Raw genomic sequence first — 72,089 nt, forward strand, 5'->3', positions numbered from 1 at the left:
AAGAGAGAGAGAGAAATACCCTTTTCAGAGTCAGTCCCCAGACCCCCCGTTTCACCACTCAAGAGCCAGAAGAGTTGGTATCAATCTCAGTGTGCCCGTGTACTTGGGGTACAGCCCTTTTTCAGGAGTCTGAGCTCAGCCAACTCCAAATGCCTTTGTTTCTATTTATTTATCCATTTTTCCATCAGCCCCACCTACTATCTGCAGACAGAGAGACTTCAGGGTTTCTTTCCTGCTTGTTCTGGGTTTATCTCTTATAGCTTCTCTTCAGTTGTCCAAATTTGTTAATTAAAACAATGATTGTAGCTTGGTTGAGCTATTTTCCCTTGCTCCTAGTAGATACTGCCTCTTTTTCCCACAGGGAATTCTTCCAACTCAGCCTGCTGGGCCAGTGGTGTAGGGGTGCCAACCTCTGCCATTTTGGGGGCTTTACTTACAGTTCTACACTGTGGTCTTGGCCTTTTCACCCATTCCAGATTGATGTACCGTATGTTTCCAGTCATGGATATCACCCAAATCATTGTTCCAGACTATGTACTAGTTGTTCCTGGATGTTTATTAGCTGCTCTAGAGAAGTAACTATGTTCCACACCTCCCTATGCTGCCATCTTGCCCTGTCTCCATGTTCTTTCGATTACTGTCACTTTGTAATACATTTTATGATTGAGAAGTATTAGTCCTACAACTTCATTCTTCTTCTGAAAGATGGCCTTGGCTATATGATGATTGTTTTTTCCATTTTTGCAAAGAAGGTTGCTGGATTTTGACTGGGAATGTAACAAATCTATAGATAACTTTGCTTAGAATTGACATCTTAATATTTTGTCCTCAAATCCATGGAAAGAATGTCCTTCTGTTTATTTAGGTGTTCTCTCATTTCTTTTAGCAATGTTTGGAGTTTTCTGTGCACAGATCCTTTCCATATTCAGTGAGGTTTATTCCTAGGTAGTTGATTCTTTTAGTTGTTATTATAAATGGTATTTTTGTCTTAATTTTTTCTATTGATTGATCATAGCTAGTTTATAGAAGCACTACTGATTTCAGAGTGTTGAAATTGTACCCAGCCACTTTACTGAATTCATGTATTAGATCTTGGAGCTTTTTGTAGATTTTTTCAGAATTTTTTGTGTATAGGTTGATGTCATCCACAAATATGGAGAGTTTTACTTCTTTTCCAACTTGGCCACCTTTCATTTCTTTTACACCCAATTGCTCTAGAGAGAACTTCTAGTACAATATTGAAAAATGGTGTTGTGCCCCTTTTGTCTTTAAGTTTTCCTAGAGAATTCATGAAAAAGGGACAAGCCTTTTGGTTCTTTCGGTCGTAATCTCCTACTATAATACAGGAGTCCTATTCATGTGGTGGTAAGGGGTGGGGGTGAAGGGAAGAGTTCTAGAATCCTATGGTTTGATTGCATGCTTTTAGTTGGCAATAATATTTACAAATTGATTCTCAGCTACCCCCCCCCATATGTTAGGACATCTAGAGGTAGCTGGAATTGGGTATTTTCCTTACCCCAATTCAAAATGTAGAGGGGCTGCAGGTGAGTATTTCTATTCCTCCCCATTAGTTAGATTCTAGTAAAATGGACTGTTTTGAGGGAAGTTCTTTGCTAAGGAGAACACAGCCCTGCCTACATACCAGGCATATTTCTAAATGATTACTGTACCCTACCAATGCCGGAAGCATGAGGAGAATTTTCTCCATTCTTTATACTGAGATCCTGGTGGGGCTCTTGGAGGTAAAAATCCAGGAATTAATGTGACCTCCCCTTGAACTGAGCCTCTGGAGCCTTTAACTCTCAGTTTAGTCCAAATAGTGCCTCCTGCAGATCATCAATTACACTCAAGCTTTCCTACTAGTACTGACTGCAGCTTTGTTCTTGGCCTTCACCAGAAAAGCTATGATTTTCTTCATCCATCTGTCTAATATTTGGAGGACATTGGTTTGAGCTGTGTCCTCAGTTCTCTGATGGATCTAGGAAGAGTTGCTCTTTTACAGTTTGTTCAGCATTTTCCTGGATCTCAGGATGGGAGTGATGGCTTCCAAACTTCTCACATGCAGATTGGGTATCAGAAACTGCACACTGAACATTAAAGGACCCTTTTAAACAGGCAAACTATTTCAGATAAGCTCCTAAGCAGTTCCATTCTAGCTTGGCTGTGGGTGTCCACATGCACCCAGTGCAATTTGCCCAGTAGAGGGAGGACAAGCATGAGTGCCTTTTAAGCAGGACAAAACATGGCTCTCACCCACACTAAGCAGGCTCCTGCATGGTGTGTTCTTGCCACTCTGGAGTCTAGATATGACTCAGAAAACCTGGGTTTAAAGAGAGGAGCCAGGGTGGCCACACTGCAGCAAGGGCAACAACTGTGATCACCACCCCTAGTGACTGTGGTGATTGCAAGCAACACTCCCTGGCTCTCTGGTCCAGAGCCCAGGCCACCTCAGCAGCATGCAAAGTGGCTGCAGGAGTTGAAGTACATCATCCAAAAGGGTGCAGGTGAAGTTCTTGGAGGGGTGCAGAGGACTATAGGGCAGGAAGGGTGTGTGAGCCCTCAGGGTCAGCCACGTTGGCCCCTGGGCTACACTGCTGGAGGGGTTGGAGATACTGCTCCTCCTCTCTCCCTCCCCAGGCTCCTTCTCCAGCTCTTTCAGCTGCCTGGGGGAGAAGAAGTTGTAGCTCCCAGCACCCCCCACCCCAACTTCATGACCCCACAACAGGAGCCCATACTTAGGTAGCAAGTCTGGGTCTCCCCATGAGCTGGTGATATGCACATGTCACTAGCTGAGGTCCTGAAGGTTCAGGTGGACCTTTACAGGAGGAAGAAATATGGGCTGTATGAAAACAAAGTGCCAAGAGTCTCCAAGAATTATTCAGAAAAGAAAGAAAAGTTCTTTATGATTGAAGCAGGGCAGTGGATATGAAGAGCAGCAGAGAATGGAATTAGTGATCAGAAAAATGTTTTTCGTAAGTTCCTACAGCTCATGGGTATGTGAAATTATGTCATCCTGAAACAAAGTCAGTCCCTATTTGGTAAACTGTACCTTTCCCTTCTCTGGAAAATGAAAATAATGTTTATTTAATAATTAATCTTAATGCCTTTACATCGAATTCTGAAAAAATAAAATAGGTGTCAGTCACTCTTGATATTAATTGCTCTTTCAAACTTTATATAATTTCCAGGCCTTTGAAGTCACTGAGATTATTCTTTAAATTTTGTATTCTTTTTTCCTTCTGCTTTGTGCAGATAACAGAGGAGGAAAAACAAGATCCCTTTTAACTTGCAACTTTGTATTTTGAAAAAAAAAAACACTTCTTTGTAAAGGGTTTTTATCATAAAACTTATTTTTATTACAAATTGCCTCAGTTATTGTTTATTTAGTTTCACAAAATCTATTGTGGTAGCTGTGTGATCTACAGAGGCTGTCCTGAAGATAATTAGCAATAGAAATGCCAGTGCTATAAGAGGCTTAACACTTGGTTCCAAGGTCACTTACACATAAAAAGGTTAACAATAAGATCAAGTTTATGCAAAAAGGTAGCAATAAAGTCAAGTTTTTAAATAGAATTAACAGTCCATGATAAACATTTTTACAATGCTTGAATAGGATGGTCAAACAAAATAGGATAGGAGCATTTAAAAAAGAAGCCATCTTCAATCACACTTTTCTTTAAGAAGTCTGCCACCAAGGAGAATTTAAGCTTACTTATAATTATGCCTGAGTCATCCCCAGAGAACTTCTTTTGTTGCTCAGATGTGACCTCTCTTTCTCAGCCAACTCTGCAAATAAACTCACTACCCTTGCCCCTATGTGGGTCATGACTCTCAGGGATGAGCCTGGCCCTGACATCATGGGATTGAGAATAACTTCTTGACAAAAGGGGGGAAAGAAATAACACCAAATAAAGTTTCAGTGGCTAAGAGATTTAAAATAAAGTTGAGAGGTATTCTGGAGAGTATTCTTATGCATTATATAGGTATTCTTTTTCAGTTTCTAGTGTATTAGAATAGCTGAAAGGGAATACCTGAATCCATTGCACTGTAATCCAATAGGCTTTGTTCTTGATAATGGTTGTATAACTATATAACTTTTATCATGTCACAGTGTGACTGTGAAAACCTTGTGACTGGTGCTCCCTTTATCCAGTGTATATGCAGATGAATAATAAAATATAGATAAAATATATGAATAATAGAAGAGTTTAAGGGGTATAGGATATTTGGGTTGTTCTTTTTTTCATTTTGGAGTAGTGAAAATGTTCTAAAATTGACTGGTGATGAATGCACAACTATATGATGATACTGTGAGCCATTGATTGTATACTTTAGATTGATTATATGGTTTGTGAATATACTCAATAAAATTGCATTTAAAAAAGTATGCAACCTAAAATGTAAATAATTATAAATATATAGACTATTTTGGCTCTCAAAACTTGGCTCCTCCTTAGGGAAATAAAAGTTGGTATTAATCCCTGAAAAAAAGAAGCCTTAGCTATGTGATGTAACCCCAGGAAGATAAAGACACCCCTGGGAGTCCAGCTCCATGCCCAACACTTAGATGGTGTCAGCACTTGGCTGTGACCCACAATCAGGCAGAATACCACCATTTCCTTGTGTTCTATCCCCTGAGATGCTCCAGGTTTATCTTGCATTTTCCCTGCCCCAACCCTGGAACAAACCATTCTTCAAGGAACAGTGGTCCCTTTAATTGGAGATTTTTTTCCACAAACCTAGATCCTAGTGCAGGATTGTCCATTGATACTGGGATGTCCCTGGTCTATGCATATTTACAAATCCAAGCATAAAACATTTCTATATAGTTACTGCTGTATCTATCAATGCATAGATATATTATTTTTAAAATGTGTCCATATTGATAGCTCCAATGCCAATTCAACACCACAGGGCTTCTTCTGTCCCAACAGATCCATTTGTAATTTCTTTTTCCAACATATTTATGAGGTTTTGATTGCCTGCAATATATTTACAATTTGTCCAACCTTCATAAAAAAAAGAGCTGCTTAATTGCTACCATGTACCCCAGTGGGCAGCAAATTTACCAACCTGAGTACTGTTTTTGTTAGCAGTTCTTTCTGTTGTTAGCCTTAGAAATCCCAGTCATAGCACTGCTTTCCCAAGTCACATAGGTCACCTCCTTCCTTCCCATCATCTTCTGAGTGGCCATGTGATTTATTAATAATGAGTTACATTCATATGTTGTATTCAGCACTCCATTTCCACAGCCCTGATAATCACTGTCAAATATTTGTGAAAAGGCATAGAGTCCCTATATCACCTGAAATAGCCACAGAGATGTGAACTCACAGTTAGGCAGCCGTGGGCCTGAGGGAGCTTTTAGCACAGAACCTATGTGTCCTGATCAGGCAGAACCTGAGAAGGTAACCAGGCCTCAGGTTCAGATCTAATCACTGAGTCAGCACTAATGACATTCTGGTCAGCTGTGGGTGGTTCTTGACTGGAACAAGGCTGCTGCTTTAGGGGACCAATGTCCAGACACTGGCTGTCCTAAAACATCATCAATTACAGGTGGTTCCCTGGCCTGACTGGCTGATCAGACCCTGAGAATTCATGCACTGAGTCAATGAACCAACTGGTGAACTGGTCCCCACTTTCCCCAGGGAAGACACAGCCCTCATGCTCATATTGAGGTACATGTGGGGCAACTCTCATCAGCTTATCATCTGGTTTTACCAGGGTGCAGCTTCAGGGAGGGATTGAGGGCCACCTGTCACTACCTCTTGCTTGGACTCCCTCAGCATCTGCTTCTGTAACTGCCTTCTTCACACAGCAAGTCCAAGCTTCATTGAATCAAGGCAACACAGTACCTATAATTGCTTAGTGAATTCCAGGAAATCACAGCCCGTGGCCAAATCTGGTCTCTGCCTGTTTTTGTAGGAATTACAAGCTAACAAAAGTTTACAGTTTCAAATGGTCAAAAAATCAAAGAATGATATTTCAGATTATGTGAAAATTATATGTAATTCACATTTCCATGTCCATTAATAAATTGTTATTGGAGTCTAGCTTGCTCATTCCTTTTTCTGTTGTCTTCTGCTGCTTCATCACTGCCACATCAGTGTTGAGTAGCCCAAACAGAAACCACATGACCCATATAATAAAAAAATTACCATACTCTGTGCCCTACCCCTCTGCCCAAAGTAGATGCTGAGCACAACATAGGAAAGGACCCCATGATTCCTTTTCTGCCTGTCCTCCAGGAAGATGGAGAGTCACATTTGCAGAGTCTATAATCATATGAGACCCTCTCAAGCTTCCCCATCTCCTCAAAAGTGTTTGTTTCATAGTTGGTGACTTTTCTGGATTCCAGGTCCATTGGTGCAGGAAAGAATGGCTGGTGGGGCTCAAGGTCTTCTCAACCCTGTCCAAACTGCTGACCTTTGCTGGACAACCTCAGCTTCTTAATTTCAGGAGGAGTTGGCCTCTCTCTTGGACTCACAGAGATAGAGTACAAACCCGTCACTTGGGCCATCTCCCTACTCTCAATAGAAACTCTGTAACTCTCATTTTCCCACTTCTGCCCATTTCCATGTTTGCCCTATATGCTCTTAACCTTGATGCATATATTTACTTAGGAGAGTCTTCTTGAGCCAAGTCCCATTTATTCTAGCACAGGACCCATGAATTCATGGCATTCTTTAAAAGATTGTAAATCATAGAGCTGTATCAGGCCCTGTACATCTCTGGGAATCAGGGGTAAGAGAACTGCACCTTCCTGATTCACTGACACAGCACAGTTCCTGGCTGGTATGGGAGGGTGGAAACCCAGTTCCCTTGTCTCAAGTTAGACAAACAGTGGTGTCAGACTGAAACTGAGATCACCAGAAATCACACTTTTGCTTGGCTTCTTTCCCGACCCTCCTTGGCTTCCTTGGAGCATCATCATAAAAAGCTACTGACATAGACTTCTTTTCTCAAGTTCTACTTCTAAGAAAACCCACCTGAAGCAATCTTCCTCCAGTGATGGATGAATGGTAAATGTTCATGCTGACAAACTTCTTATGATCCAGATGAACAAGGACACCAATAAGGAACTCAAGTTTCCCAGAATGGGTGTTTTGGAAGGGAGCCTCCTGGGCCACCTTTCTTCACAGCACTTTCATGTAAATCCTATCTGATCCTCAAAAGTTCACCTCTTACTTCAGGGAAATCAAAGTTTTGTCATGCATCATACAATAGTCTTGAATGTGTGAAGCAGCTGAGATCAGCAAAATCTATAAGTTCTCATGGCCAGGGGCCTGTGTCCCTCCCTGTGAGGCACAATGGATTGCTTTGCAGCTGATTTCCTGGGGGAGGAAGGGTCATTGGTGCTTGGAACCAGGAGGGAGTCTCAACCCAGACCCACTTGCAGAACTGATTATCAGACTCAGACTGCTGAACAAAAATTCCAACCATAGATAAACTGAGACCAGACACTGGAGAGTCTGGGAGTAGTAAGCCTGACAGAGAGGAGATAGGACTAGCAAAAGGAGCAAAAAAACAAAAGTAAAACAAAAATAAAAACAGAGACTTTTGGAGTTGGGGGTGAACATAATATGGAGAAGGGCTCATCTCAAATAGAATCAGGAAAATATGCAACACCGGGGCCTTTCTCTTTAAAGTTGGTTTCTCTGGTTTCTTGTTTGCTCTCCAACTCCTTTTCTTTTTGTATATCAATAGCCAATCAGAATGGCAAGGATGAAATTAAAGCATTTTCTTTAAATAGTCTATAAAAGGTCTTTCTTTTTCTTTTTTCTTTTTCTCTTTTTTTCAAATAACTATTCTAAGTAGCCCATTACAGACAGCCTCAAAAACTTGAAATTTGGGGAGAGGCAAGAGCAGAGCTAAGATAGCTCTGAGACACAAAGCAATAAGTCTCCTGGGGGAGACAGTACACGAAAGGGCATGGCTTCCATAAGAAAAGGGGGGTGTGGTCAGCTCTAGTGGCAGCCTCCTTTGGGGAACTCAGACCATAGCAGCTGCAATTCAGAAGCCAACTTCAGTCAGTCATGCCTCTGACATGATCAGGGGCACCAGGAGAACCAAAGTCTCCATCCTCTTTACACTGATGGGGGAGCCATGGGCTGGCAAGTGCCACCTGTGGGACAGGATAGGAAAATCACAGAATCTAAAGGCCTTACAGGATGGTCTCATTCTCAAGGAAATTCCATACCCTCCTCTGAGACCTGGCCTTTCTGGACCATATCTGAGGAGACTCTCTTACAAAAAGGCTACATAGAGGCAGGGCAAGAAACAAACAAAAAAAAAAGAGGTGAAAACTCCAATCAACTCAATAGAACCTAAGTTAGAGGTCTAGAATAAGCTGAACCAAACACCAAAGATTAGAGAACAAACCCAAGCAACAAGAAAACTCTAGGTAAAAGTGAAAACAAGCTCCAGAATAAACTAATCAAGAAAGCCAGATGACTAGAGAGCTTAAGATAATGAGCCATAATAGGAAACACAAAATATGGCCCAGCTGAAGGAACAAACTAATAGTTCAATCAAGATACAGTAGTTGAGGAAATTAATGCTAAATCAATTCAATGAACTGAAGGAAGAACTAATTAAATATGTTCAAGCAAATTTCCTAAATCAATGCAAAAATCAAGTCAATGAACTGAGGGAAAATATAGCAAAAGAGATGAAGGATAAAAGGAAGACACTGGATGACCATAAAGAAGAATTCATAAACTTGAAAAACCAAATGGCAGAACTGATGGGAATGAAGGGTATAATGGAGGAGATGAAAAAGATAAGGGAGCAATAAAACAGTAGATTTGAACAGCTAGAAGAAAGAATCAGTGAATAGGAAGACAAGACATTTGAATTCATACACAAAAAAGAACAGATGGTGAAAAGAATGGAAAAATATGAGCAGGGTCATAGGGAGTTGAGTGACAATATGTAGAACATGAAAATACATGTTATAGGTGTCCCAGAGGGAGAAGAGAGGAGAAAAGGGGCAGAAAGACTAATAGAAGTAATAGTCACTGAAAATTTCTCAACTCATATGAAAGACAGAAAATTACAGATTCAAGAAGTGCAGCATACCCCAAAGAGAATAGATCCCAATATACCTACTCCAAGACACTTATTGATCAGATTGTCCAACATCAAAGACAGAGAGAATTCTGAGTGCAGCAAGAGAAGGCAATCCATCACATACAAGGGAAGCTCAATAAGACTATGTACAGATTTCTCTGCAGAAACAATAGAGGTGAGAAGACAGTGGTGTGAGATATTTTAGATACTGAAAGAGAACTGCCACACAAGAATTCTATGTCTGGAAAAAACTGTCCTTCAAAAATGAAGGAAAGATTAAAGTATTTTCAGACAGAAGGACACTGAGAAAGATTGTTAATAAGAGGTGAGCGCTACAAGAAATATTAAAGGGAGTGCTACAGGCTGATAAGAAAATACAGGAGAGAAGTTTGGAGAAGAGTGTAGAAATGAAGATTATCAGGAAGGGTAAAAAGAGGGAAAGAGAAAAATAAGACTTGACATATAAAGTCCAAAAGACACAATGGTAGAAGAAAGTACTGCCTTTACAGTAATAACACTAAATGTTAGTGGGTTAAGCTCCTTAGTAAAAAGACACAGATTGGCAGAATGGATTCTTTTTAAAAAGGACCTATCTATACGCTGTCTATGAGAAACTCACTCTAGACAGAAGGACAAAAATGGGGTGAAAGTGAAAGTTTGGAAAAAGATATTTCATGCACATAGCAACCAGAAAAAAAACAGGAATAGCTATATTAATATCAGACAAATGAGACTTCAAAAGTAAAACAACTAAAAGAGATAAAGGACACTACATATCAATAAAAGGGTCAATTCATCAAGACAACATAACTGTCATACATATTTATGCACCAAGCCAGATTACCCAAAAATTCATGAGTCAAACACTGAGAACACTGAAATGAGGAAGCGATAACTCTATGATAATAGTTGGAGACTTCAATAAACTGCTCTCATCAATGGATAGAACATCTAGACAGAGGATCAATAAGGAAATGGAGAAGTTGAATTTTACAATAAATGAACTAGTTTTGACAGCCATTTATAGAACACTACCCCACAACAGCAGGATACACATTTTTCTCAAGTGCTCATGGAACATTCTCTAGGATAGACCACATTTTGTGTCACACAGCAAGTCTCAAAAAATTTAAAAATATTGATATTATTAAAACACTATCTCAGATCATAATGGAATGAAGTAGGAAACAAATTACAGGCAGAAGATTGTAAAACTGAAACATATGGAGGCTAAAAAACAAACTCTTAGAAAACCATTGGGTAAAGGAAGAAATTACAAGAGAAATTAGTAAATACCTCAAGGCAAATGACAATGAAAACAACACATTGAAACCTGTGGGATGCAGCAAAGGCAGTCCTAAGGGGGAAATTTATTGCCTTAAATACCTATATAAAAGAGAAGAGAGGGCAAAAATTGAGGAATTAATGGTTCACCTGGAGGAACTAGAAAAAGAGCAGCAAACTAACCCCAAAGCAAACAGAAGAAAAAAATAAATTTAGAACAGAAATAAATGATACTGAGAACAGGAAAACAATAGTGAGAATCAACAAAACCAGAAGTTGATTCTTTGAGAAAATCAACAAAATTGATGGACCCCTAGCTAGGCTAACAAAAAGAGAGAGAGAAGAGATGCAAAAAAATGCAATCAGAAATAGGAAAGGAAGCATAATAAATGACACTGCAGAAATTAAGGAGATAGAAGATACTATGAGAAAGTGTATGCTAATAAACTAGACAACATAGATGATATGGACAACTTCCTAGAAAAGTGTACAAGCAACAGTAACTTGAGGAGAAATAGATGACCTCAACAATCCAATCACAAGTAAAAAGATTGAGTCAGTCAACAAAAGGCTCCCAAAAAAGGAAAGCCCAGGACCAGATGGCTTCACATGTGAATTCTACCACACATTCAAGAAAAAGTTAGTACAATCCTGCTCAAGCTCTTCCAAAAAATTGAAGAGGAGGGAAAGCTACTCCAGTCCTTCTATGAAGCCAACATTACCCTATTATCAAAATCAGAAAAAGATACTACAAAAAAAGAAAATTATAGACCAATCTCTTTAATGACTATAGATGCAAAAATCCTCAACAAAATACACACAAATTGAATTCAGCATCACAGTAAAATAATTATACACTATGACTAGGTGGGGTTTATTCCAGGTATGCAAGTCTGGTTCAACACAAGAAAATCAACTAATATAATACACCACATCAATAAATCAAAGCAGAAGAACTACATGATCATGTTGATCAAAGCAGAAAAGGCATGTGACATAATTCAACATCCTTTATTGATGAAAACACTTCAATGATAGGAATAGAAAGGAATTTTCTCAATATGATAAAGGCAATATATGAAAAACCCAAAGCTAACCTTGTGCTCAATGGGGAGAGACTGAAAACTTTCCCTCCGAGGTCAGGAAAAAGCCAGGGTTGCCCACTGTCACCATTGATAGTCAACATTGTGCTGGAAGTTCTGCATAGTGCAATTCAGCAAGTAAAAGAAATAAAAGACATCCAAATTGGAGAGGAAGAAGTAAAATTTTCATTCTTTGTACATGTAGAAAATCCAGAAGAATCTATAGCAAAGCTATTAGAACTAACCAATAAATACAGCAAAGTGGCAGGATACAAGATCAACATGCAAAAATATGTAGTGTTCCTAGAAACAAATAATGTTCCACAAGAGGAAGAAATCAGAAAAAATTCCATTTACACTAGCAAAAAAAAAAATCGAGTATTTAGGAATAAACATAATGAAGGTCACGAAAGGCCTATAACAAGGAAACTACAAGAAATGGTTAAAGTAATCAAACAGGACCTAAGAAATGGAAGAACATACTGTGTTCATGGACTGGAAGACTAAATATTATTAAGATGTCAATTCTACCTAAACTGATTTATAGATTCCATGCAAAACCAATTAAAATCCCAACAACTTACTTTGCAGAAAGTGAAAAACCAATAACCAAATTCATTTGGAAGGGCAAGGTGCACCAAATAGCCCAAAATACCTTGAGAAAGAGGAACAAAGTGGGAGGTCTCACACTACCTGACTTTGAAGCATATTACAAAGCTACTGTGCTCAAAACAGCATGGTACTCACATAAGGATAGATACACCAACTAATGGAATTGAATTGAGAATTCAGACATAGACTCTTGCATCTATGGACAATTGATATTTGATAAGGCAGTCAAGCTAAGGCAAATGGGACAGAGCGGCTTCTTCAATAAATACTGTTTGGGGAAATGGATATCCATTTCCAAAAGAATGAAAGAGGACCCCTATCTCATACCTTATACAAAAATTAACTCAAAATGGAATCAAGACCTAAACATTAGTGCTAAGACCATAAGACTCTTAGAAGAAAATGGAAGGCAATTTCTTACGGATATTTTGATAAGAGATGGTTTCCTAGACCTTACACAGAAAGCACAAGAAACCAAAGAACAAATAGACAAATGGGACCTCCTCAAAATTAAACACTTTTGTACATCAAAGGACTTTGTCAGAAAAGTCAAAAGTCAGCCTACACAATGGGAGACAATATTTGGAAGCCACATATCAAATAAGGGATTAATGTCCTGAATATATAAAATGATCCTACAACTCAACAACAGAAAGACAAACAACCCAATTTGAAATGGGCAAAAAACCTGGACAGACACTTTTTTGAGCAGGAAATACAAATAGCACATATGCATATGAAAAAATGCTTAACTTCACTGGCTGTTAGGGAAATGCAAATCAAAACCACAATGAGACATCATCTCACACCTACCAGAATGGCCATTATCCATAAAACAGAAAATTACAAGTGCTGGGGAGTATGTGGAAAAAGAGACACACTTATTCACTGTTGGTCAGAATGTAAAATGGTGCAAGTAATGTGGAAGACAGTGTGGCAGTTCTTCAAGAATCTAAGTATAAATTTGCCATGTAATCCAGTTATTCCATTTCTAGTTATATACTCAGAGGAACTGAAAGTTAAGACATGAATGTACATTTCTAAACTAATATTTATCATGGTATTATTCACAATAGGCAAGAGATAGGAACAGTCCAAATGTCCATCAATGGATTAGTGGAAAAACACTGTGCTATGTACATATGATGGAATATTACACAGCTCTAAGAAGAACAAAGACACAGAATATATAATAAGGTGGATGAACCTTGAGGTCATTATGTTGAGCAAAGTTAGCCAGAAAAAAAAGACAAATACTGTATGGCTTCATTAATATGAACTAACATTAATGAGCAAACTTTGAGAGTTAAAAGCTGATAACACGGACTACCAGGAGATAGAAAGAGGGTAGTCATCAGACATTTGATGCTGACGGACTACAGAATGTTCAGCAGGATTGATTGTACAGAACCAGAAATAGCATAATACTGTGTGATGGTAGCACAGTATTGTAAGAACACCTAACAAAGAAGTCCATGACTAAAGCTGAAAGAGTTGGGCTAGGGGCATGAATGACACCTGATGTAAAGATAGAAGATAAAGATTGAGACTGTTTAACTTAGCAAAAACTGGAGTGGTCAATGGTTGTGACTAAATGTACAAACATAAAACTGCTCTTGCCTGTGGGAGAACAAATGAATGTCAGCCATGCAGAGTGTTAGAAAGGGGATGGTATTGGGGAAAATATAATCAAAGCAAACTGGAGTCTATGATCAACAGTAACATTGTAATATGCTTCCATTAAAATTAACAAAGGCAATATACCAAAGCTAAATTTGTATGAGAGGGGGTTATAAGGGTGGGATATGGGGTTCCTTATAGTGGTGTTGTTGTCTGACCCTACTATTGTATGTTATTTTATTTTTATTTTTTATTATCATTAAAAAACTACTTTTTCCCTAGTAATCAATATGTTCAATTACTGACTATGGTGATAAATACACAACTATATGATGATATCATGAACAACTGATGGTACACTGTGGATAATTATATAGTATGTGAATATAGCTGTATAAAATTATATGGAAAATTATGAACAGAGATAAAAGTGCTAGAGAAAACATGGACAGAGGGATGTACATATTTAATATTGGTTAGGAGGCAGAAAGGTATAGCCTTTCTGGAGGAGAATGGATGGTTCCACATGAAGCTAAGTCTGTGGGTACCATAAAGTCCTTTAACTTCATTATGGGGCATATAATTGGGGGATCTGAGAGCAGGGACATGAAGGGATATTTGCCCACTGGTGTTTATGGAGACAGTATACATGATTTGCAATGGGCGCAGGTATCCTAAGGGTACAGTGATTAAGGAACAGAATGGTGAACTTTGTATCTGTATACAATGGGATATTGAGCAACTGTGAGAAGAAGTGAAGCTGTGAGACACACAATTACATGAATGGATTCTGTAAACAGTATTTTGAGTGAACTATGCCAGAAACAAAGGCAAACAATATAATGCCTCACTAATATGGACTATTGGTGTAAACTCAGAATTGAACCTTAGAGCACAGCTTATCAGGGGAACACTTATTGTAATGGCCCCTAGATTGTAAACTCTTACAGCAGTCACATCTATTCCTGAATTGTAATGGCTATCTCCAGATTCCAAGATGCTGATTCCTTTGTGTATATCCTTATCAATACCTGAAACCTTGGCATCTGTGTGACACCTGAAACTCAGAGCTAGAAATCTGCAAATATGAATGTCAGTATGAGCACATATAGCAACTGTTAAAAAAGCTGAAAAAGAGTCCAGATTTCAACTAAAGATATGAGTGAAGCAGATGTGGTTAGGACTATGGCAAATCTGGCCAAAGGGTAAAGGACAATACTGACTGCATTTTGAAACTTCATATTCCATGTGAGACCATGGGAAGAGATGTTTACTTGGGCAAGATGTATAATTCCTAAACAATTTAACTTGTACAAGTTTGTTCAAATACCATAATTACATAGAACTTGTAATAGGAAGGGAGACTTGGCAGGTTTGCATAGGTTAGTGTGAAAAGCAACACATCCCAAAGTAATTTGGACAGAGAACAAAATATATATGCAGGGCCCCCATGAGGAGCTGAGGAAAAATGCAGAGGTTTTGGGCTTCCTCACTTGGATTGTTGCTTATGTTCTTACAAACATTGAGGACTGGATATTTGATGTGCAGAATAGTCTATCATGGGACTTGCCCTTATGAAGCTTGCTACTGCAAAGGAGAAAATAAACCTGCTTACAATTGTGCCTGAGTCTCCCCCTGAGTGCCTCTTTGTTGCTCAAATGTGGCACTCTCTCTTTAGCTTAGCCAACTCAGAAGGTGGACACACCGCCCTCCCCTCTACATGGGATCTGACTCCTAGGGATGTAAATCTCCCTGGCATTGCAGGATATGACTCCCAGGGATTAATCTGGACCTGACATCATGGGATTGAGAATATCTTCTTGACCAAAATGGGGATGAAAAATGAAACAGTATAAGTTTCAGTGGTGAGAGATTCCAAATGGAGTCAAGAGGTCACTCTGGTGGGCATTCTTATGCACTATATAGGTAACCCTTTTTAGGTTTTCATGTGTTTGAACAGCTTGAAGTAAATACCTGAAACTATCAAACTGCAACTCAGTAGACTTGACTCTTGAAGGTGATTGTATAACAATGTAGCTTACAAGGGGTGACAGTGTGATTGTGAAAGCCATGTGGATCATACTCCATTAATCCAGTGTATGGATGGATGAGTAGAAAAATGGGGACAAAAACTAAATGAAAAATAGGGTGGGATGGGGGATGATTTGGGCATTCTTTTATACTTTTATGTTTTATTCTTATTTTTACTTTTTCTGGTACAAAGAAAATGTTCAAAAAATAGATTGGGGTGATGAATGCACAACAATTGATTAACACTTTAGATGACTGCATGGTATGTGAATATATCTTAATAAAATTCAATTAAAAAAAAAGGTTGCCTCTCCCAGGAATTCCTATTAAATGTATGTGTGTGTTTTTTCACTGCTTCTTTCAGAGAAAGGCCCACGACTATCTTCTCCCTTCCCATGCATCATCTCACCCCTTTTTTGAAAAACATCTTCTTAGGGACATGCCTCCTTCTGAAAATCTCAGTATGGGAACACTTGCTTATACATTTCAGGTTTTTGTCACCTTTTCCACCTGGCTTCTTTGACTTCCTACACATCAGCAAAAGTTGGTTTCTGTGGTCATAAAATGTCCTGTACCTACAAATGAGTGGCCCAATTCTAAGACCCCTATAAAGATCATATTTAAAGTCTATTGTCCAGTATTGAAGTTCTCCTGGGCATGCCATTCATTCCACAAGTGTTTATTAAGCACTTTCTAAGTATCAAACACCCTGCTTTGTGCTTAGCTTGAATTAGCCAGACAAGGTCTTCACACTCTCAGTACTTATGTTCTACTGTAGGGAGGCATTCATTCACTCAACTGGTACATATTAGATGCCTACTGCATGAGAGTTAACATCTTAGATGCTAAGAACACAGCAGTGGACTGAACAGACATACCTACACACCCTCAAGGAGTTTATATTCTAGCAAAATATAAGTGAGTAAATAGTAATCAAGATACTTTCACATAATAATTTATGCCTTAAAGGAAACAAGCTGAAAAATACTGTGTGTCTTATTGGAGGAAAATTATTAGCTAAAAGGGCAAAAATAATTCTCTGATATAGCATTTCATCTGAGAACTGCATTATGTAAGTCTTGAGCTAGGTGAAGTGACAGAGGGCAAGAGCAAGGTCTGACAGACCCATTGACAGATGGAGAGTGGGCATTGGGACTGTGACAGGGATGAGGGAAGAGGGTAGACATGAGATTAGAAGGGGTGGAGTCAGATCACAAGACCTTGCAGACCTTGTAAGGACAGTGATGAGAAAGAACTGCACAGTTTGTATTTTGGATAAAGATCTAGGAAAAGGAGAGAGGACACCAGCAGAAATTGGCTGAACTCCAACCTCCCTCTCAACTCTGTAGGTCATGAATTCCACTTCATTACTCAACAATTTACCATAAAGTAGACCATAAAACCTGTCCTACAAATTTAAAAGTATTCGCAGCATACAAAGTATGTTTTATGTTGATAAAGAGACTAAATTAGAAATCAACAATATAGAGATATTTGAAAAATATCCAAATATTTAGAAATTACACAGCACACTTCTAAATAGCACATGGTTCAAATAAGAAAATAGAAAGGGGAATTAGACAATATTGTGAACTTAATGAAAATGGCAACATATCAGATTTTGTGTGATGCAGCTGAGGCAATACTTAAGGGGAAGTTTATAGCCCTGTATCCTTATACTAGGAAAAAAGTACATGCCAGATGATATGAAATTTCAAACATCACCCATGAGCAATATGAAGCTACTCAAAGTCTATAGGCAGTGGGAGGGCATGTTTCAATTTTGAATTTTAAAAATGTCTTTTTATAAAGCAAATGTTTGTGAGGTTGTGGAGAACCAGAATGCTCATTCATAGATGGTGAGGCTGTGAAAGTGTAACATCATGTTTGAAAAACATTGACAGTTTATTATAAACACAAACGTCCATATTCCCTAAGACTCAGCAATTACACTCCTAGTATTTAACCAAGAAAACAAAAACATGTCTGCAGAAGGACATGTAGGCAAATGTTCATAGCAGCTTTATTCATAATAGGTGAAAGCTGGGAAAAAAGGTCCATCAATAGGTGAATGGATGAATAAAATGTGGTGTATACAATGGAATACTAATCAAAATATGAGGGAAAAAACTAATGGTTTGTGCAGTGAAATGAAGGAGTCTCAAAAAAGTATGCTAAGGGTTAGAAGCATCATGTGTTCTATAATTCCATTTATATAATGTTCTAGAACATCCAAAATTGATCTATCATGGAACAAATCAGAACAGTGATGACTTCAGGAAGGAGTGAGTTTGGGATGGACTGGGAAAGGGTAGGAGGGTACTTTCTGGGATGGGAATTATATTCTATCTTGTTAAGGATTTGGGTTATGCAGCTGTATGCATTGTCAAATCTCAGAAAATGTGCACTCTTGTTTAATAAACTTAACTGAAAATTTTACCACACTGAGAAAAGATACTGTAAACAAAGGTTGCATATTAATGATAATCACAATGAGGTATTTAAGGAGAAGAGTTACTGATGATTGAGACTTGCTTTGAAATTCATAAAACAAGGTGAATTGATGGATGGATTGGAGGATGAGAACTAAAACAAAAGTAGGAACAAGTTAATGGTAGAATTTAGGCCATGGGAACACAAATGTTCACTATAAAATTCTTTCAACTTGCTATATGCTTGAAATCTTTCATTGTAACAGACTGTGAAATCTGCTTTTCTGGATACAGGGCAGAAACCTGATTTGGGAGCTCAAGAAAACAACTAGAAAGACCAGGTAGAAAAGGTTGATGCTATAGCATCTATATTAGAGATGTGAGAAGTGGCAGACATGAGAGGTGCTCAGATTCAATCAATAGAGTTTTTTTTAATTCATTTTTTTGAGATATATTCACATACCATGCAGTCATATAAAATGAAGCATACATTCAATTGTTTGCAGTATGATTATATACTTGTACATTCATCATGAAAATTAATCTTTGACATTTTCACTACCACACACATGAGAACAATAAGAATAAAAATTAAAGCAATAAAGAACACTGGGTGCCCCCTTTTTTCTTCCCCCATTTTTCTACTCATCCTTCCATAAACTAAACAAAGGGGAGTGTGGTCCATATGGCTTCCCCAAGCACATTGCTACCCCTCATAAGCTACATTTTTATATAATCATCTTCAAGATTCATGGGTTCTGGGTTGTAGTTTGATAGTTTCAGATATTTACTTGCTAGCTATTCCAATTCTTTAGACCCCAAAAACGGTTGTCTATATTGTGCATAAAAGTGCCCACCAGAGTGACCTCTCAGCTCCTTTTGGAATTTCTCCACCACTGAGGCTTTATCATTTCCTTTCACATACCCCTTTTGGTCAAGAAGATGTTCTCCATCCCACAATGCCAGGTCTAGATTCCTCCCCAGGAGTCATTTTGCACGTTGTCAGGGAGATTCACTCCCCTGAGTGTCAGATCCCATGTAGGGGAGAAGGCAGTGATTTCACCTGCCAAGTTGACTTAGGTGGAGAGGGAGAGAGACATCTGAGCAACAAAGAGGCATTCAGGAGGAGGCTCTTAGGCACAATTATAGGGAGGCCTAGTCTCTCCTTTGCAGCAACAGTCTTCCCAAGGGCAAGTCCTATGGTGGAGTGATCACCCCATCAAACCACCAGCCTCTGATGTCTGTGAGCACATCAGCAACCATTGAGGTGGGGAAGCCCAACAGCCCTGCATTCTCCACCAGCTCCTCAAGGGGACTCTTCATATTTTTTATTGTTTTATTTTAATTAACTCTTTATTTTCTAAAATCAACTATATAAAAAAGTTAAAAAAAACATACAATTAAAAAAAAAACATTTCAAACAAACCAAAACAAGGGAGTAAGAAAAAGACAACTAACCTAAGATAACTACTTTACTTCCAACATGTTCCTACTCTACCCCAAGGAAATAACTTAATATAGCAACATTCCTGTGAACTTGTTTCTACCATACCCATCAGAAATTAGCAGGCCATGGTCATTCCTGGGCATTCCCAGAATGTTAAATTTCCCCATGATAGCTTATCTTTTCTTTTTGGGTTATTGTTACCCCTTTCTTAATTGCTCTCTATGACTATTTCCCTACATTCTACATTATAAACAATTTGTTTTACAGTTTTCAGTGTTCACATTAGTGGTAGCATATAATATTTCTCTGTTTGTGCCTGGCTTATTTCGCTCAGCATTATGTCTTCAAGGTTCATCCATGTTGTCATATGATTCACATCATTCCTTCTTAGAGCTGCATAGTAGTCCATCGTGTGTATATAGCACATTTTAGTTATTCACTCATATGTTGAGGGATATTTGGGTTGTTTCCATCTCTTGGCAATTGTAAATAGTGCTGCTATGAACGTTGGTGTGCAGATATCTGTTCATGTCACTGCTTTCAGATCTTCTGAGTACATACCGAGAAGTGCAATCTCTGGATCGAAGGGTAACTCTATATCTAGTTTTCTAAGGAACTGCCAGACTGACTTCCAGAGTGGATGAACCATTATACAGTCCCACCAACAATGAATAAAGGTTCCAATTTCTCCACATCCTCCCAGCATTTGTAGTTTCCTGTTTGTTTAATGGCAGCCATTCTAATTGGTGTGATATGGTATCTCATTGTGATCTTAATTTGCATCTCTCTAATAGCTAGTGAAGCTGAATATTTTTTCATGAGTTTCTTGGCCATTTGTATTTCCTCTTCAGAAAACTGTCTTTTCATATCATTTGCCCAGCTTATAATTGGGCTGTCTGTACTATTGTCATTGAGTTGTAGGATTTCTTTATACATGCAAGATATCAGACTTTTGTCAGACACATGGTTTCCAAAAGTTTTTCCCATTGAGTTGGCTGCCTCTTCACCTTTTTGACAAATTCCTTTGAGGTACAGAAACTTCTAAACTTGAGGAGTTCCCATTTATCTATTTTTTCTTTTGTTGCTTGTGCTTTGGGTGTAAAGTCTGTCTAGGAAGTGGCCACCTAATACAAGGTCTGGAAGATGTTTCCCTACACTATCTTTTAGGACTTTTATGGTATTGTCTTTTATATTGAGATCTTTGATCCACTTTGAGTTAATTTTTGCATAGGGTGTGAGGTAGGGGTCCTCCTTCATTCTTTTGCATATGAATATCCAACTCTGGCAGCCCCATTTGTTGAAAAGACAGTTATGTCCCAATTCAGTGGTCTTGGGAGCCTTATCAAAGATCAGTCAGCCATAGATCTGGGGGTCTATCTCCAAATTCTCAATTCGATTCCTTTGATCAATATGTTTATCTTTGTGACAGTGCCATGCTGTTTTGACAGCTGTGGTTTTATAATAAGCTTCAAAGTCAGGAAGTGTAAATCCTCCCACTTCATTTTTCTGTTTTAGAGTGTCTTTAGCAATTCAAGGCATCTTCTCTTTCCAAATAAATTTGATAACTAGCTTTTCCAAGCCTGAAAACTAGGTTGTTGGAATTTTGATTGGGATTGCAATTGAATCTGTAGATGAGTTTGGATAGAATTGACATCTTAATGACATTTAGCCTTCCTATCCATGAACATGGATATTTTTCCATCTTTTAAGGTCCCCTCCTATTTCTTTTAATAGCATTATGTAGTTTTCTTTGTATAGGTCTTTTACATGTTTGGTTAAGTTTATTCCTAGGTACTTGATTTTTTTAGTTTCTGTTGAAAATGGTATCTTTTTCTTGAGTGTCTCTTCAATTTGTTCATTTCTAGCATATAGAAACTTTACTGACTTGTATGCATTAATCTTGTATCCTGCTACTTTGCTAAATTTATTAGCTCTAGTAGCTGTATCATCAATTTCTCAGGGTTTTCCAGATATAAGATCATATCATCTGCAAACAATGACAGTTTTACTTCTTCCTTTTCAATTTGGATACCTTTAATTTCTTTATCTTGCTGGATTGCCCTGCCTAGCACTTCCAGCACAATGTTGATTAACAGTGGTGACAGCGGGCATCCTTGTCTTGTTCCTGATCTTAGAGGGAAGGCTTTCAGTCTCTCATCATTGAGTACTGTGCTGGCTGTGGGTTTATCATATATGCTCTTTATCATATTGAGGAAGTTTCCTTCAATTCCTACCTTTTGAAGTGTTTTTATCAAAAAGGGATGTTGGATTTTGTCAAATGCTTTTTCAGCATCTATTGAGAAGATCACTTAAATTGTTCTCTTCTGATTTATTAATACATTGTAATACATTAATTGATTTTGTTATGTTGAGCCATACTTGCATGCCCGGAATGAACCCCAGTTGGTTATGGTGTATGATTTTTTAATGTGTCTTTGTAATCTATGTGCAAGCATTTTGTTGAGAATTTTTGCATGTATATTCATTAGTGGGATAGGCCTGTAGTTTTCCTTTTTTGTAGTATGTTTGCCTGGTTTTGGTATTAGATTGACGTTAGCTTCATAAAATGAGTTACATAGTGTTCCATTTTCTTTGATATTTTGAAAGATTTTAAGTAAGATTGGTGTCATTTATTTTTGGAAATCTTGGTAGAATTCCCTTGTGAAGCCATCTGGCCCTGGGCATTTATTTTTGAGAAGCTTTTTGATGACTGATCGGATCTCTTTGCTAGTGACTGGTTGGTTGAGGTCTTCTGTTTCTTCTCTGGTCAGTCTATGTTGTTCCTATGATTCCAGGAAATTGTCCATTTCATTTACATTATCAGTTTGTTGGCATATAGTTGTTCATAATATCCTCTTATAATTTTTTAAATTTCTTTGGGATCCACAGTAATGTCACCTTTCTCATTCATTATTTTGTTTATATGGGTCTTTTTTCTTTTTGATTCTGTCAGTCTATCTAGGGGCTTGTCAACCTTTTTGATCTCAAAGAACAAACTTCTGGTGTTATTTATTCGTTCTATTGCTTTTTTGTTCTCTATGTCATTTATTTCTGCTTTAACCCTTCTTATTTCTTTTCTTCTACTTGGTTTAGGATTGGTTTGTTACTCATTTTCTAGCTTCTTCAGTTGATTCATTAGTTCTTTGATTTTAGCTCTTTCTACCATTTTAATGTATGTGTTTAATGCTATAAATTTCCCCCTCAATATCACTTTTGCTGCACTCCATACATTTTGGTGTCTTGTGTTCTAATTATCATTCATGTCTGTATATTTAGCAATTTCTCTTGCTATTTCTTCTTTAACCCATTGATTGTTTAAGAGTGTATTGTTTAACCTCCAGTTATTTGTGAATTTTCTAAGTCTCTGATGGTTATTGATTTCTAATTGTATTCCACTGTGGTCAGAGAATGTGTGTTGAAATAATTTCAAATTTTTTATTTTTATTGAGGCTTGTTTTATGTCCCAGCATATGATCTATTCTGGAGAAAGTTCCATGAGCACTAGAGAAGAATGTGTATCCTGGGGATTTGGGATGAAATGTTTTATATATGTCTGTTAAATCCAATTCATTTATCAGATTGTTTAGGTTTCAATTTCCTTATTGGTCTTCTGTCTGATTGATCTATCCATAGGAGAGAGTGATGTGTTGAAGTCTCCCACAATTATTGTGGAAACATCAGTTGTTTCCCTTAGTTTTTCCAGTGTTTGTCTCATGTATTTTGTGGCACCTTGATTGGGTGCATAAACATTTATGATTGTTATTTCTTCTTGTTGAATTGCCCCTTTTATTAGTATATACTGGCCTTCTTTGTCTCTTATAATATCCTTACATTTAAAGTCTATTTTATCTGAGATTAATATTGCTACTCCTGCTTGCTTTTGACTGTAGCTTGCATGAAATATTATTTCCATCCTTTCACTTTCAATTTCTTTTTGTCCCTGTGCCTAAGATGAGTCTCTTGTATGCAACATATTGATGGTTCATTTTTTTGATCTATTTTGCCAATCTATATCTTTTGTCTGGGGAGTTTAATCCATTTACATTGAACATTATTACATTGAAGTCATTTCTTTTATTTAATTCATTTTATTGAAATATATTCACGTACCATGCAGTCATACAAAACAAATTGTACATTAGATTGTTTGCAGGACCATTACATAGTTGTGCATTCATCACCAAAATCTATCCCTGACACCTTCATTTCCACATACACAAGAACAACAAGAATAATAAAGTGAAAAAGAGCAATTAAAGTAAAAAAGAACACTGGGTGCCTTTGTTTGTTTTTTTCCTCCCCCCATTTTTCTACTCATCCATCCATAAACTAAACAAAAGGGAGTGTGATCCATATGGCTTTCCCAAGCACATTGTCACCCTACATAATCTCCATTTTCATACAATTGTCTTCAAGTTTCATGGGTTCTGGGTTGTAGTTTGATAGTTTTAGGTATTTACTGCTAGCTACACCAATTCACTGGAACCTAAAAATGGTTTTCTATATTGTGCATAAGAGTGCCCACCAGAGTGACCTCTCAGCTCCTTTTGGAATCTCTCTGCCACTGTAGCTTATTTCATTTCCTTTCACATCCCCCTTTTGGCCAAGATGTTCTCCATCCAATGATGCAGGGTCCACATTCCTCCCAGGGTGTTCATATTCAATGTTTCCAGGGAGATTCACTCCCCTGGGTGTCTGATCCCATGTAGGGGGGGGGCAGTGATTTCACCTGCCAAGTTGGCTTAGCTAGAGAGAGAGGGCCACATCTGAACAACAAAGAGGTATTCAGGAGGAGGCTCTTAGGCACAATTGTAGGGAGGCCTAGACTTTCTTTTGCAGCAACATTCTTCCCAAGTGCAAGACCTGTGGTAGAGGGCTCAAACCATCCATCCAACAGTCCTCTATATCCGTGAGAACATTCACAATCATTGAGGTCGGGAAGCCAAATACCTCTGCATTATCCACCATCTCCTCAAGGGGGCTCTGTATAATTTTTTTCATTTTTCTTTAATTAAATCTTTTTTTAAATCAACTATATAAAAAATTAAAAAAATTAAAAAAATTAAGAAATACAATAAAAATCATTTTAAATGTATCATAACAAGGGAGTAAGGAAAAGACAGCTAACCTAAACAACTACTTTACTTCCAACATGTTCCAACTCTATCTCAAGAAAATAACTTAACATAGCAACATTTCTGTGAACTTGTTCCTACTGTATCCTTCAGAAATTAACAGACCATAGTCATTCCTGGGCATTTGCAGAATTTTAAATTTACCCACAATAGCTTCTCTGTTCTTATTGGATTACTGCTCTCCTTCTTTAATTGCTCTCTACTACTAGTTTCCTTACATTCTACATTATAAACCATTTGTTTTACATTTTTCAGTGTTCACATTAGTGGTAGCATATAATATTTATCTTTTTTTGCCTGGCTTATTTTGCTCAGCATTATCTCTTCAAGGTTCATCCATGTTGTCTTATGTTTCATGACATTGTTCCTTCTTAGAGCCACATAGTATTCCATCATGTGTATATACCACATTTTATTTAGCCACTCTTTGGTGAAGGACATTTGGGTTGTGTCCATCTCTTTGAAATTGTGAATAATGCTGCTGTGAACATTGGTGTGCAGATATCTGTTCATGTCACTGCTTTCAGATCTTCCAGTTATACACTGAGAAGTGCAATTGCTGGATCAAAGGGTACCTCTAAATCTAGTTTTCTAAAGGACTGCCAGACTGACTTCCAGAGTGACTGAATCATTATACAGTCCCACAAACAATGAATAAGGGTTCCAATTTCTTCACATCCTCTCCAGCACTTGTAGTTTCCTTTTTGTTTAATGGCAGTAATTCTAATTGGTATGAGATGGTATCTCATTGTGGTCTTTTGTTGCTTGTGCTTTGTGTGTAAAGTCTATCTAGTAAGTGACCACCTAATACAAGGTCTTGAAGATGTTTCCCTACATTATCTTCTATGAGTTTTATGGTACTGTCTTTTATATTGAGATCTTTGATCCACTTTGAGTTAATTTTTATATAGGGTGTGAGGTAGGGGTCCTCTTTCATTCATTTGCATATGGATATCCAACTCTGTCAGCCCCATTTGTTGGAAAGACAGTTATCTCCCATTTCAGTGGCTTTGGGGGCCTTATCAAAGATCAGTCAGCCATAGATGTGGAGTCTATCTCTGAATTTTCATTTTGATTCCATTGATCAGTATGTCTATCTTTTTGCCAGTACCATGCTGTTTTGATAACTGTGGCTTTATAATAAGCTTCAGTGTCAGGGAGTGTAAGTCCTTCCACTTCATTTTTTTTTTTTAGATTATCTTTAGCAATTCAATGGTGACATTTCTTGAATCAGCCATCTTATCCTTTGGTTTATGTTTGTCAGATATATTTTTCCCTCTCTCTCTTATTGTCCTTTAATGTACCCATACTGAATGTCTTTATTACTGAAACTTTCTCCATATTTCTCTCCTTTCCTTGTTTCTCTGTCAGTAGGGCTCTGTTTAGTATCTCAAGTAGGGCAGGTCTCTTGTTCGCAAAATCTCTCAGCATTTTTTTATGAAAAATTTAAGCTCTCCCTCAAATATGAAGGAGAACTTTACTGGATAAAGAATTCTTGGTTGAAAATTTTTCTCTCTCAGAATTTTAAATATGTCATGTCACTGCCTTCTTACCTCCATGGTGGCTGCTGAGTAGTCACTACTTAGTCTTATGCTGTTTCCTTTGTATGTGGTGAATTGCTTTTCTCTTGCAGCTTTCAGAACTTGCTTCTTCTCTTCTGTATTTGACAGTGTGATGAGAATATGTCTTGGAGTGTGTTTATTTGGATTTATTCTGTTTGGAGTTCACTGGGCATTTATGATTTGTGTATTTATGGTGTTTAGAAGATTTGGGAAGTTTTCCCCAACAATGTCTTTGAATAATCTTCCTAGACCTTTACCCTTCTCTTCTCCTTATGGAACACCAAGGAGTCTTCTATTTGTACAGTTTATTTTATCTATCATATCCCTGATGTCCATTTTGATTTTTTATATTTTTTCCCCATTCTTTCTTTTGTTCTTTCATTTTCTGTTCTGTCATCCTCCAGGTCACTGATTCACTGTTCAGCTTCCTCTAGTCTTGCACTATGAGTATCCAGAATCTTTTTAATTTGGTCAATAGTTTCTTTTATTTCCATAAGATCATCTGTTTTTTTAATTTACTCTTGCAATTTCTTCTTTATGTTCTTCTAGGCTCTTCTTCATGTCCTTTATATCCTGTGCCATGCTCTCATTGTTTGTCTTTAGTTCTTTGATTAATTGCTCCAAGTACTGCATGTACTATGATCTTTTCATTTGGGTTTTTGGACTTGGGTTACCCATATCATCTGGGTTTTTCATATGCTTTAAAATTTTCTGTTGTTTTGGCCTCTTGGCTTTTACTTAACTTGATAGTGTTCTTTTAGGATATGTAGACCAATTGAAACCCTTATCTCTAATTTATCAGATCTACAGCTTCATGGAGTACACTTTCTCTAACAAGCATGTGGCAACTGTCACTTATTCCCCTCATGTCAGTTCTCCCTCACTTTGTCTTTGTGGTGAGTGGGGGTGTGAGTATTGTGGGGTCTAATTGGTGTACCAAGCTTGCATGTGTAGTTGATGTTGCCCACCCTGCATATGGGGCATCTGTCTGAGCAGTTAGGGTGGGGGCAGCTTCAATAATCAAATCTCCCAGGTGTTCCTGGAGATTTAAAACTGTTGCAGTAGTGTAATCCTTCAGTTCATTCTTGTCACAGTTTGTCTCTGCACCTGACCCACATATCCTTGGTACTGGTGTATGGTCCCTGGGACTTGCAGTTGGGTCCCTCTTCCAAGCCATTCACTCCTATGTCCTCTGCTGAGGGATGACTATGCTACATCACAGGTGAGCCCCATCCCCCAAGGGAGGTTCTGGCCTGCAGGGCTGTGTAGGGGTGTTCCCAGTCTGCTGAAATGATGGCTGACTGGAGTGCATTAATTTTCCCCTTTTCACACAGCTCTGCCTTCCCCACTATGGGACAATTAGCTGAGGGTGTGGGAAAGGCTATTGTCCATGCCTGACATTGTGGGGTGTGTGTGTATTGTTGGAAACACTTCCCATCACACTGGGTTGTTTGGGGTTGCTGTGGGCTGGTAGATGGCTGTAAGGAGATGAACCCTTTTCTTAGGAAGTTGTGGTGTTTAGCAAATTTTCTCAGCCACTGGACTTATTGCCTTGTGTCTCAGAGCTCTCTCAGCTCTGCTCTTCTCTGGGCCCAAATTGCAAATTTTTTGAGGCTTTCTGGAATGGGCTTTCCAGAGTAATTGTTTTTGAAAAAGAGAAGAAGATAAAAAAAAAAATAAGGGCCCTCCTTGGAGATCTAATGGGCTACTGAAATGCTAAGAGACAAGGAAATTAGGGCCATTAAGGAACGTTCAAGAAAGCAGAGAAACCAGCTCTTCAGACAAGCAAACTCACCTTCTGGATTTGCATTTGAGTCTGACTCCGTTTGAGCCCTGCCATTCTCTGTTCTATGTTCACCAGAACTCCAAAATCCTATGTTTTTATTTTTGGGTTTTTTTGGCTGTTTTTGCTAGCCCTATCTCCTCTCTGCTGAGCTGACTGCTCCCTGATTCTCCAGTGTCTGTTCTCTATCTATGTTTGGAGTTTGGATCAGCAGCCTGAGGTTTCAATAAGAGTGGCAACTGCAAATATCCCTCCTCATTCTCAGCACCTATGACCCCTCATATCATGGGATTGAGCCTGGCAGTGTGTGGCATGGGTACCCTGGCTACAGGAACTTACAGTTTTCACTGACCTCAGCTCTTCCACACATTTGTGAGTGTTGTATGAAGTATGCATAAAGTCAAATTGCTCTCCTGTGTTTGGTCCACACAGTTCCTGGCTTTCTACCTACTGCCCTGGAGGAGTAACTAAAACTTACACCTCACTACTCTGCCATCTTGCCCTGCCCCTCCTCAATCAATAGGTTTTGAGGATGTTTTGGATTCAGAGACTAGGATGAGGATCAATAATTTTTGAGTAATTGTAACAGTTAGAACTAGATGGGGTTGGGGATGATAAAGATTGTGTATTTATACTGTTGAATTAGATGCCCAGAAAACTTCCAGGTGTTATGTTAGCTAGACAGTTTTATCAATAAGCTTGGGATTTGGAGGTGAGGAATGGATTCTATGTATAAATTTGGGTATTGCTGGAAAATAATAATAAATACAGATGTGGACATGAATGCAATTACCAACAGAAGAGAGTTGTAGCAGTGAAGAACAGGACCATTTAGAGGTTAGAAGTAGAGTATAACCCTAATAATGAAAGTGATGTAAAACAGAAGGGGAAGGACCAGTAGGAGGAGGAAGAGGAAGGGGAGAAAAACATTGGGAAGGGACTGAAAACATAAAAGTAATATTGAAAAAGATTTCTTACAAACTGAAAACCAAACCAAATCTTTCTTGTTTAAGCAAAGATTCTTAGTTAAATAATGTGGCTGCCTTTTCATGAAGGGAAAAAAACTAAATTAAAATACACTTCTGTTGTGCAGGTCACTAAAGTGGAAGGCTGGATTACACCACCTGTCATCCTCTTCACAGAGCCCAGGCTGCTGCCCCTTGCAGACATGGTGAGGAGCAGTGCCTCTTGTCTGTTTCACAAACTCATGCCAAGAGGAGTTGGATTGGAGAATCAGGGTCCAGATGAGTTTTTCCAAAGCAGGATACCAAGAAACCCCATGTCAAAATGCAGAAAGCATTGTGCAGAATAAGCCTCAATCCAGAACACCAGAATCCACCCACAATAGAAGTGGCCAGCAGTGCCCCCACATGAAGGCTACAGCCTTGTTCCCTGGTGCTCAAATGTGGGTGAAAGTATTAACAGACCCTGGAGGGAGTGACCCACATGAATATCTTGCTTGGACTTCTGCTATTCCTCCAGGCCACTCTCCCATTGCATTTCTCCCTCACTTTCTGCTCTCTTGAAACCTAGAGAATATCCACAGTTGCTCTTTGAAACATTCAGTTAAAGTCCATATAGAAGTTTGGCCAATTTTCATTGGGGCAAGCACATTGTTTATAAATCCATCACACAAATTGAATTCTCCTCCTTGCCACTTGTACCATATTCTCAGTCATTTTTTGAAACTAACTCCCTAACATAAAGAAAAAAATCATCTTGGCAATCCCTTTCATTTACCAAATGTTGAGAATGCCCTCCTGAGAGCTGCTTTTACATCCTTTCTCCACAGTGTGGGGGCTGACTACACTGCATGGGGCTGACTGCCTTGTACATGATGGCTACCACTTTGCCATTTTTCATGGAGGAGCCAGACCCTGGAGGATGTAGGTGTAGGATGCCAGTGGAGTAGTATATGCAGACCACCAGGAGGTGGGAGGAACAGGTGGAGAAGGCCCAGTGCTTGCCCTCAGTTGAGTGGATGTGCAGGATTCTGGTGACAATGAAGCCATAGGATACCATGGTGAGCAGGAAGTTGACCAGCCCAAAGTAAACATCTGTGAAAACAATCATGTTGTTGCTCAGGCATGTTGGGCCACAGGCAAGCAGCAGCAATGTGGGGACTTCACACAGAAAGTGATGGATTTGTCTGGAGCCACAGAACATTAGCTGTGCCATCAAGCCAGTGGGCACAGAGGTGCTGACCCCACTGACTTCCCAGACACTGCCTGCCAGCAGGACACAGAGGGGCCTGCTCATCAGCATGTGATACTGCAGGGGCTGGCAGATGGCCACATAGCAGTCACAGGCCATGAGTGTGAGCAGCAATAGCTCTGCCCTCAGAAACCATGTCAGGAAGAAGAGCTGGGTCATGCAGTCCTGGTAGAAGATGGTGCTGCCCTTGCCCACCTGGTCCTCCAGCAACTTGGGGAGAATGGTGGACATGCAGACAATATCTAAGATGGGAAGGTTGATGAGAAAGAAATATGTTGCTGTGTGCAGGAATGGATTCAGGCAGATGGCCATGAGGATGAGGCCATTCCCTGTGAGAGCCATCAGGTAAAGGAGGAAGAAGAGAGCAGAGAAGACACCCTGGAGCTGGGGGTATTCTGAGGAGCCCTGCAGGACAAGCTCTGCCAGAGCTGTGTGGGTGTTTGCTGCCATTTGGTGGGTAAGTGTCTCCCAGAGGTGCTGGGAAGCAAAAAGCACCTGGGTGGAGGGAGGCAGAGAACTCAGTGCTTGTCCTCTCCACACACTGATCCTTCTAAGACTCTACAGGAATGATTGTGTTGGTGCTTTGGACCTAGGAAACACATGGCTAAGATGATACTGCAGGTCCTTACAATACAGAAGACAATCAGAGGATTAGGTTTTCCCTCAGGATCCCCAGCCCAGCCCACCCAGCCCCTCCCCATGACAGTGTACCCTTCCTCTTTGTGACTTGGCTGGTATCACTCAATAATTTACACTGAGGAAAGGGCAGCCTGTTTTCCCCTTAATTGTGAACATTTCCTATATTATCCTGACATATGAAAGCTACTGGGAGATGGTGCATGGAGCACAGGGTGACAGGGAAGACACACACACCAGCCAGCAGACCAGTGGGGTCCAGGTCTCAGAACTCCCATAGAGGAAAAACCAGTTCAGCTTGGGATTGGGTGAGGCTTCAGAGATAAAGATTGCCTTAAAGAAAGGATGGAATTTCCTCTCACAGAGGGGGTGAGATAGGCAGAGAGATGGGCTTAGGTTGAGACCAGCAGATCAAGGGGCATCCTGGGAAGGAGTCTGGGCAGAGTGTTCCAAGTCTTGGGGACCAGCCACCAGCTATCAGATGAGACAGGGCAAGGGCCACTGCCAGAGGTCAGCTGTGCATTAACCTGGTAGCAGGCCCTTCAGTCAAAACCACAGCCAACCAGCCCTGCCTCATCCACTCCAGGGAGTACCTCAGAGTGTAGGGGGACAGGACTGTGGGCATCCAGGGCTGCTTCTGAGCAGCTGGATCCTGCCACCAGCAGGATCCCAACCCCAGACTCTCACCCCACTGAGGTTCTCTTGGGCTAAGTGGGAAGCTTTTTCCCTTAGTTAGTGTCAGGCTGTGCCAGGGGCTGGGGATGCAGCAAAGAAATGCACAGACCCAGCTTCAGCCCTGCCCAGGGCCTTCCACCAATGCACCCACCTGGATGCCAGGCCTGTGAGAGCCCCTGATCTCACACACCTGTACAGCAACTCAACCCTGGCCATGGCCCTCTCAAGCAAGACAGGACCCAGCATGGTGGAGAAGACCATCTTCCTTGAGCTCCACAACATGTGCCCAAGGAGCCACAGATCCATTAACCCCAAGCTGAAAATTTTCATCCCCTCCCCTGATTCACTGTACACTCTAGGCCCACTGAGCATTGGGAAAGGTGAGGGTCTGAGAACCTGCCCTGGGAGATTCCCTGTGGGGAAGTACTGCCTGAGAAGAAGGAGCTGTCAACACATGCATGTTGTGCCAGTTTGAATGTATTATGTCCCCCAAATGCCATTATCTTTGATGTAATCTTGTGTGTGCAGATGTTATCCATTTTGATTAGATTTCTTTGAGTGTTTCTTTGGAGATAAGCCCCACCCAACTGTAGGTGTTAACTCTGATGACATAATTTCCATGGAGGTGTGGCCCCACCCATTTAGGGTGGTTCTTGATCAGTGGAGCCATATATATGAGCTAACAGGCAGAGGGAACTCATTGCAGCTGTGAGTGATGTTTTGAAGAGGAGCCACAGCCAAGAGGGACACTTTGAAGAAAGCACAGGAGCTGCAGATGAGAGACAGTTTGAAGACCACCATTGAAAGCAGACTCTTGCTCCAGAGAAGCTAAGAGAGGACAAATACCCCAAGTGCAAGTGAGAGTGACATTTTTGAGGAACTGCAGCCTAGAGAGGAACATCCTGGGAGAAAGCCATTTTGAAACCAGAACTTTGGAGCAGACACCAGCCACATGCCTTCCCAGCTAACAGAGGTTTTCTGGACACCATTGGCCATTCTCCAGTGAAGGTACCTGATTGTTGATGACTTACCTTGGACACTTTATGGTCTTAAGACTGTAACTGTCTAACCAAATAAACCCCCTTTATAAAAGCCAATCCATGTCTGGTGTTCTGCACTCTGGCAGCATTAGCAAACTAGAACACACGTTCTAACCTCTCCAGTGTCTCATGAACAGAGATGCTGCAAACTTGCAGAAACTTACACCTGGCCATGAATGCCTAGAGAGCAGAGCTCAGGAACAGGTGTGCTCAGAGTTCTGTGACAATGCCAACTGTTATCTGCTCTTTTTTTTCCTCCCTTTGCTCCCCACACTTGCAAGGGCCCTGAAGCCCCCCCTTTTTTTTTTGCTGAAGGGAGCAAAAGCTGTGGTAGGTGCTAACAGTGCAGCAGGACAGAGAGAGTGTCATCACCCCTGGGGGTCTCCCATCCAAGGGTCATCACTGGGACCATGCAGTGACTACCTCACAAATACTTCTTTGCAAAGCATAGGACCATCTCCATGCAGGCACAGATGGCCAAGTCCTCCTCTGGCCCTTGCAAGCCACATCCACTGCTAACATCTAGGGTACACTCTCTGTGCATCTGCATGTTCACCATGGCACCTCCTGCCCCTGAAGCATAGGGAGCTGAGTCAGCCACCTTCAGTCCCTGCAGCCAGAGCAGCTTAATTTAAAGACCTTGGTCTATTCTAGAGTCAAATCCACAAGCACCATCATGTCCACTTACTGATCAGATGCACAGATAGGGCCAGGGACAGCAAAGCTGAGGAGCTCAGAGAGTCTCAGAGCACTTCAGCATCTGAAACTGAAATAGTGAAAACCATGAGCAAGTGATTGTAGGGGCATTTATTCCACAATAAAATAGGACAGGACTAAACCAGATCTGTCTTTTCCAGCAACAATTAAAGAAAAATTAGGAAAGAGTTCAAAAGTCAAGGTGTTGACAGTTTTTCATGATTAATATATTCCCTGATAGGGGATGTGCTCCAAATGTTTCCTATCTAAATATAAGATTAACATTTTCATGTAAAGTTAGACAGTATCCTTACTGTGATTAAAGGGGAGATAGAATCATGGGGTTAAAAGCCCCAAGTCCTCCTGTCTGTTTCTCCCTTGTTTGCTGCTGACATTTATGTGGAAAACATCAATTCAGGATAGACATCAAGGTCACTAGGGTGCAAGGAGGAGTAGGAGCATTCCTTGGTTTGGAATTACCACCAGCTGTAGGTAAATAGGGGCTCTGGGGTGTGGTACTGTGGTGGGGGCTGGATCCAGGCCTGAGAAAGGGACAGGGCAGCCCAGGGCCCTGAGGCCATGGGTAGGGGCCCAGGACTGTCTCCTGGGAAAATCCCCTTGCCTTTTTGGCCTGAGCCTGGCCTGGGAGCTGCTGGGACTTCTCAGTCCATATCTCCTTGATCAGAAGTTCATGCTCTGCTGACCCAGAAAAGGGCCTGTGCACAGCTGATCCTGAAGGAAACTGGGGGAGGGTGAGGGTATTTCCTAAATTAAATTCATTCTTTACATGTTTTAGATTTACAGAAATAGGGAAGGTAGTAGACAGCACTTTCAGGCACCCCCCAAACCAGACCCCTGTAGGCAGCATGCTGCATCTATGTGGAACATTTGTCATAAGTAAAGAACCAATATTGATGCATTATTGTTAACTAAAGTCCTCAGTTTATTAGATTTCCTTGGTTTTCCTGAATGTCACATTTCTGTCTCAGCACCCATCTATGACACATGACATTTAGTCATCCCATCTCCTAGGGCTCCTCTTGATGCTGACAGTTTCTCTCAGACTGTCTTCACTTGATGACCTTGACCATTTGAGGATGACTGCTCAGGGACCCCATAGAAAGTCCCATTATGGGGATTTGTCTGACATTCTCCTTGTGAGCAGACTGGTTCATGGGCTTGTGTGGAAGACCACAGAAGGAAAGTGCCCATCCCATCACATCCCATCAAGGGGGCATGCTGTCAACAGAACTCAACATTGAAGATATTGACTTTAATATGATGGGACTCTTCACTCAGAAATGCCAAGTGTCCATACACTAGGGAGACACACTGACCTGCCCTTGAGGGCCAAGTCTGAAGCAGCATCAGAAATCTGAGGGCAAGTGAGCATCAATGTCTGCAAACCCAGCCCCAGCCCATGGCACCTCAGCAGGGTAGGTCCCAGCTCTTGGCCAGGCAGCCATCAGCTCCTCAGGAAGTTCACAGAGAAACACAGACCCAGGCCTGAGTGATGGTGCAGTGAGCTCACCACAGCCTCCTGTCTCCCCTGGGTGACCAAAATGTTTATAACTGACCAGTGAGGTATCTTGTTTTGGTCTCTTTACAACATGCCCAAGTCAGGAACTAAGAATATAATATAGACAAGAAAAGCCCATCAATTTACCTTAGACAGACACCAACTTCATAAAGTGTGACATGCAAACACTTGTCATTACCAAACAGCCAATAGAATGCCATTGTTAGTTTATAGGGGTTTTTAATTTTTGCAAAGAAATAACCACTGAGTCCCTATGATTTTCAAGACATCATAATGTCCTTCAACTCAATCAATCAATGCATATTTTTAATCTCTGACCAATGACTAAATATTTCACATGATAGTTAATGCAATGGAATTCCAACAAGTCAAGAATTTGAAAAATTATTTTAACTTATTTGAGAGCTATAATCTTCAGCTACATCTGCTTTTACTAATTGAAATGACTACTTTTCTAAAGGATCATGTTGATTTATGAAAATAATCTGTGGTGAAGACCCTTGCCAGAACTGATTCCAAGTTTATCTCATGACCCCCAATGTGTAACCAAAATTCATACCATCTAAGTCTCATTATCAGAAGAATTGTTTAATAATATTTTTCTGAGCACCTAGTACATACATCAATTTGTCCTATGGGAGGGAGGACCCTCAAGACAGTGCAACGGTCTTTCCCTCAGAGAGTTCCACATTTGCAAGGAGCAAGCCACTGTGAGTCTCCCTTGCCCAAGTACAATCTGCATAGAGCACAGACTGTGGGGACCCTGGGCTCAACCTTCTGAGAGGAGACCATCCAAGTGGACCTCCATCCACAGGGAAATGAGCTGCACAATGACAGGAACAGGATGGAAATTTCCCTGGGGAAGGACCATTTGCAAGAAGGAAGTGGGTGTGAGAACACAGGGGGTTCTGCCTATGTCACCCCAGCTCTCCCATGAAGAAAGCACCCTGGTGTGGGACAGATTCATGCATGTGTTTGCCTTTGAGTAATGGGCTGGCATTCAGTGGAGGCTGAGTTGAATGGAAAGTGCAACACATATCAGGAAGGGGGAAGTGAGGAAACCTGGCAAAGTCAAGGATTCATGGGGGTCAGGAAAGTTAGGAGCAGGGGCTGGTGCCTGGTACAGGAGTACTCTGCACCCACAAGCCAGACCATCATGTGTTCACAGCAGAAGGCTGCCCTGTGTTGCCCCCTGAGGGCAAATGTCTCAAGATGCCTCTGGGGCAGGGCAGGCTGACACCAGTGTGATCCCAGCCCTAACCTCAAGTCTCACAGGAATGCAGGATGGAGAAAACAATGTACCACCTCACCTGTCACAGCCTTGGGGGCCTAGGGCCAGACAACTGGGCATCTGCAGGGCCAAGAGGACCCTCCATTTCCTGGTCATTTCTTCTGGGTCCTGGTTCCCATCAAGACCTGAGATTCAAGTGCTTGAGATTCAACAGCAAACACTCATCTGAGAGCAGTAAGCTACCCCCAACAGTGCCCCTCATCTCCTGGATACACTGGTCAACCTTGACCCCATCCTTCAGGGTGGATGAGGACATCCCCAGTCCCAGCCCTACAGCCCCCCATGGGCCAGTCTGGGCTGCATTTTAACCCTGTGGCCCTCTTCCTGGTGGGCCATCAATTCTATCTCCCCAGAAGGAGGGACTGTGATGGTGAGGGCTTAGGTTCTATAGGAGCCTCTGGGACATAACAGTAGGGGAGAGGGTGTTACAGGTACTGAAGCACAGGGGACAACTCCATGGGCCCTCCTGAGCCATGCATGATGGAGATACATAGAAGTAATCTCATCCAAATTTTACTGGGGAGAGAGGGTAACATTTGAGCCCATGACAGTGGCATGGGTGACATAACCTCAATCTCAAATAAGAAAATCAAGCCTTGAAAATATGCCAGACTGTGGCATCCTTGCCTGAACACAACTCCTCTGTGCAATGGGAGACCGCACTGTCCCAAGAGGATCATGTTGAACCTGTAGGTGGAGATGCTGGAATCTGCCACCTGGAAGGCCATGGCCCTCTGCCCCTCACCCCATAGGAATCTCCAAGGTGTGTTCTGGACCACTGCACAGCTGGGCTTCACATGAAAGCTGTTTGCAGAAAACATTCACCTCCTCCTTATACAATATGCACCTCACCACAGAGCTGTCCAGATTCACCAGCTCAGGAGTCCTGCCAAGGCATGGCTTCTACCTCCCAGCTGGATTCCTCATTGATCCCACCTGGGAGCATATGATAGATAATATAAAATGTCCAAATATAAGACTTATTGGTGTTCCAGAAGGGGAAGAGAAGGGTAAAGGTCTAGGAAGAGTATTCAAAGAAATTGTTGGGGAAAATTTCCCAAATCTCCTAAACACCATAAATACACAAACCATAAATGTCCAGTGAACTGCAAATAGAATACATCCAAATAAACCCACTATGATACATATTCTGATCACAGTGTCAAATACAGAAGAGAAGGAGCAAGTTCTGAAAGCAGCAAGAGAAAAGCAATTCACCACATACAAAGGAAACAGCATAAGACTAAGTAGTGACTACTCAGCAGCCACCATGGAGGCAAGAAGACAGTGACATGACGTATTTAAAATTCTGAGTGAGAGAAAATGCCAACCAAGAATTCTTTATCCAGCAAAGCTCTCCTTCAAATTTGAGGGAGAGCTTAAATTGTTCACAAACAAATGTTGAGAGAATTTGCTAACAAGAGACCTGCCCTACTGGAGATATGAAAGAGAGCCCTACCAACAGAGCAACATAGAAAGGAGAGAGAGACATGCAGAAAGGTTCAGTACTAAAGAGATTCAGTATGGATACATTAAAGGATATTAATAGAAAGAGGGAATAAAATATATATGACAAACATGAACCAAAGGATAAGATGGCTGATTCATGAAATGCCTTCATGGTTATAACATTGAATATAAATGGATTAAACTCCCCACTTAAAAGATACAGATTCACAGAATGGATTAAAAAATGAACCATCAATACATTGCATACAAGAGACTTATCTTACACACAGGGACACAAAGAAATTGAAAGTGAAAGGATGGAAAAAATATTTCATGTAGGCTACAGCCAAAAGAAAGCAGTTGTAGCAAAATTAATCTCAGATAAAGTAGACTTATATGCAAGGATGTTATGAGAGACAAAGAAGGCCACTACATACTAACAAAAGGGGCAATTCAACAAGAAGAAATAATAATCATAAGTGTTTATTCACCCAATCAAGTTTCCACAAAATACATGAGAGAAACACTGGCAAACTAAAGGAAGCAATTGTGTCCACAATAATTGTTGGAGACTTCAACACATCACTGTCTCCTATAGATAGATCAAACAGACAGAAGACCAATAAGGAAATTGAAAACCTAAACTATCCAGTAAATGAATTGGATTTAACAGACATATATAGAACACTACATCCAAAATCACCAGGATACCCATTCTTCTCTACTGCTCATGGAACTTTCTCCAGAATAGATCATATGCAGGGCCATAAAACAAACCTCAATAAATTAAAAATATTTGAAATTATTCAAAACATATTCTCTGACCACAATGGAATACAATTAGAAGTCAATAACCATCAGTGACTTAGAAAATTCACAAATACCTGGAGGTTAAACAACACACTCCTAAACAATCAGTGGCTTAAAGAAGAAATAGCAAGAGAAATTGCTAAGTATATAGAGATGAATAAAAATGAGAACACAACATACAAAAACCTATGGGATGCAGCAAAAGTGATTCTGAGGGGAACTTTATAACACTAAATGCATATATTAAAAAGGAAGTAAGAGCCAAAATCAAAGAACTAATGGATCGACTGAAGAAGCCAGAAAACAAACAGCAAACCAATCCTAAACCAAGCAGAAGAAAAGAAATAACAAGGATTAAAGCAGAAATAAATGATATAGAGAATAAAAAAAATAGAGAGAATAAATAACCACAAAAATTGGTTCTTTGTGAAGATCAACAAGATTGACAAGCCCCTAGCTAGACTGACAAAATCAAAAAGAGAGAGGACCCATATAAACAAAATAATGAATGAGAAAAGTGACATTACTGTGGATGTTGAATAAATTAAAAAAAAATTATAAGAGGATACTATGGAAAACTGTATGCCAACACACTGGATAATGTAGATGCAATGGACAATTTCCTGGAAATATATGAACAACTTAAACTGACCAGAGAAGAAACAAAAGACCTTAACCAACCAATCACAAGCAAAGAGATCCAATCAGTCATCAAAAAGCTTCCCACATATAAATGCCCAGGGCCAGATGGCTTCACAGGGAAATTCTAGAAAAATTTCAAAAAGAACTGACACCAATCGTACTTAAAATTTTTCAAAACGTCAAAGAAAATGAAACTATGTAACTCATTTTATGAAGCTAACATCAATCTAATACCAAAACCAGGGAAAGATGCTACAAAAAAGGAAAACTACTGGCCAATCTCCCTGATGAATATAGATGCAAAAATTCTCAACAAAATACTTGCAAATTGAATCCAAAGACACATTAAAAAAATCATACACCATGACCAAGTTGGGTTCATTACAGGCATGCAAGGATGGTTCAACATAAGAAAATCAATAATGTATTACAACACATTAACAAATCAAAAGAGAAAAATCAAGTGATCATCTCAATAGATGCTGAAAATGCAATTGACAAAATCCAACATCCCTTTTTGATAAAAACAATTCAAAAGTTAGGAATGGAAGGAAACTTCATCAATATGATAAAGAACATATATGAGAAACCCACACCCAGCATAGTACTGAATGGTGAGTGACTGAAAGTCTTCCCTCCAAGATCAGAAACAAGGCAAGGATGTTCACTATCACCACTGGTATTCAACATTGTGCTGGAAGTGCTAGCCAGGGCAATCTGGCAAGACAAAGAAATAAAAGGCATCCAAATTGGGAAAGAAGAAGTAAATCTGTCATTGTTTGCAGATGATATGATCTCATATCTGGAAAACCCTGAGAAATCGATGATGCAGCTACTAGAGCTAATAAACAAATTTAGCAAAGTGGCAGTATACAAGATTAATGCACATAAGTCAGTAATGTTTCTATATGCTAGAAATGAAAAAACTGAAGAGACACTCAAGAAAAAGATACCATTTTCAATAGCAACTAAAAAAACAAGTACATAGGAATAAACTTAACCAAAGATGTAAAAGACCTATACAAAGAAAACTACATACCTCTACTAAAAGAAATAGAAGAAGACCTTAAAAGATGGAAAAATATTCCATGTTCATGGATAGGAAGGCTAAATGTCATTAAGATGTCAATTCTACCCAAACTCATCTACAGATTCAATGCAATCCCAATCAAAATTCCAACAACCTACTTTGCAGACTTGGAAAAGCTAGTTATCAAATTTATTTGGAAAGGGAAGATGCCTCGAATTGCTAAAGACACTCTAAAAAAGAAAAACGAAGTGGGAGGACTTACACTCCCTGACTTTGAAGCTTATTATAAAGCCACAGTAGTCAAAACAGCATGGTACTGGCACAAAGATAGACATATAGATCAATGGAATCAAAATGAGAATTTGGAGATAGAACCCCAGATCTATGGCCCACTGATCTTTGATAAGGCCCCCAAAGTCACTGAACTGAGTCATAATGGTCTTTTCAACGAATGGGGCTGGGAGAGTTGGATATCCATATCCAAAAGAATGAAAGAGGACCCCTACCTCACCCCCTACACAAAAATTAACTCAAAATGGACCAAAGATCTCAATATAAAAGAAAGTACCATAAAACTCCTAGAAGATAATGTAGGAAAACATCTTCAAGACCTTGTATTAGGCAGCCACTTCCTAGACTTTACACCCAAAGCACAAGCAACAAAAGAAAAAATAGATAAATGGGAACTCCTCAAGCTTAGAAGTTTTCTGCACCTCAAAGGAATTTCTCAAAAAGGTAAAGAGGCAGCCAACTCAATGGGAAAAAATTTTTGGAAACCATGTATCTGACAAAAGACTGATATCCTGCATATATAAAGAAATCCTACAACTCAATGACGATAGTACAGACAGCCCAATTATAAAATGAGCAAAAGATATGAAAAGACAGTTCTCTGAAGAGGACATACAAATGGCCAAGAAACACATGAAAAAATGATCAGCTTCACTAGCTATTAGAGAGATGCAAATTAAGACCACAATGAGATACCATCTAACACCGATTAGAATGGCTGCCATTAAACAAACAGGAAACTATAAATGCTGGAGGGGATGTCAAGAAATTGGGACTCTTATTCATTGTTGGTGGGACTGTATAATGGTTCAGCCACTCTGGAAGTCAGTCTGGCCGTTCCTTAGAAAACTAGATATAGAGTTACCATTCGATCCAGCGATTGCACTTCTCGGTATATACCCGGAAGGTCGGAAAGCAGTGACATGAACAGATATCTGCATGCCAATTTTCATAGCAGCATTATTCACAATTGCCAAGAGATGGAAACAACCCAAATGTCCTTCAATAGATGAGTGGATAAATAAAATGTGGTATATACACACGATAGAATACTACATGGCAGTAAGAAGGAACGATCTCGTGAAACGTATGACAACATGGATGAACCTTGAAGACATAATGCTGAGCGAAATAAGCCAGACACAAAAAGAGAAATATTATATGCTACCACTAATGTGAACTTTGAAAAATGTAAAACAAATGGTTTATAACGTTGAATGTAGGGAAACAAGCAATAGAGAGCAATTAAGGAAGGGGGAATAATAATCCAAGAAGAACAGATAAGCTATTGTGGGTAAATTTAACCTTCTGAGAATGCCCAGGAATGACTATGGTCTGTTAATTTCTGATGGGTATAGTAGGAACAAGTTCATAGAAATGTTGCTATATTACGTTACTTTCTTGGGGTAGAGTAGGAACATGTTGGATGTAAAGTAGCTATCTTAGGTTAGTTGTCTTTTTCTTACTCCCTTGTTATGGTCTCTTTGAAATGTTCTTTTATTGTATGTTTTTTTTTAAGTTATTTTTTATTTATTTTTATTTTTTTTTCATACAGTTGATTTTTAAAAAAAAGTTAAAAAAAACAAAGAAAAAATATGTAGAGCCCCCTTGAGGAACCTGTGGGGAATGCAGGGGTATTCGCCTACCCCACCTCCATGGTTGCTAACATGACCACAGACATAGGGGACTGGTGGTTTGATGGGTTGAGCCCTCTACCACAGGATTTACCCTTGGGAAGACTGTTGCTGCAAAGGAGAGGCTAGGCCTCCCTGTATTTGTGCCTAAGAGTCTCCTCCTGAATGCCTCTTTGTTGCTCAGATGTGGCCCTCTCTCTCTGGCTAAGCCAACTTGAAAGGTGAAATCACTGCCCTCCCCCCTACGTGGATCAGACACCCAGGGAGTGAATCTCCCTGGCAACGTGGAATATGACTCCCGGGGAGGAATGTAGACCGGCATCGTGGGACGGAGAACATCTTCTTGACCAAAAGGGGGATGTGAAAGGAAATGAAATAAGCTTCAGTGGCAGAGAGATTCCTAAACGAGCCGAGAGATCACTCTGGTGGGCACTCTTATGCACACTTTAGACAACCCTTTTTAGGTTCTAAAGAATTGGGGTAGCTGGTGGTGGATACCTGAAACTATCAAACTACAACCCAGAACCCATGAATCTCGAAGACAGTTGTATAAAAATGTAGCTTATGAGGGGTGACAATGGGATTGGGAAAGCCATAAGGACCAAACTCCACTTTGTCTAGTTTATGGATGGATGTGTAGAGAAAGTAGGGGAAGGAAACAAACAGACAAAGGTACCCAGTGTTCTTTTTTACTTCAATTGCTCTTTTTCACCTAATTATTATTCTTGTTATTTTTGTGTGTGTGCTAATGAAGGTGTCAGGGATGATTTAGGTTATGAATGTACAACTATGTAATGGTACTGTAAACAATCGAAAGTACAACTTGTTTTGTATGACTGCGTGGTATGTGAATATATCTCAATAAAATGATGATAAAAAAAAAATGTAGCTTACGAGGGGTGGCAATGGGATTGGGAAAGCCATAAGGACCACACTCCCCTTTGTCTAGTTTATGGATGGATGAGTAGAAAAATAGGGGAAGAAAACAAACAGACAAGGCACCCAGTGTTCTTTCTTACTTTAATTGCTCTTTTTCACTTTAATTATTATTCTTGTTATTTTTGTGTGTGTGCTAATGAAGGTGTCAGGGATTGATTTAGGGATGAATGTACAACTATGTAATGGTACTGTGAACAATCGAATGTATGATTTGTTTTGTATGACTGTGGTATGTGAATATATCTCAATAAAATGAAGATTTTTTTTTTAAAAATGGAAAGAAATAGAGACACGTTATGGAGATACAAATGCCTGGGTAGAATGGGTCAAATACACCATCCAGAGTCTAAACAAAAGTGACTGTTATGCTTGTGCAACAGACTGACTCACTGCTCAAATTGTGCCCTTCCCCTTAGGTATGGAAAAGCATGAAAATGTGTTTAAGTGTATGATACTCCTCTTTCAAAATGCTACTCCTGTTGAAAGTTGCAGTACATTGTCTTCCCTTTTCCCTCCAGTCTGGAAGGGAAGGGTCAAGGCAATACCAGCTTCCTGCCTTGGTCCTGGAAACCACTCTGCCTGTCTCTCCAAATGGGAAGAAGGGGTCCAGGATCTTGGAACCATGGCCTTGTGTACACGAGTGTGGAACATGAGTGAGGATAGTACTGGCAACTTCTCCAGCTTAGCTATACCCTGAGCAGACCTCTGATGACACTGTGGGAGGGGTGTCCTCCCGCCAACACTACCTGAAAATTGGGGAGGAAACTGCTCTCTGGTTCAATTGTCTATCCCATTCACCCTGGCATTTGAAAGTAAAGAAAATGTGCCAACCCAAGGCAAAATAAATAAAAGAAATGTATGAAATGTACCTGGTTCCTTTGATGAACAAATCTATTTAGATAGTATAGGGGTTCCCCAGGGAGTTCCAGATAAGTTTAAAGCTAGAAATCAAGTGGCTGCAGGATTTGAATCATTCTTATTCTGGTGGATCACCATCAGTAAAAATGTGGATTGGATCAATTATATCTATTATAATCAGCAAAGATTTATCAACTATACCAGGTATGCCATTAAAGGAATAGCAGAACAGTTAGATGCCAGTAACTGGCATGGAAAAACAGGATTGCCCTAGATATGATGCTAGCCAAAAAGGAAAGTGTCTGTGTTATAACTGGGGGAATCTATTACACATTCATCCCCAATAATACAGCACCTAACGGAACTATCACCAAGGCTTTACAAGGCTTAACAGCCTTATCTCAGAAACTAGCAGAAAATTCTAGCGTTAACAACCCACTCATGGGGTGGTTGGAAAATTGGTTCAGGAAATGAAAAGGAGTTGCAATGTCTGTTTTAACTTCCCTTATCATTTCAGCTGGAGTACTCACAGTGGTTGGGCATTGCATTACCCCATGTGCCCAGGGGTTAGCTCAAAGACTCATTAAAACTGCCCTAACAAAGCAAATGCCTGTGCAATATCAGCAGAGCAATCTATACCCCCCTCAAAGAGAAAGATCCCTATGATGAGGAATGTGAAAAAGTTCTTAGCAAATTTAAGAAACTAGAATGTGAAAACTAAAAAGAGTTTAAAAAGAAAGAGGAGGGAATCTGCAAGAAAGGTTTCAGTTTAGCTTTCACATAAAGGCAATGTGGAGTAAGGAAAATGGAAACTAGACAAGACTGGCTGAAATGGGCTCCACAGTTACAGGGAAGTAGAGGGCCTCTGATGTAAGCCCAGAGTTGGTGCTAGCTCCTTCCCAAAGGTGGACTAGTTAGCTCTCTCAGACAGGCTGTACAATTTAAAATCCCAAAGGTGGGCTAATTAGCTTTCTTGGATAGGCTATACCCTCTGGAGTATCTGGCCAATGGAGAAACAGGGGAGGGACTTGCATGTTAGGCTTAGGATATAAATATTGCTGTGTTCTATTGTTGGGTGCACCTGCCACGTTTCTTTGGTGGTGCACCTGCTCTCACAAGATCATGAATAAATTTCTTTTCTTCTCCACAAAAAAAAAAAGTGTTCAAAAGAAGATACCATAAACAACTAGATTGCCAACAATACTCAACAAATTTGGTGAAACGCAGTTTTCTAGAAACACATTAAGAACCTATTCTGTCTATAGAAGAATGCTCAACATTGCTAGCTTTTAGGATAATGCTAATCAAAACCAAATTGAGATATCATTTCACAACTACCAGAATGGCCACCATTAAACAAATAGAAAACTGCTGTTGGAGAGGATGTGAAGAAATAGGAACACATTCATTATTGTTGGGAATGTAAAATGTAAGAGAACTGAAAGCAGGTATGTAAACAGACATTTGCACATCAATGTTCATAGTGGAATTATTCACAATTGCCAAAACAAGGAAGCAACCCAAGTGTCCATCAACTGATGGATGGATAAAAAATGTTATTAATATTATTCTGCAGTTAGAAGGAATGTAGACCTGAAGCATGAAACATGGATAAACCGTGACAACATTAAGGTGAGTGAAATAAGTCAGATACCAAAGGATGAATACTGTGAGATCTCACTGTTATGAAGTAACTATAATAAGTAAACTCATAGAGTTAAAATCCATAAAAAAAAAGGTTACCAGGAGATATGATGAGGTTATAGAATAGGAAGCAATTGTGTAATGTGGGCAAAAAATTTAACTAGGTTGAATTTAAATGTTTGGAAGTGGATAGAAGTGGTGGTAGCCTATTTTGGTGAGAGTAATTAACAGCACTGATTTATGTGTGTGATTGTCACTGAAACAGGAAGTTTAGAGTCATGTATGTCACTAGAAGGAAAAGTAGAGGATAAAACATGGTACTGTATAATACAGTGATCCCTGTGATTGATGATGACTGTGACTAATAGCACAAATATAAAAATGTTCTTTCATGAACTAAAACAAATGTCCATCACTATTGCAGGGAGTTAATAGAGTGGTCTGTGGAGGAAAATGCATCTATTGCAAACTTTTGCAAACAGTAATATCTTAATATTCTATCATCAACAGTAAAAAATGTACCATACCAAGGCTAAGGGTAAATAATAAGGGGAAAAAGTGTTATTGAATTTGAGGGAATAATGAAAATATTCCGAAAATCTTGTAATGAATGCACAACTATGCAATAATACTGTGAGCCACATTCATTACATACTTTGCATGGGTTTTATGATGTGTGAATATATCTCAATAAACTTGTTAATCATCTTCATCATTTTCATCATCATCATCATCATTATATCATCTATAAGACTTTAAAAATTCAAGGTAATCCATGGGGAAATTCAGCCACCTGAGCAGGCAAAATGTCACATTACAATACACAATATGAATATGGCTATTGGGGTATTTCTCTTGGATTCAATTTTCTGCCAAAGAAGAACTGTGTAATTTTGAATTCAATGATTGATTAAGAGAAAAATTTCAATTTTTAATGTAGAATTGATAGTAATTTTCTAAATGAAGAGCAGTTTATAACCCAGACTTCATCTGCTACATGGTAAAAACTATAATCTGGGCAATTTCTTCTCTTTGCTGTAGATAACACTAATTTGCTCATAAGCATGTGAAAGGGCTGTGGATACTAAGGAGGGCCACTGAGTAGTGGATAAGAAGCAAGCCCATCACTTTCTGTGTTGCCCACAGTAAGCCAGTTTTGGAGACAACTTTTTTGCATCATTCACTTCAACTTCAGAAAGCTTCAGGTCTTACCCAAGTATCATAGAGGAAATTTTTAGAGTTTGAGGCCCTCCTATGTCACTTGGGATGTTTTTCTGTGTTTACCTTTGGTGGGAAGTATTGAAACATATCAGGGGTAGAAAATCTGATCCCTGTTGACATCAGATGACACAAGGCTAGGTAGCAGGGATGATTGCAGATTCTCAATGATAAATATATTATACCACAAGGATGCAGGGTGTCTGCTCAGAAAACATAGTTGTTCTTTAAGTATTAACTTTTCATAATGGGAAATAGTGTGCATGGGATGTGGGGTTGAAGAAACAGTTTGTTCTTCAGGGTTTCCCTGCCCTCCATGCACCCCACAGCCTCTTCTCTGATGCTAAGAGATGAGAAGATGTGCACCTCCCATTTGGGGGATCCTAGCATGGCTGCTGTTCAAATAGGTTGGACTAATGTTTAATGAAACACATTTTGCTGAAATGATTCAAATCATGATGATGGGCAGCAAGAACACCAAGGGTGTTTTCCACTCCCCATGTGGAAGACCACAGTCAGGGACTTCCACAATAAATCACTGAAACCTTGAAAGAAGGAACCCATTGTAAGTTCATAGTGATAGAAACTGAGAGACAGTGTTTGTTTCCTTTCTACTCTGTGAACAATTGCTTTTAAAATTATTTTGAAATGATATATGACAACACTGGAAATTGTTTTCCTTTAAAACTCCTACATTTCTGTTAACTTGAGCAACAAAAACACTGAATTTGTAACAGACTTAGACTTAATTTGGAACTCTCATATAATTTTGTAATGTGTGCAGTGGGGTCATCCCTCTGGAAATGTTTTGGAAGTTTATACTAAAGATAAACATAGTCATGTCCTGTGACTTAGAACCTATTCTCCTGGGTCACATCCAAAAGAAATTCTTCCATATGGTCTCCAAACATATGGGTAAGAAAGTTCATAGCAGCACTATTTACAATAGTTAAATCCCGTGATATTCACATATGTTCATTAACAGTAGAATTGATAAAAAGAAGATAAATAATATTATCCAGAAATGTGAATGTATGATCTACATTCATATTTCCTGGCAGTGGGCCAGGAAAGATGTCACTGTGATGACATCAAGATTTAGATAGTAGTTAAAAACCCCTCAGAGCTTGCCAGTCCTGCATTCCCACCTAGTTGAACAAGTTCCAGAACATGGAAAAGCAAATATAGATAAGGACTCATCCTTGATATTTTCCACAGCATGGATGTCCAGAGATGTGCCAAGGTCTTTTCTGGCTGTCTCTTCTTCCATTTGTGATAATAGTTGCTGGTATTGAACACAATTCCACACTGCTGAAATGCAGTTTCAAGAAGAGAATTGATACACTGCCAAACTTCATCAAATAATTGTAGTAACTAAAGATTTTTATTTTTAAATGTATACTCATATCTGTTATAGTTCTGCACAACATATTCCTAATTTGTGTCCATCTGAGCCATTAATGTAAACTTTAATCAACTCTCTCAGTAAGTTCTCTATTAAATTACATTCTTTAAGTAACTAAAGATTCCAATACACTCCTTGGTGTGGTGGTCTTGTGTGTTTTCCCATTCTCAGATTTATATTTTCAACAATTTCTATATGTCTCTTCTTCTTTCTCCATTTTCCTTTGGCCATACCATAATTTCTTTAAGGAAAAAGTCCTTTTCCTAAGACTGTAAATCTGTGCAATTCTCCTATATTAGAATCCATGCAATGACTCATTTATTGTGATATCCACTTTACCTATAAGGGAAATGTGGGGACCAGGTGATTGTGTACATGGATTAAACAAAAGAAATTAATGGAACACAAATAATATCAAGAAATAGCAAAGATAACTTTAAACTAATTTGTTTGATATCCCTGGGTTTTAATAAATATAATCCATGATCACTATTAAAATTCAAATATATGTTGCAGTATAGTTTTAAAATTCTGTGAGAAGAAAGTGAAAACTTAAAAAAGTATGCACATCAAATTTCTCTCTTCACCTAGTTTTTAACATTCTCTGTATTAACTATTCCTTTATCCCTCTAAATCATGAGAATCTTTAAAAAAGACATTGGGAATAAAAGAGAATCTTTAAAATCAAAGCACAGTTGCAAAAGCTATTGTTTTATTAGAAATTTGCTTCTGAGTGGCTTGTCACCTGCCTTTCTATTTTTTCAAAAAGATACTTATTTCACTATAAACAGTTCCAGCCACACCCAACTTAGGCCTAGGGTGGAGGTATCTCAGGAACCTAAACAATATTGAGCCTGCAGCAGAACTGGAACAGCAGATTATACATATGAAAGATGTCTATAGAAGTTTTGCCAACTTTGCTAAGTATGTCTTCTAATATTAGATAAAAAATAGGGTGATTTTAGATAAATATAAGAGTAAAGATGTGACTCATTTTATTTGCAGTGTCATGATGACAGAAATGCATGGTTGGTAATGACAAGTCATAGCCACAGGGAGGAAATCCACTAAGGCATCAGAGAACATTCTCCAAACAGCACCCAAAATACAGGTTGTGGTGGAAGCTTGAGATCCAGGGCCCAGGGCTGCTTCCAATCACAGATTTTCTGTTATCCATTTTAAATATTGAATTTCATTTTTTAAAGAGCACTGCCCTTGACCTCTTTTTTCTTTTCTTTTTTTAATAGGAAGCTTAAAGAAAGACAGCGATCTAATCATTTTCTTTTCTTGTCATGTGAAGAAATATGCATAGACAGATTCCATATCCAAGGTCTTAAAAGGTAAGCATGGATTTTTACATTGATCTACTCATCTTAGAAAGTTAAATATGTTTTTATGGATGTGGATACAATTGCCAGAGGAGAAAGTGACACATGGGAGAAAAAAACATCACTTTAAACTGTTGTCTCAACACAGCTTAGCCCTAGGATCAAGAACATGTCAGGCACAGAGTCAGACATGACTATAGTAGGACTGATAGGAGTTATGGTTCCATAGCAGCAGTTGGCCAGGAAAGATGGAAGTTAGTGCTCTGCAAAAGCAGCAGGGGGGTGTCAGGAGTTGGTTTATAAGGGTTGGGACAAGGAGGGTGTTCCAGTCTAGCAAGGTCTTGTGACACAAGTGTGTGGAGATATGTTATCAACAGTGGTCAGGGGAGGGGAGTTCCATGCCTTGTTAACAATACATTTTTTCCTCCCCTGGAGAGGTCTGATGACTTTTAAACATCTGTTCTGGTCAAGTAGGTACTACATGAAATCACTTATGAGGGGAAGGGGCCTGGGACCTGGGCCCCTACTATCCACCCCACATAGCAGACTACATTTACCATAGGACAGACATTGCATTCACAGACCACAGAACACTAGAATTCCCCCCTGCAGAGATAATATCACCAAAGAGATGTCTCCATGACCAAGAAAGGGAATTAAAATTGCTGAATTCTGCCAGGCCAATAAGATATTCCATACAGTTCATTCACAGTGGTCACAGTCCCAATAAAGGTAAGTAGCACCTAAAGGTGGCAAGTCTGTGCAAGCCCAACATTGAGTTCATTTTGGGGCATGAATTACTGCTGAGCAGGAAGATTGTGCTAAACAGAAAGAAGTTGTTTATATGGGGAATAATAAGGAGTAATTTCTCCTGATTTCCAAATAGTTATGCATAAGTTTCCATGGGAATAGGAGGCCCTGGATTGGTGTGAAAGACATTCAGGTCTTATTACAATGTTTTTTGGTAAGCTGCCATGCCCAGGGACTTGAGATTCCTAACCATCATGGTTGAATAGGCCAGCACCAAGAGCAATTGACCTTGTTTTTTGTCATTTTCTATGGTCTAAGACAAAGGCAACAATAAATTATTACTATTTCCCCACTTATTTTCCCCTTCAACTTGGGTTCTTAGTGCTTGCATTGGTCCCACCATTATCATTTTAATAGAAGCTGGGGTTGCAGCTCTAGGAGTTCAGGAGGGTTAGGGCCTGGATAACACCTTTTTGTTGTTGAGATTTTATGGTCCATAGCCCATGCTTGGGTCATTTGTTCAGTGACAAAGGTCCCCAAATCACTGTCTATTTGTGTAGGTATGCCATACAGAGAGCATACTCTTTCCAACTTGCTGGTTTGCCTTCCCCACTGGAAAACCTAACAAAAGTCCAGTAACCCTTTTCATAGCAGTAAAATTATACCTTGAGAACAGAAAGAGACTTCTGTAACCCATGTGCCCTGTCTGGTGTGGTAGACTACATGGTTGACACAGGGAGTACAAAATGCACACTTTAGTGATGTCTACTAGCTGCTGACAACAGCTATCCATCATTAGCAGGCTTCCCACAATTCTTGTTATTTCAACAGCTTCCTCAGGTGCAGCAATTTTAGCCACTGAATCCTCTTTATAGGGCCCTGGTCCAAGAGTCTCATGCATTTCTGCATTCAGAGGGCTGGTATTGAAAATGATGTACTGTAGCAAGTAAGCTCTCCACCTAGCCAGTGTGCTCAGCTGGGCACTGCCAGACTGTGGCTTAGATGCTATGTCAGTAATTGACCCCTGACTAGGGATGGCCATTTTTAAGGTGGCTGGGCATCTTTGCTTCAGCCCCTCCACTTGCAATAAAATATTATATGCAGTGCTCATTGGTTTTATTCAGGGGGTGTATTTCAGTTCCACCCCTTTTCATAATGGTGACCAAAGCCCAGAGACATTCATTTAGAATGTTGCCTCTGTCACAGACCCCACCAAAAGCCAATATTAGTGCTGGCTACATCCAATTCACAGGGCAGGACTAGATCTACACTCCCACCCCCGTGCTTGTGCCTGTGCTCCTGCCCTTTTTGCATTTTTTAATGCAGCCTATTGGGAGGTATTACATTTCCAGGAATAGCCTTCACTAATCAAGATACACAAAGGTTTTAACATTTGGGCTAAGTGAGGAACAAAGGTCTCCAATGCCTCACAATATCAAGAAGACTTTAGTTGCTTTGGTGTTTGTGGTGCAGGGAAACATTGCACCTTAAAAAGGGTTACTGGTTAGTTACAGTTGTTGGACTTTTTCATTTGGCTAATCCTTTGTCAGGAGACCATTGCCTATGGCCAGGCTATGTCCATAGCCTTGGGGACACACAGTAAAAGTCCATTGTTGGCCTCCCAGGAGAAGAAAAATGGAAGTTGGCTTGATTTTTCTAGGGAGATACAAAAAAAAAAAAAAATAGTTCTAGCAAACATGTCCTATTATGCAGTATTTTTTCTATGCCTAATATTTTTAACCTCCAGGCCCAGTAAAAAAAAAGAATTTTAAACTACATCTCCCCCATCTTTCTACACCAGCCCTTCCCCCACAGCTGCCCTAGGTGCTTAGGACTTCAGAAAGAGGTGAGACAAAGATAAAGGTTTACTTATCTTGTTGAACTTGAATTTAAAAGTTTTAAAAAAGGTCTGTGAGGTTTGGAAGTTTCTACACACTACTTTTAATTATTTCCAATTATTAGATCTATTCTCTTAAAGCTGTGATCTGGACAATTGGGAAAGGTTTCTTGCTTTTCCAGAAGACAGGCTTCTGGCAGGCTTTTGCTGCCTTAGGGAAATTCCAGGGGTGGTTTCCTTTTAATATCCAGGTTTGTTCACAGTAATTACAGAACTAAAGCTTTGAACCCTGCTGCAAAGAGGGTTTTTTTTTTCCTTTTTCCTTTGGGACTCCAAGATTATATATATATATATATATATATATATATATATATGTTCTTATTTAAGTTTTGGAGACTAGTGTTAAATAAATCATGTTGATAACTGAAAAGAGGAAGAGGTTGAGAGTGCCATAGTGTCAAGAAAGGTTTCTGAAAGTGGAATGCACTTTTGCTGGTTATGTCCTCCTTAGAAACTGTTTGTGAAAGGGCTCTTCAAAAGTTTTAGAGTAGTTAGACTCCCTATATCTATCTCTGCTTGTTATTTGTATACCTCACCAGCTGTCTTTCTTCAATGTCTTTCCTAGTAAGCCTTCATGATTTGTCCTGGGGTACAATTCCTTAATAAGAGTTTATGTGCCTCTATTAAACATGGCAGGCAAAAGCTTTGTGAACAATCATTTAGATAAAGTGTAGCAACTTGAAACTGGGCTAATTACATACGGACAAGGGGAATAGATGGAATAGAGTACATCCTTAATGTCAGGTTCCATGTCTTTATTCTTCCAATTTAAAGAAGACTGGAGAATTTAACTAATATAGGAGCCCCTGGCCTAGGCTCAAGGGCCTGTGGAGCTTGGTGCACAGCTGCCTGCAAGACCTGGGTCAGTTAATGTTTAATCTACCCTCTTTGTGAATCAGCAGGAATGTGCCACTGGACTATGTAAGTGTAGAATCAGATCTCCTGTGTCAGATATTGATCTATAACTTACCTCCTTTCTGAGCTCTCTAAGATGCTATCACTCTTGTTATCTACAAAGTAACAAAATTCTCCCTTCTTTCCTGCACAAACATAATCAGTTATCCATTATGTCACAGAACCCCATACCCATTCTTAGACCCTTAGGAATATCTTTATTTCTAGCACTTATAACTGGCTTGACCAGTCCCCTTAGTTGCACACTCTGCTTCCCTGCTGAATGCTGTACCTGCCTGATGAAGAGAAGCTGCTTGATTTCTGCACTCCTATAAGTAACTTCCAAGAAAGGTTTGTGTCTCTAACAATGCCCTTTATCTTCTTTGCCTTTTGTCTGGAAAAGCCCTCATGGTCATTGACAATTTGTAAGCCAGCCAGAAGACCAAAGAAACCCCTTTTCTGGAGATACAAAACCTGGGAAGGGAGATACCCTGAGAGGGATACCAGGGTGGCCTGGGACTTCTATGTGGGGAAGAGTGGCTAGCCTCCTGGATAAATCAGGTCTACTGAGGAAGTATGGAAGTTCTTGCACCTCTCCAGCAGGATTAATAGCCATCCTGCAGCAGGCCACAAGAGTCTTGGGGATTTAGAAAGAGAACAAGGGTTGCCAGATTGCTGTTGTTAGAGGATGTACTAGCCACAACTGGAGAGACTTTAGTGGCTAAGGTGGCTGTGCACCACCTAGAGGATGAAATGAAGTCAGAAAGGAATATGAGGCTGACACAGGCAGAACTAAAGGATGTTATAAATGAGAGACTGAAGCAAGTAGATATTTAGAGATGTTTGCATGCCAGTATGCTAGAGTAAAGTCACAAGCTGCATAAGGTGTGAGTCAGGCAAATTCTAATTTTGCCTGGTTGGGATCCTGAGTTATGGGATCCAGTGGATTTCTCTTCACATTAGGATTCACAGTCAGATTGCAACATGGAGGAGGACTGTAAGTTTGTCTGTCTTCTAGTCCAAAGAAAACTCAAGTCAGAACAGGTTGCAGTCCCCATTGGCAGAGAGAGAGGTGGTGTGGAGGCAGCCCTAGTTGCACCTGCTGTGCCAAAGAAAAAATTAGAAGAGAAATGAAAAAGAAAGAAAAAATGACAACTAAAAAGCAAAAGAAGAAAAATAAAATTGAAATAAAATACAGTAAAAAGGTCAGACAACAACAACATTGCAAAGAATCTCATAGCCCTCCCTTATATTCCCACTCTTACAGACATTTCTGTTAGGTATGTTACCTTTGTTAGAATTAATGTAAGCATATTACAAATTAAAGTAGAAAGAACACCTAAAACATTCCATCTCCCCCATCTCACCCCATTTTTCATTTAGTTTCTGTCCCTATTTTTTTTCTAACCATCTGTCCATACACTTGATAAAAGGAGTGTGAGCCAACAAGTTTTCACAATCTCACAGTCACACCATGTAAGTTACATAGTGATGCAATTGTCTTTAAGAAGTCAAGGCTACTGGGTTGCAGTTCAGCAGTTTCAGGTATTTTCTTCTAGCTATTCCAATGCACTAGATACTAAGGAGGGATATCTATATAACACATAAGAATGCCTTCCAGAGTGACCTCTAGAATCCGTATGTAATCTCTCAGCCAGTGAAACCTTATTTGGCTCCATTCTCTTCCCCCTTTTATTCAAGATTTTCTCTGTCCTTCAATGCTGGGTCAAAGCTCATTTCTATCTGCCATGCCTCACATTGCCATGGAGATTGCCATCCCTGGGACTCAGGGAAGGCAGGGATTTCACCTGCCTCATAGGCTTAGAGAGAGAGAGAGACCACATGTGATCAACAAAGAGGTTCTCTTGGGGAGACCCTTAGGCATGATTATAAGTAGGCTTACACTCTCCTTTACAGTAACAACCTTCATAAGAGCAAGCCCCAAGATTGAGGGCACATTCTGCTGGATTGTCAGTCCTCAGTTATTGTGAGAATATCAGTAGTAACCCAGGTGGGTAAATCCAAACTTTCTGCATTTTTCCCCAGTTTGTCAGGGAGACCCTGCAAATATACTTTTATTCTCTGCCAAAATTACTTTGGGATGTATCAGGATTTCCCACTAACCTACACAAACCTAACAGATCCACTTCCTATTCATAGTTTGTGTAATTATATGTTTGAACAACCTAAAAGTATATGTTAAATTATTTAGTGTTCTGCAGAAAATATAGATCCTGCACCAAATAAAGATCTCTTCCCTTCATCTCACACAGTGGTTGAAGTTTTTAAAACACAGTCAATATCATCCTTTATCCTTTGGCTGAATTTGCCTTACTCCTAACAAGATCTGCTCTACTCGTATCTGTTATTGAAGTCTGAACTCTTTTTCAGCTTAACATTTGCTGTATGAGGTAATATTGACATTCATAGCTGCTGAGCTCTAGCTCTGAGTTTCAGGTATCACACAGATATGCAAAGTTCCAAAGACTGACCAGGTTATACAGAGTTCAGCATCTCAGAATTTAGAGATAACCATTACAACTCAGGAGTAGATATGACTGCTTTAAGACTTTACAATTTAGGGACCATTACAATAAGCATTATCCTGATAAGCTATGCTCTAACATTCAATTCTTGGAGTTTACACATTATAGTTGGTCAATATTAGTGAGGCATTATAAGATTTGTTTTCATTTCTGGCATACTTGATTCCAAATGCTGTCCTCAATATTGATTCACCTAGCTGTGTGTCTTACAACTTCATTCCTTCTTGCTCAGTATTTTGTTTTATGCATACACCAGAGTTCAACATTCGTTTAATCAGTCAATGTAACCTTAGGCCACTTCCATCCATTGCAAATTGTGAATACTGTCACCATAAACACCAGTGGGCAAATGTCTATTCATGTCCCTGCTGTTGTATCTTCCATATGTATACCCATAATGAGGTTGCAGGACCTTATGGCCCCCACATACTTGGCTTCATTTGGAACCATCACACTGTCCCTAGATATGCTCACACCATTCTACTTCCCCATCAATAGTAAATAGGTACATCCTTCAATGTTTTCTCCAGAACTTTTATCCCTCTTTATATTTTTCCCTGCAATTTTACAGAGATACATTCACATGTCATACAGTCATCCACAGTGTACAATCAATTCACAGTATCATATAGTTGTACATTCATTACCACAGTCAGCACTTGAACTTTTTCATTACTTCAAAAAAATGAAAAAAGTTAAAACTGTACTAATAAAAAGATTCAAAAATTAAAATGCCATAGAATACAATATAATAATAAAGTCAGACAACAAAACCACTACAATAATCCCATACTCCTCCCTTATATCCCCCTCTCATAGACATTTAGCTTTGATGTAATTGCCTTTGTTACATTTACTGGAAGCATACTACAATGTTACTATTAGCCATAGACTCCAGTTTGCTTTAACTATACTTTTCCCTAATATCATCCCTTTCCAACATCTTACAAGGTAGACATTGTTATCCTACATGTAACAACAATTTTATATTTGTATATTTAGTCACCATCATCAATCACTCTAGTTTCACTAAGTTATACAGTCTCAGTCTTTGTCATCTATCTATCCCTCTACTGCCATAATTTCCCCTAGCACTCCTGGTAATTTGTTTTCATAACCCTTTGTTTTGTGTTTTTAGAACTGTGATGTTTATTCAGTGTTTGTTGCTTTAAATTTTGGATACAGCTCAAAGACAAAATAGTATATAATAAAAATGAAGTAAGAAAATTAACATTTAAGAAGAAATCACAGTGATGGCAAAATAATTTTCTACCATTCCTGCACAAAATTCATTACCTCAATCATATCAAGAAGTACCTTTTAATAAATGTCAATTGATGTATATTCTACATAATGATTCTTCAGTGCTCTTCAAACATCAATACAAAGAAAAATATATATAGAAATATTACAGTATATCATTATTGCTGACAGGGTGGGGCAGGAATAAAACACAGACACAAAATATAAAGTTTTAGGAGCAGTGGACTCAGAGCCTTGTAGGCAAAGAGCACCTCAGCTTGCTCCACAGCATATTTATTAGCTTCACTTTCTCACAGAAAATAGGGGAGTTACTAGCAGGCTAGAGAAAGCAAGATAGGGAAGTGAGCAAAACAGGGAAGTCAAGGACAGACCACCCAAGACTTGCTTGCTTCTTGTATCAACAATGCAGGTGCTAGGAGAGTCAAGGATGCATTCCCAGTTCAGGCTATTTTCCCACATAGCCCCCTTTTTATTTTTGTATGAAGAAGAAAACTGAGCAAGTTGTTGCTTTTTGCATTGCCAATGTTTACATCTTGTTGCATAGCAGAAGGAGCAATCTAGGTACAGGACAGTAGCAAATGTTGTTATGTTCCAAGACACATATCTTTATGAGGCATGCCTGCACAGCATTCCATGCAGGCATGTGGCTTAGCATTCCAAGCCACCACCTCAGATATGGCTTAAGCCACATGGAAGACTCACTTTCCCACATATCATGAATAAATATACCTGAAAAGAAAGTGTAATACATGAGACAGGATTATGTAATAAGTTTATTGAGTTTTACTTTCATCTCTAGCATTTTCATAGTTAATATGGTATTGCTAGCTTGAAAGACATTATAAAGGTCATTGGTGTGATACGAGAAAGGCCTCAAGATGTTATACTAGGACTATTTCATGGATAATTTCTATGAATACTTAGGAGAATGTTTTTGTTCATAGATAAATATATAGAATAATATATGAAGATAGAAATGTGTTTATATATTATTTCCCATTGTTTGAGATATAATGTTATTACCAAGAGTAAATTTTAAAAAAATGGTACCTTCATGAAAAGAAATGAAATAAATATACTTCAGATGATGTGGCTGCCCTCCACATGAAGGCAGTGAGTCAGAGCAGGGTGAATTTGCACTGACTTGCCTTTCACTGGATCTGAGAATGATATTCAGAATCAGTGTCAACTGGTTCTACTCAATTGGGAATCAGCACTTTCTGTATCAGATATATTAGGTAAGCATTCTTGCAATTTATTTTGTTACTAATATAGATTTCAGAGTCTGAACACAGGTGATACCATCTGGGTTTCTTTATCCCAGGGACAGAACCATGTTAATGGGGGAAACTCTGTGGGATATGAGTTTCAGGTGTGCACTCCCTTTGACAGACCCAACAAAGGCTTGCTCCAGGATCACAGTAATCTTTGGTGTATGAGATTTCTTGGACCCAGCAACTAACCATATTCACTTGTCACCATAATTCCTGCCTTCTGTGTGACACCATCCCTTTCCCAAATTATGCAATATCTCATTCAATTCAAATTCCACAAGAAGTAAACATAATTTGAGCTCTGCGACATGGGACTCCCATGATGGTCTCACAGAATTTATGCTCTGACAGTTACAACTGGCAGGCAGACTATACGGCAGCAAATTCAGGTTTATGACAACAAGGGGTTCAAACTTCCTTTCAATTCAAGCCTTTCAAGGGTGGGGGTTCATCACAGGTGCTTATGCTTTCCTTGATTATAGGCAGTTTTTGGAATGAGCATGGCTATGCCACATCAAAGGGCCTCCTCATATGGAGTAACATTGATTCTAAGAAACCTGCCTCAAATCCATCATTATATTCTCAGCCATTGAAAAATTATGTTTGCCAAACCTCAGCCAGGGGCATTTCTCTTCTAGGCCCAAGCAGCTAAACCTAATGGGAAGACCCCCTTGTGCTCTGTGTCTTAGAGAATTTCTGGGAGAATCAAAAGCTCATATTTCTTCAGGTGTGCAGATCCTCTTGGCTGCAGATGCATCCCAGTAAAGCTACTACACCCATTTGTGGCCCCAATTTCTCTACACAGTGACTGCCCACTTGTGGGCCTTTTAAATTGCCAGGCCTCAGGAAGAGCCATTGTATTTGATACCTGTTCTTTAGCAACCTGCCTCTCATTGTGAAGAGGGAAGGTAGAACTGTGCATGCACATTCATCTTCCTAGTCGGAGCCTGAAATCTAGACCAGACTGAGAACCTGTTATGAGTCTGTCTTCTCCTCTGGACTAGGGAAAATAGGTTTCTTCCCTGAAGTTTCTTAGCACTTGGATTTCCTTCTGTATATTGTGCACCTATTGGAACATGAATTCATATTTGGATTGAAAGAAGGGATTCAGGAACTGTCAGTGTTCACTGCAGCACATTCCTCACATAGGGTTCAGAAGAGGAGTATTTGAAATTGTTAAATGGGACTTGAAGTAGTGTATATATAAAAAGAATAATAAAAGGAAATTAAGAAATCCAGGAGCTTGCAGCTATACACATCTCTTTCAGAAAATACATGGCCTATATTAAGAGGACAGTTTCAAAATATCAGAGATGTTATTTCATCAACTGAATGGAAGATACCACAATAATTCAAACTAGGAAGATGAGAAAGATGAGAGCTACTTTTAAGGTAATATGTTTTCTTAATCCTTTGGTTTGTGTTGTAAGAACTGTGGTGTTTTTAGGTGTTTGTTGCTTTGAATTTTGGATGAATTAAAAAAAAAGTATATAATAAAAATGAAGTAAGGAAACATAACATTTAATAAGTAATCACAGTGATGGCAAAATAATTTTCTACCATTCTTCCCCCAAATTCATTACCTTAGTCAAATCGAGAAGCATCTATGAATAAATAACAATTCATGTATATTCTACATAATGATTCTTCAATGCTCTTCATATATATCAATAAGAAGAAAAAATATATATAGAAATATATACAGTATATCTTGAATAAATATACCTGAAAAGAATTTCAATATGTGATATGAGACAGGATGATGTAATACATTTATTGATTTTTACTTTCATCTCTAACATTTTCATAATTATTATGGTATTGTTTGCTCAAAAGACATTTAAGGGCCATTGGTGTGATATGGGCAAGGCCTTAAGTTGTGATACTAGGACTATTTCATGCATAGTTTCTTGATTGTGGAAATTATTCTATGAATACCTAGGAGAATGTTTTGTTCTTAGATAAATATATAGAATAATATATGAAGATAGAAATATTGTGTTTATATATTATTCCCAGTGGTTGAGAAAAAATGTTATTATCAAGAGTAAATTAAAACAATGGTAACTTCATGGAAAGAAATGAAATAAATATATTTCAGAAGATGTGGTTGCCCCCCTCATGAAGGCAGTGGGTCAGAGCAGGGTGAATTTGCACTGTCTTGCTTTTCACTGGATTTGAGAATATTTAGAATCAGTGCCAACTGGATCCACACCCTAGGGAATCAGCACACTGTGGATCAGCTGGATGAGGTAAGCATTCAAGCAATTTATTTTCCTACTACAATTCCTAAAGCCAAAAAACAGATGATGCAATCTGGGGTTTCCTATCCCAGGGAAAGAACTATGTTAATTGTGGACATGGTGTGTGCTATGACAGTTTCCATGTGAGCACCACCACTGTCTGACCCAGTGGAGGCCTGCTCCAGGATCATTGTATTCCTGGGTGTATGGAAATTCTTGGACCCACTAACAAACACTGTGCTTGCCAGAAGTCTCATTCAGGGCCTAAATGCTAAGTGACAGTCAAGGTTGTCCTGTGATGCAGAGACCACATGATATGTGGACAGACTGATATTTTTTTAGTTGAATGGGTTGGAGGCAATGATGGGGGACAGGGATGGAGACTCCCAGAGGGCAGGCAGGATGGTGTACACTGAATATTGTTTGTTTCTTGGTCCAGGAATTATCATTGCCCTGAGGGAAATCCCTGTTCTGGGAGCCAACATTCCCTGGCTTGGTCTGTGGGAATGATCCTCAGGTAACTGTGAATGCCCACCCCAAGTCCCCCTTTTACATGGTGCTGAATTGGGAGAGGTTAACCTCAGATGTGGCCCATATTTTGTTCCAGATCTGAAAGCAAGTTTATTAGCAAAGAAAGAAGCATTTCTCAACTGCTCCATTCCCAAATTTGCTGATGCCCAAGGGACTATGCCCAAGTAGCACTGACTGTGACCATTCTTCTCATATCCCATGAAAGCAGGTCAGTGTAAACTCACCCTGACCTGACCCTGTGCCTTCTTGAGGAGGGAAACCAACAGATATGTGAATTACATTTATTTCATTTATTTTTTCACCATGTTAACTTCTTTCATATTCCATGAATAATAAGGTTTTTTAAACAATTGTAAGTTTGTGTAAAAATTGTCAGTTTCTTTAATTATTCTTGTAATATTTCACTTAAGAACAGAAACATTCTTATATGTATTCACATGAACATTACCACAATCATTAAATTAACCTGATTGTAGTACAAATATGTCATCTAGGGGCCTTGTCCCCATCTCAACAATTACCCAATTATGTCCTATATATCAAACAAAATGTTAATAGTAATAATACTGATGAAAATGTAGAAAGGCACAAAACAAAAATACTGTCCAGTCTCATAACAAACATTGCATTTCTTTTTAAGGTGTATTCTCTTTCATCTGAATTTATCTCAATTACTTCCTTCATCTTGACATATTAGAAAACTGCTGAACAATCATTTAAAGACTATTCCTTAAATTGTGTTTGTTTTCAGAGGTTCTTCCTGATAAAATTGAGCTTATGAATTTTAGGCCAGATTGTCAGAAAATTATTGTACCATCATGGTGATTACTTTTTTTTTTATCTTCATTTTATTGAGATATATTCACATACCACGCAGTCATACAAAACAAATCGCACTTTCGATTGTTCACAGTACCATTACATAGTTGTACATTCATCACCTAAATCAATCCCTGACACCTTCATTAGCACACACACAAAAATAACAAGAATAATAATTAGAGTGAAAAAGAGCAATTGAAGTAAAAAAGAACATTGGGTACCTTTGTCTGTTTGTTTCCTTCCCCTATTTTTCTACTCATCCATCCATAAACTAGACAAAGTGGAGCGTGGTCCTTATGGCTTTCCCAATCCCATTGTCACCCCTCATAAGCTACATTTTTATACAACTGTCTTCAAGATTCATGGGTTCTGGGTTGTAGTTTGATAGTTTCAGGTATCCACCACAAGCTACCCCAATTCTTTAGAGCCTAAAAAGGGTTGTCTAAAGTGTGCGTAAGAGTGCCCACCAGAGTGAGCTCTCAGCTCCTTTTGGAATCTCTCTGTCACTGAAGCTTATTTCATTTCCTTTCACATCCCCCTTTTGGTCAAGAAGATGTTCTCCATCCCATGATGCCAGCTCTACATTCCTCCCCGGGAGTCATATTCCATGTTGCCAGGGAGATTCACTCCCCTGGGTGTCTGATCCCACGTAGGGGGGAGGACAGTGATTTCACCTTTCAAGTTGGCTTAGCTAGAGAGAGAGAGCCACATCTGAGCAACAAAGAGGCATTCGGGAGGAGGCTCTTAGGCACAATTACAGGGAGGCCTAGTCTCTCCTTTTCATGGTGATTACTTTTTAAATGAGAAGTTTAATTTTTGTTTCTTTCATTGTATTGAATTCTTTTTAAAACTTATGTATAAGCTACAACAACACACAAGCATCAAAAATCATCACTTTATAATAAAGCAAAAGCAAAATTTCCAAAAAGTAAATAACCCAAAATAACTCCTTTGCTTTCCCAATTGCACAAGTTTGCATTAAAGTGTTATCTTCAAGGCATTTGATTAAAATTTTTTAATATTATAAACAGTACACTTCGTATAGTCCATGTATTTTCCTTGGAGTATTGTTTACTGCTGCACAGTCCTATGTTTCCTTTTTCCCATTCTTTTCATCTAGTTCCAGTTACACTACTCATATCCCTCATATCCACTTTCTATTTGAGGTTTCTTGGCTGAGACTTCCATGCAGAATCAGCTACACACCACACCAAGTGTTTCTGAATCTTTCCAATTACTCCAAATATGAATCATTATACCCTGGTGTGCCCAACATACAGAAGGAAATCCCAAGTTAAGAAACCTCAAGGAAGAAATCTCACTGGGGCTCAAAACTGTGGAGGAGACAGAATCAGCCCAGGTTCAAAAGTGGCCTAGAATTCTGGCAGGTGCTTGGAATGACCATGAGCAAAGTATGCTGACCTTCAACTGCCTCACAATGAGCATCAGGTTGCTAAGCAACAGGTCTCTATACCAATTTCTGCCCTGTGGTCTGAAAATGTGAGAGGTTCTCCAATTGTGCAGGTGAGTTTGGAGGGGTTGGTGCCTGTGCAGTTTGGAGTAGGTATATAAGGATAATTCTGCAGCCCTGAAGAACCCCTGCACCCCTGATTGGTGGTGAGCTTTTGACTGTCCCTGGAGGATGCTATACTAGAATGCCCAAGGGCAAATTCCAATTAGGTGTGGGATAGGTGAAGCATTAATGAATTGCCCCTGGCCAGGCTTTGGCCAGCTTTTGTCTTCCAATTGCACAGAAATTACTGCTGGATCTATGACATGCAACTTAGCATCCCAGGAGCTCACTTAGCAGTGCTCAAAATGAGGCATTCCCATGTGCAGTCAATGAGTTGACTTGAAGTCAGGGAAATTTGGACAATTTGATGAGTCTGCCCTATCCACTGTTTATAGCTGACATGAGGATTGGCTCGTGGCTGTCTTAGTAGTGGGAGTTTTTGCTCTATTTGTGCTTGCCCAAAGTCTCATTGTGGGCCTAAATGCTGAGTGATAGTCAAGGTCATCCTGTGATGCAGAGACTGTGTGATATGTGGACAGGCTGATATTCTGTAGTATTTCACTTAAGAACAGAGACATTCTCTTATGTATTCCCAGAAACATTACCACAATCAATAAATTAACCTGGTTTTGGTAAAAATATCTCATCTAGGGACTGGTTCCCACCTCAACAATTTCCCAATCATGTCCTATAGACCAAGAAAAATGTTAATAGTAATAATAATGATAGAAATGTAGGAAGGCACAAAAGAAAAATAGTGTCTAGTCTCATACCTAACATTGCATTTCTTTTACAGTTATATTTATTCTCTTTCATCTGGATGTAAGTCAATTATTTCCTTCATCTTGACATATTAGAAAAGGGCTGAAATATCCTTTTAAAGAATATTCCTAAAATTGTGTTTGTTTTTTAGAGGTTCTTCCTGATAAAATTGAGTTTATGAATTTTATGACAGATTGACAGAAAACTATTGTGCTCTCTTTGTGATTATTTTTTAAATAAGTTTAATTTTTCTTTCACTGTATTGAATGTATTTCAAAAATTCTGTATAAGCTACAACACACAAACATCAAATTTCCTCACTTTATAATAAAATAAAGCAAAGTCCAGAAAGCAAATTACCTGAAATAACTACTTTGCTTCCCACATTGCACAAGTTTGCATTAATGGGTTATGTTCAAGGCAGTTGATTAAAGATTTCTAATATTAGAAACAGTACTCTTCATAAAGTTCATGTATTTCCCTTGTGGCATTGTTTATTTCTGCAGAGTCCTAGGTTTCCTTTATCACACTCTTCTCATCTGGTTCCGGTTACACTACTGCATATCCCTCATATCCATTTTCAAATAGAGGCATCTCAGCTGAGACTTCTTTGCCAAATCAGGTAAACACCACACCAAGTGTTTCTGAATCCTTTCCATTACCCCAAATAGGAATCCCTGTACCCAGGTGTGCCCAACATATGACAGGCTATCCCAAGTAATGAAACATCAGGGAAGAAATCTCACTGGGGCTCAAACCTGTGGAGGAGACAGTCAGCCCAGGTTCCATAGTGGCCTAGAATTCTGGTGGGTGGTTTTATGAGCAAATTATGGTTTTATGAGCAAATTATGGTGAAACTCACCTGCCTCACAATGAGCATCAGGTTGCTAAGTAACAGGCCTCTATCCTAATGGCTGACCTGTGGTCTGAAAATGTAAGAGGCTCCCCAAGTGTACTGGTGATTGTGGAGGAGTTGGGGCTTGTGCAGTTTGGAGTAGGTATATGAGGATGATTCTGCAGCCCTGAGGAACCCCTGCACCCCTGATGAATGGTGAGCTTTTTACTCTCCCTGAAGGATGCTATAAAGGAATGCCCAATGGCATATCCAATTTGTTATTGGGTAGATGGAGCTTTAATGAATTGACCCTGGCAAAGCTTGGGCCTGCCTTTATCTTCCAATGGCACAGAAGCCCCTGCTGGATCTAAGACATGCAGCTTAGCATCCCAGGTGCTCACTTAGCAGAGCTCACCATGAGGCATTCCTTTGTGCAGTCAATGAACCCATTTGAAGTTGGAAATTTGGACAACTTTGATGTGTCTGCTCTGTTCACTGTTTATAGCTGACATGAGGATTAGCTCATGGCTGTCTTAATGGTGGGATTTTTAGCTTTGTTTGTGCTTGCCAGAAGTCTCATTCTGGGCCTAAATGCTGACTGACAGTCAAGGTCATACTGTGATGCAGAGGTCACATGATATGTGGACAGGCTGATATTTTTTGAGTTGAGTGGGTTGGGGGTATGACTTTGGACAGGAATGGAGACACCCAGAGGACAGGCATGATGGTGTACCCTGAATATTGTTTGTTCCCTGGTCCAGGAATTATTGCCCTAAGGGAATTCCCTGTTCTGGGAGCCAACATACCCTTTCTCTGTCAGTGAGAATGACCCAGAGGTAACTGTGAATCCTCAAAGCAGGTCACCCTTTTACATGCCCCTGGACTTTGGAGAGAATAACCACTGATGTGGCACATAATTTTTTCCATATCTGAAAGCAAGCTTATTAGCAAATGAAGAAGCCTTCCCTGACCTCTCCGTTCCCAAATTTGCTGATGCCCAAGGGAGTAGGCCCAAGTGGCACTGACTGTGACCATTCTTCTCCTGTCCAATGAAAGCAAGTCAGTGTAATCTCACCCTGATCTGACCCTGTGCCTTCATGAGGAGGGAAACCAACACATGTGAAGTGCATTTATTTAATTTATTTTTCCACTGAGTTAACACTGTTTCATATTTATTGTATAATAAGGTTTTCTTTAACAATGTATAAAATATGTTTATTTTATGTGTAAACAAATGTCAGTTTCTTTAATTATTCTTGTAGTATTTCACTTAAGGACAGAGACATTCTTTTATGTATTCACAGTAGCATTACCACAATCATTAAATAACCCAGTTGTAGTGCAACTATCTCATCTAAGTGCCTGGCCTCCACCTCAACAATTACCCAATCATGTCCTATAGTCCAAGCAAAATGTTAATAGCAATAATGATGGAAATATAGGAAGGCACAAAACAAGTTATCATCCAGTCTCATAACAAATATTGCCTTTATGTTTCAGGTATACTTATTCCCTTTCATCTGAATATATCTCAATTATTTCCTTCATCTGGACATTTTAGAAAACTGTTGAAATATGCTTTTAAAGAATATTCCTCAAATTGAATTTTTTTCAGAGGTTCTTCCTGATGAAATTGAGTTTATGAATTTTAGGTGGGAGTGGTAGAAAATTGTAGTGCCCTGATGGTGGTTATTTTTTCAATGAGAAGTTTAATTTTTGTTTCTTTCATTGTATTGAATTCATTTTAAATATTATGTATAAGCTACAATACACAAACATCTAAAATCACCACTTTATAATAAAATAAAGCAAAGTTTCAGAAAAGCAAATAACCTGAAATAACTGCTTTGCTACCCCCATTCCACAAGTTTGCATTAATGTATCTACTTGGCATATGATTAAAGATTTGTAATATTATAAACAGTACACTTCATACAGTCCATGTATTTCCCTTGGGGTATTGTTTATTGATGCATAGTCTAATGTTTCCTATTCACACTCTTGTCATCTAGTTCCAGTTACACTACTTCGCATCCCTCATATCCACTTTCAAATAGAGTCCTCTTGGCTGAGACTTGTGTGCAGAATAAGCTACAGACAACAACAAGTGTTTCTGAATCTTTCCCGTTATTCCAAATAGAAGTCCCTTTCGTCATGTGTGCCCAAAATACTGCAGGAAATCCCCAGTTAATAAACCGCGGGAAATAAATCTCACTGGGGCTTGAACTTATGGAGGAGACATAATCAGCCCAGTTTCCAAAGTGGCCTAAAATTCTGGCGGGTGTTTGGTATGTACATGTGCAAATTATGTTGACTCTCAACTGCCTCACAATGAGCATCAGGTTTCTAAGCAACAAGCTTCTATCCCAATGGCTGCCCTGGGGTCTGAAAATGTAAGAGGCTTCCCAAGTGTGCAGGTGATTGTGGAAGTCTTAGGGCATGTGCCATTTGGAGTAGATATATGAGGATGATTCTGCAGTCTCAGGTTCCTCTGCACTCCTGATGGATGGTGTGCTTTTGACTCTCCCTAGAGGATGTAATTCTGTAATGCCCAAGGACAAATTCCAATTTGGTATGGGGTACTCAGGGCTTTAATGAAGTGCCTCTGGCCAAGCTTAGGCCTGCATTTTTTTCCAGTGACACAGAAATTACCACTGGATCTAAGACATGCAGCTTAGCATCCTTGGTGCTCACTTAGCAGAGCTCAACCTGAGGCATGCCCATTTGCAATCAATGAACTCCCTTGAAGTCTGAGAAATTTGGACAACTTCGATTTGTCTGCCCTCTCCACTGTTTATAGCTGACATGAGAATTGGCTCATGGCTGTCAAACTGGTGGGATTTTTGCTCTATTTTTGCTTGCTAGAAATCTCATTCTGGGCCTAATGCTGAGTGACAGTCAAGGTGGTCCCTTGGTGCAGATACCATACGATTTGTGGACAGGCTGATATTTTCTGAGTAGAGTGAGTTGGAGCCATGATTGGGAACAGGGATGGAGATTCACAGAGGGCAGGCATGATTGTGTACACTGAATATTGTTTGTTTCTTTGTCCAGGAATAATTGCCCTGATGGAAATCCCTGTTCAGGGAGACAGCATACCCTTTCTCTGTCAGTGAGAATGATCCACAGTTAAGTGTGAATGCCCAACCCAAGTCCCCATTTTACATGGTGCTGGACTTGGGAGAGATTAGCCACATATGTGGCACATATTTTGTTCCTGATCTAAAGGCAAGATTTTTAGCCAAGGGAGAGGAGTTCCTTGACCTCTCAATTCCTGAATTTGCTGATGCCCAAGTGTGTAGGCCCAAGTGGAACTGACTGTAAATATTCTCATATCCCATGAAAGCAGGTCAGTGTAATGTCACCCTGATCTGACCCTGTGCCTTCATGAGGAGGGAAACCAACATATGTGAAGAGCATTTATATAATTTATTTTTAAATCAAGTTAAATTGTTTCATATTCCTTGTATAATGTTTTCTTTAACTATTGCAAATTTATGTGTAAAAAATGCCTGTTTGTTTAATTATTCTTGTAGGATTTCACTTAAGAGCAGAGACATTCTCTTATGTATTCACAGGAACATTACCACAATCATTAAATTAACCTGGTTGTAGAACAAGTATCTCATCTAGGGGCTTAGTCCCTACCTCAAAGATTACCCAATCATTTCCTATAGACCAAGCAAAATGTTAATAGTAATAATGATAGAAATGTAGAAAGGCACAAAATAAAAATTGTGTCCAGTCTCATATCAACCATTCCACTTCTTTATTCACTTTCCTTTGAATATATCTCAATTATTTCCCTCATCTGGACATATTAGAAAACTGCTAAACCATTCTGTAAGAATATTCTCAAATTTTGTTATTTTTCAGAGTTTCTTCCTGATGAAAATGAGTTTATGAATTTTAGACTGGACTGGAAGAAAATTATTATGCCCTCAAGGTGATTATTTTTTAAATGTGATGTCTATTTTTTTCATTGTATTGAATTCATTTTAAACATTATCTATATGCTACAACACACAATATCAAAAATCACCACTTTATAATAAAGCAAAGCAAAGTTCCAGGAAAGCAAATAACCTGAAATAGCTACTTTGCTTCCCCCATTGCACAAGTTTGCATTAATGGGTTATCTTCATGGCATTTGATTAAAGATTTCTAATATAAACAGTACTCTTCATACAGACCATGCATTTTCCTTGGGGAATTGCTTATTGCAGCACCATCATATGTTTTTTCCCCCTCTGTTGTCACCTAGTTCCATTTACACTAATTCACATCTCTCATATGCACTTTCAAATAGAGGTTTCTTGGCTGAGAATTATGTGCAGAATCAGCTACACATCACACCAAGTTTTTCTGAATCTTCCCCATTACTCCAAATAGGAATCCCTGTACCAAGTTGTGCCCAATATACAGCAGGAATTCCCAAGTTAAGAACCCTCAGGTAACAAATCTCACTGGGGCTTGAACATGTGGAAGAGACAGTCAGCCCAAGTTCCCAAGGCAGCCTAGAATTCTGTTGGGAGCTTGGAATGCACACGCACAAGTTACACTGACCCTCACCTGACTCACAGTGAGCATCACGTTGCTAAGCAACAGGACTCTATCCCAATGGGCTGCCCTGCAGTCTGAAAATGTAAGAGCCTCCCCAAGTGTGCAGGTGATGGTGGATGTGTTGTGGATTATGCAGTTTGGAGTACATATATGTGGATATTTCTGCAGCACTGAGGATCACCTGCACCCCCATTGTAAGTTGAGCTTTTGACTCTCCCTGGAGGATCCAATAGTTCAAGGTCCAAGGGCAAATTCCAGTTTGGTGTGGGGTAAGCAGAGAATTAATGAAGATCCCCTGGCCAACATTGAGCCTGCCTCTATTTTTCAATGGCACAGAATTTACCAATGGCTCCAAGAGATGCAGCTTAGCATCCCAGGTGCTCACTTACCAGAGCTCATCATAAAGCATGCCCATGTGCTGTCAATGAACCCCCTTGAATTCAGAGTAATTTGGACAACTTTGATGTGTCTGCCCTGCCCAGTGTTTATATCTGACATGAGGATTGGCCCATGGCTCTCTAAGTGGTGGGATTTCTTCCTTTTTTTGTGCTTACCAGAAGTCTTATTCTGGGCCTAAATGCTGAGTGACCATCAAGGTAGTCCTGTGATGCTAAGACCACACGATGTGCACTGGCTGATATTTTTTGAGTTGTGTGCATTGGAGGCATTATCAGGGACAGGGATAGAGACTCCAAGAGGGCAGGCAAGATGGAGAACCCTGAATAATGTTTGTTACTTGGTCCAGGATTTATCAATACCCTCAGAGAAATCCATGTCCTGGGAGCCAACATAGCCTGGCTCTGTAAGAAAGGGTGATCCACAGGAAACTGTGAATACCCACCCCAAGTCCCCTTTTACATGGTGCTGGACTTTGGAGAGATTAACCACAGATGTGGCACATATTTTGTTCCAGATCTGAAAGCAAGATTATTAGCAAAGGAAGAAGACATCCCCGACCTCACTGTTCCCAAATTTGCTGATGCTCAAGGGAGTAGGGCCAAGTGGCACTGACTGTGACCATTCTTCTCATATCCCATGAAATAAGGTCACTGTTATCTCACTGTGATCTGACCCTGTGCCTTCATGAGGAAGGAAACCAACACATGTCATGTGCATTTACTACATTTATTTTTTCACTGAGTTAAATTGTTTCATATTCCTTTTATAATAAGGTTTTCTTTAACAATTGGAAATTTATGTTTAAAAAATGTAAGTTTCTTGAATTATTCTTGTAGTATTTCACTTCAGAAAAGAGACATTCTTTTAGGTATTCACAGGAACATTACACAATCATTAAATTAACCCAGTTATAGTAAAAACATGTCATCTAGGTGCATGGTCCCCACTCAACAGTTACACAATCATGTCCTATAGTCCAAGCATCATGTTGATAGCAATAATAATGACAGAAATGTAGAAAAGCACAAAACAAAAATAGTGTCTAGTCTCATAAAAAACATTGCATTTCTTTTACAGATACATTTATTCTCTTTCTTCTGAATATATCTCAATTAGTTCCTTCATCTGTTCATGTTAGAAAACTTCCGGACCATCCTTTTAAAGAATATTCCTCAAATTTTATTTTTCAGAGGTTCTTCCTGATGAAATTGAGTTTATGAATTTTAGGCCAGATTGCAGAAAATTATTGTTCCCTCATGGTGATTATTTTTTAAATGTGAAGTTTAATTTTTGTTTTCATTTAATTGAATTCATTTTAAACATTATCTATAAGCTACAACATACAAACATCAAAAATCCCCATCTTATAATACAGCAAAGGAAAATTTCCAAAAAGCAAATAACCTAAAATAACTACTTTGCTTCCCCCATTGCATAAGTTTGCCTTAATGGGTTATCTTCAAGGCAGTTGATTAAAGATTTCTAATATTATAAATAGTAATTTGCATACAGTCCATGTATTTTACTTGGGGTATTATTTATTGCTGCACAGTCCTATGTTTCCTTTTTCCTTCTTTTGTCATCTAGTTCCAGTTAAACTACTTCATATCCCTCATAACCACTTTCAAATAGAAGGTTTTCTGCTGAGCTTTGTGTTCATAATCAGCTACAAAACACACCAAGTGTTTCTGTGTCTTTCCCATTACTCCCAATAGGAATCTGTGTACCAATATGTACCAACATAGTGCAGGAAATCCCATGTTAAGAAACCTCAGGGAAGAAATCTCACTGGGGCTCAAAACTGCAGAGGAGTCAGAGTCAGCCCAGTTTCCCAGAGTGGCCTAGAATTATGACAGGTGCTTGGAATGCACATGCACGTGTTATGCTTACCCACACCTGCCTCACAATGAACATCTGGTTGCTAAGCAACAGGCCTCTATCCCAATGGCTGCCCTGTGGTCTGAAAATGTAAGGGCCTCTCTAAATGTACAGGTGATGGTGGAGGTGTGGCCCATGCAGTTTGGAGTACCTATATGTAGATGCTTCTGCAGCACCAAGGATCACCTGCACAACTGATGGATGGTGAGCTTTTGACTCTCCCTGGAGGATCCTATAGTGCAAGGGCCAAGGGCAAATTCCAGTTTGGTATGTGTTAAGTGGAAAATTAATGAAGTGAACCTGGTCAACCTTGGGCCTGCCTTTATTTTCCAATGGCACAAAAATTACCAATGGATCTAAGAATTCAGCTTAGCATCCTGGGTGCTCATTTACCAGAGCTCATCATGAGGCATGCCCATGTGCTGTCAATAAACCTCCTTGAAATCAGGGTAATTTGGACAACTTTGATGTCTTCCCTGTCCAGTGTTTATATCTGATAAAGATTGGCCCATGGCTGTC

The 72,089-nt window shown here is 39.4% G+C and overlaps 1 protein-coding gene across 1 annotated transcript; it reads right to left on the minus strand.

Moving 5' to 3' along the window:
* Positions 1 to 29,854: 29,854 nt before the first annotated feature.
* Positions 29,855 to 30,724, minus strand: LOC119525759 (olfactory receptor 13A1-like; the record flags this gene model as incomplete). Its single annotated transcript, XM_037824551.1, has 1 exon — positions 29,855 to 30,724. A coding segment is annotated over exon 1 (870 nt), but the record flags the coding sequence as incomplete, so codon positions are not given.
* Between the last annotated feature and the right edge of the window lie 41,365 nt (positions 30,725 to 72,089).

Source organism: Choloepus didactylus (genome assembly GCF_015220235.1).
Source record: "Choloepus didactylus isolate mChoDid1 chromosome 26 unlocalized genomic scaffold, mChoDid1.pri SUPER_26_unloc2, whole genome shotgun sequence".
Lineage (NCBI taxonomy): Eukaryota > Metazoa > Chordata > Mammalia > Pilosa > Megalonychidae > Choloepus > Choloepus didactylus.